This window comes from Gossypium raimondii, chromosome 2 (genome assembly GCF_025698545.1).
Source record: "Gossypium raimondii isolate GPD5lz chromosome 2, ASM2569854v1, whole genome shotgun sequence".
In the NCBI taxonomy this organism is placed as follows: domain Eukaryota; kingdom Viridiplantae; phylum Streptophyta; class Magnoliopsida; order Malvales; family Malvaceae; genus Gossypium; species Gossypium raimondii.
In genome coordinates, this window is record NC_068566.1 from 37,004,628 (window position 1) to 37,076,716 (window position 72,089).

The 72,089-nt window shown below is 33.9% G+C and overlaps 4 protein-coding genes and 1 long non-coding RNA gene across 9 annotated transcripts in view; 2 read left to right on the plus strand and 3 right to left on the minus strand.

Moving 5' to 3' along the window:
- LOC105788589 (hexose carrier protein HEX6) overlaps positions 1-5,032 on the minus strand; it is a 6,819-nt gene extending 1,787 nt beyond the window's left edge. Inside the window, exons 1-3 of one of the 3 annotated variants that reach the window (XM_012615542.2) lie at positions 4,922-4,982; positions 772-903; positions 334-656 (exon numbers count right to left, since the gene is read on the minus strand). In XM_012615542.2, coding sequence (XP_012470996.1) covers positions 334-656; positions 772-903; positions 4,922-4,967 — 501 coding nt within the window. In that variant the 5' untranslated portion in view covers positions 4,968-4,982. Of the gene's footprint in view, positions 1-333; positions 657-771; positions 904-4,708 lie in introns of all 3 variants that reach the window. The other 2 variants (XM_052627415.1, XM_052627416.1) reach the window with 2 other exon arrangements.
- Positions 5,033-10,334: 5,302 nt separating this feature from the next.
- On the minus strand, positions 10,335-15,094 carry LOC105788592 (8-amino-7-oxononanoate synthase). The gene is made up of 11 exons (XM_012615544.2): positions 14,766-15,094; positions 14,420-14,562; positions 14,225-14,332; positions 13,658-13,896; positions 13,513-13,554; positions 13,075-13,162; positions 12,609-12,742; positions 11,964-12,052; positions 11,181-11,331; positions 10,930-10,998; positions 10,335-10,671 (listed from the first exon to the last, which is right to left on the minus strand). Exons 1-11 carry the CDS (start codon positions 15,061-15,063, stop codon positions 10,545-10,547), a joined length of 1,488 nt encoding a protein of 495 aa, XP_012470998.1. The 5' UTR covers positions 15,064-15,094; the 3' UTR covers positions 10,335-10,544.
- Positions 15,095-23,416: 8,322 nt separating this feature from the next.
- Positions 23,417-25,818, plus strand: LOC105788593 (F-box protein At5g07670). Its single transcript, XM_012615546.2, has 2 exons — positions 23,417-24,849; positions 25,154-25,818. Exons 1-2 carry the CDS (start codon positions 23,684-23,686, stop codon positions 25,419-25,421), a joined length of 1,434 nt encoding a protein of 477 aa, XP_012471000.2. The 5' UTR covers positions 23,417-23,683; the 3' UTR covers positions 25,422-25,818.
- Positions 25,819-45,348: 19,530 nt separating this feature from the next.
- Positions 45,349-52,950, plus strand: LOC105788594 (uncharacterized). Of its 3 annotated transcripts, XM_012615547.2 has the most exons (16): positions 45,352-45,608; positions 45,705-45,788; positions 45,956-46,029; positions 46,114-46,147; positions 46,265-46,323; positions 46,734-46,848; positions 46,975-47,012; positions 47,545-47,642; positions 47,819-47,874; positions 48,770-49,031; positions 49,158-49,270; positions 49,878-49,934; positions 50,772-50,837; positions 51,357-51,431; positions 52,190-52,285; positions 52,594-52,950. In XM_012615547.2, exons 1-15 carry the CDS (start codon positions 45,432-45,434, stop codon positions 52,250-52,252), a joined length of 1,371 nt encoding a protein of 456 aa, XP_012471001.1. In that variant the 5' UTR covers positions 45,352-45,431; the 3' UTR covers positions 52,253-52,285; positions 52,594-52,950. The 3 variants fall into 3 exon arrangements, 1 of the variants encoding a protein (XP_012471001.1); XR_001132090.2 differs by lacking the exons at positions 52,190-52,285; positions 52,594-52,950 and adding an exon at positions 50,471-50,522 and having other exon boundaries at positions 45,349-45,608; positions 51,357-51,404; XR_008193644.1 differs by lacking the exons at positions 52,190-52,285; positions 52,594-52,950 and having other exon boundaries at positions 45,350-45,608; positions 49,878-50,058; positions 51,357-51,413.
- A 1,129-nt stretch (positions 52,951-54,079) lies between these two features.
- On the minus strand, positions 54,080-54,896 carry LOC128038735 (uncharacterized). Its single transcript, XR_008193645.1, has 2 exons — positions 54,610-54,896; positions 54,080-54,308 (listed from the first exon to the last, which is right to left on the minus strand). It is a non-coding gene; the product is annotated as an uncharacterized LOC128038735 (long non-coding RNA).
- Between the last annotated feature and the right edge of the window lie 17,193 nt (positions 54,897-72,089).

Sequence of the window (72,089 nt, forward strand, 5' to 3'; positions counted from 1 at the left end):
CAGTTTGTAACAATATAAATGGATAAAATTTTTAATAGAAAATACCAATTTGCTCTTTGACCTAATATAGGAACTAATTTACCCAATTTTTAATAGAAATGGCAAGATACAATCTAACTTATAGTACATGCCTTCATGATATTCTTACCCATATTTTACTCGTTTCTACCCTCCTTATTGCAGCATTTTCTTTGAATTCAGAAAGTAAATTTGCCATCAAACTTATTGTTTCAGTCCATTTCGACAAGATTTTGCATAATAAGAAGAAATAACAAGGTGCTGAGCAAAAACTTCAATATATATATATATATATGACAAAGTAGATTACAGTACCTGGTTGCCAAATCCAAGTCCAATTCCAAGAAAAAGACGACCAAATACAAGCATGTAGAGATTAGAAGCAGCGCCACCAAGGGCTGAACCAATAAGGACAGCAACCCCTGCTACAAGCATCGACGCCTTTCGTCCAAAGACTCGAGTCACAGTAGATGCAAATAAAGAAGAAACAAGGCCAGATAGGTAGAGTGAAGATGTAAACAAGGTCAACAGTTGGCTATCAAATTTGCAGTAATTGCTAATCTTGGTACCTTCTTTCATCCTTCGATACACATACGGGAAGAATTTTTTGAGGAAAGGGTCCATAGAGGTTACTCCCCCTTCAAAATCAAGGTCAGATAAATGGTGTTAACGGCGGGAATTTACACATGAGAGCATCCGAAACTTAAATTGACTGAAATAGTAAGTTAACCCATAGCCCAAAACCAGACTGACCTGAAACTCCAAGATCATAACCAAAGATAAGTCCCCCCGAGGCAGCCACCACACATGAGAGGACAACAAGCAGGGTAACCTTGCCATTGTATTGCCCTCTTTCACCTGGTATCCCCTCTGCAAACGCCATACCTAAAAGTAACCTCTAAGCTGATCACCATACAAGGGGGATATTATAAGTGTATGAACAACAGTGGTAGACCCTACTTACTAAAAAGAAATCACTAGTGGAAGACTTTGTACGCAAAATCTCCATTTACGTGTGGACCAAAAGGAGTTGTGGAGTTTTTTTTTCTGTCGAGTGGGGTTGAACAACATTAAAGGACATAGAGATGTGTTTTCTAAAACAATGGTTCAAGCTATATAACCAGGGAAACTATATGTATATATGTACACACATTAGGTATGGTTTTAATATGCGTTGATTTTTTACCTTAAAAACAATCTTATTAGAGATTATGCAATCGCATGTACTTTGAAACTGGTTAAGTCTTATGGGCCCAACACTTGTTTAATCTCACAGCTTAAGGTCAAATTTGCTAGGCGAAAGTGGAAACCTCCACGGGAGGAGTTGACAAATTAAGGCCCAGTACAACTGAACTAGTGGGGTATTCAATTGGTTGCTTTTTCTTTTCTTTGCTATGTAGCTTTATGTTATACTTTAACTAATTGTTGACTAACTTATGAACAGTTTTGAATGTCTTCACATTGGACTTTAAGAAAGTACTCAAGCACGAGGACACTAGCTTGCTCCTTGTTCATACTGCTCTTCTTTCCAAGCCGTTATCATATGCGTCATTCCTGGATGATTTCGTATCAGTTCAACGTCACTCTCCTTGTGTGAAAACTGATCTCTTATGACCCAAATGATATGAACCAATCCATAACCAGTACAAAGAGGGGTTATAATCTGACGAGGATCAGTGGATTCGAGGTGCAATATTAACACATACCTAGATGAACTGCTTGTCATGATGTGGCACAAGCTAAACATGGAATCTATCCAGATAGATTCAGTGAAAAGTATCAAAGTTGTGCAAGACAGCAGGGGACCAAAATGGGTTGTCATGTTCATGTATTAGAATTATCTTTTCTTCTTGTGCTTAATTATTTTTATCATGTAATGTAATCATGTTGTGAAACCATAAGTCCATAACCAAAGTCAAATACTCAGGATATGGGAATTTTGATGGAATTTTAAAGTCCATCTTATTTATACACTCTTTTTTTTTTTTGATAATGTTAAAAGAAATAAAATAAAAATAATTGAAAAATTTTCACATTAATTATTCCTCAAATTGAAGTTTTATTCAGTAAGCTCTCTTTCAAAGAAGACAAATGGCTTCAAATTCAATGTTTCAACATAAAACCAACAACTCCATAAGATATCAAAGCTAAGACAGTGAATTTTAATGGTTTTATGTTTAATACATGTTCAACAAACTTGATAAACATAGACACATCTAATCACTTGATCCTGTCTCACTAAGCAACGATGTTTTGGTAATTTAAATAACCCTTTTTTGGGCAAAAGAAAAAGAAGAAGAGTAAAATATGTTACAAATGAAACCTTAATTATCATTTGTCTAGCTTGTAAATACTGTCATCAACTTCATCTCCCACAAATCTTTTCCAAAACCAGTGTTCTTTCCACAATTGTTCCACTTTCTCGATTGGTACGTTCTTGGTCTCCGGCAAGAAGAAGTATATAAATAGGGTCATCAGAGCCACCCATCCTCCGAAAAAGAAGAAAATCCCTGCCTTCATGTGGCAAAGCATAGCTAGAAAAGTTTGTCCAATAAGAAAACAGAAGAAAAAGCTGACTGCTACTGTAATACTTTGGCCAGCTGATCGAACCTCTAATGGATAAATCTCACTAGGGACTAACCATCCCAAGGGACCCCAAGATAACCCAAACCCAGAAATGTATATACATATCAAAACTAGAACCACATAAGCACTCGCCTTGCTCAATCCACCATGATCACCTAATAAAGCTGTCATAAACCCTCCAATTGTTACTTGTGTTGCAAGCATTTGAATTCCACCAAGCATAAACAGTACTCTTGACCTTGCTTATCGACTACAAACATAGATATGAATGTACAGCCAACGTTGAAACAACGAATCACAACTGCAGACAAGAGTGAAGAACTTTCACGAAGACCAATTGTCCTGAATAGTATTGGAGCATAGAATGTAATGACATTAATCCCTGTCATTTGTGCGAAAAATGGTATTGCTGCTGCCATTACCAGTTGAGGCCTATACTTTCTTTGTAGGATTTTCTTGAATGGGTCTTTGGTTGTTTTTGAAATAGAGCTTGCTTTGAGGAGATCATCGAGTTCTCGTTGAACATCATTGGTGCCTCTTATACGCTGAAGCACACGTGTGGCCTTTTCCAGGTTATTGTCTTTCTGAATCAAGCTGTTTGGTGTGTCAGGAAGAATAATTGCACCTATAGTCAGGATTGATGCTGGAACTGCAGCCATGGATAGGAGATCGCCAGCCCCAACCGCCGTCAATCTTTTCAGTGCAAAAGTTGATGATATTAGCTATTAGTACTCCGATGCCAACTCCAGTGTCAAAGATAATATTCATTGCTCCTCTGTGTTTAGGTAACGCCATTTCAGAGATATAGAGTGGGATCGACTGCAAAGCAAGCAAATGGAGCATAAATAACAAGCAGATAAATATTTAGAGTCATGTACGTAACTTATCATTGAACATGTTTTAACACTATATTCTGTCACAATCTTGAATTAACAGGAGTTGATCATCTGGTTTGCTTAAAAAAGATCATATCTCTATACTAAAGGGAAAAATAGAAAAGGCCAACATAGACCATTGATTACAAGATTCATTGTCATCAGTAAAGCTTTCTTTTTTCACCACGTCAATGAAAGACAATTCTTAACTGCTGTTACTAGTTACTACATATTTTACGGTAAAAGTACCATAGAGGCCCTGTAATAGGAGTCGAATTGTATATTGTCCCATTTGCTCAAAATATGAGCAAATTAATCCCTATAAGTTAGATAAAAGAGCGAAGTGGTCCTTCATTGAAAATTCCATTCATTTCTGCTATTAAAATTGGTCTCTATACATGAGCATGAGGTACACATGACACGCCATATCTCATTGTCTAATTATTCTATCAACCACGCCAGTTTGTAACAATATAAATGGATAAAATTTTTAATAGAAAATACCAATTTGCTCTTTGACCTAATATAGGAACTAATTTACCCAATTTTTAATAGAAATGGCAAGATACAATCTAACTTATAGTACATGCCTTCATGATATTCTTACCCATATTTTACTCGTTTCTACCCTCCTTATTGCAGCATTTTCTTTGAATTCAGAAAGTAAATTTGCCATCAAACTTATTGTTTCAGTCCATTTCGACAAGATTTTGCATAATAAGAAGAAATAACAAGGTGCTGAGCAAAAACTTCAATATATATATATATATATGACAAAGTAGATTACAGTACCTGGTTGCCAAATCCAAGTCCAATTCCAAGAAAAAGACGACCAAATACAAGCATGTAGAGATTAGAAGCAGCGCCACCAAGGGCTGAACCAATAAGGACAGCAACCCTGCTACAAGCATCGACGCCTTTCGTCCAAAGACTCGAGTCACAGTAGATGCAAATAAAGAAGAAACAAGGCCAGATAGGTAGAGTGAAGATGTAAACAAGGTCAACAGTTGGCTATCAAATTTGCAGTAATTGCTAATCTTGGTACCTTCTTTCATCCTTCGATACACATACGGGAAGAATTTTTTGAGGAAAGGGTCCATAGAGGTTACTCCCCCTTCAAAATCAAGGTCAGATAAATGGTGTTAACGGCGGGAATTTACACATGAGAGCATCCGAAACTTAAATTGACTGAAATAGTAAGTTAACCCATAGCCCAAAACCAGACTGACCTGAAACTCCAAGATCATAACCAAAGATAAGTCCCCCCGAGGCAGCCACCACACATGAGAGGACAACAAGCAGGGTAACCTTGCCATTGTATTGCCCTCTTTCACCTGGTATCCCCTCTGCAAACGCCATACCTAAAAGTAACCTCTAAGCTGATCACCATACAAGGGGGGGATATTATAAGTGTATGAACAACAGTGGTAGACCCTACTTACTAAAAAAGAAATCACTAGTGGAAGACTTTGTACGCAAAATCTCCATTTACGTGTGGACCAAAAGGAGTTGTGGAGTTTTTTTTTCTGTCGAGTGGGGTTGAACAACATTAAAGGACATAGAGATGTGTTTTCTAAAACAATGGTTCAAGCTATATAACCAGGGAAACTATATGTATATATGTACACACATTAGGTATGGTTTTAATATGCGTTGATTTTTTACCTTAAAAACAATCTTATTAGAGATTATGCAATCGCATGTACTTTGAAACTGGTTAAGTCTTATGGGCCCAACACTTGTTTAATCTCACAGCTTAAGGTCAAATTTGCTAGGCGAAAGTGGAAACCTCCACGGGAGGAGTTGACAAATTAAGGCCCAGTACAACTGAACTAGTGGGGTATTCAATTGGTTGCTTTTCTTTTCTTTGCTATGTAGCTTTATGTTATACTTTAACTAATTGTTGACTAACTTATGAACAGTTTTGAATGTCTTCACATTGGACTTTAAGAAAGTACTCAAGCACGAGGACACTAGCTTGCTCCTTGTTCATACTGCTCTTCTTTCCAAGCCGTTATCATATGCGTCATTCCTGGATGATTTCGTATCAGTTCAACGTCACTCTCCTTGTGTGAAAACTGATCTCTTATGACCCAAATGATATGAACCAATCCATAACCAGTACAAAGAGGGGTTATAATCTGACGAGGATCAGTGGATTCGAGGTGCAATATTAACACATACCTAGATGAACTGCTTGTCATGATGTGGCACAAGCTAAACATGGAATCTATCTACTTAAAATTGTCACTGACCAATTTTAAGGTGAAGAATGGTCAAGCATATGTATAAATGAGATATTGTAGGAATGTAATAGTTATGATAAATAATTTAATTTATTGAATAAAATATATAAATAGTAATATTTTATTGTTTGGTTAATTACAATAATATTGAGGGTAGATAAGAAATAGATTGAAAATTACCATTTTCCTAGAATTTAATTTCACTCCAACTAATCCATTTCTTCCTCTGATTAATCCTTTCCTTTTCTATCATCTTTTATTTTTTATAAGGTAAAGTTACTTTGTCATTTATGTTTGAAATATTACGTTTTAGTTATTTATGTTTGAAATGTTACGTTTTAGTCACATACGTTATCGTGTTGTGACATTTTGGTCATTGAGTTGTTAATTGCCGTTAACTGTATAACGGTTAGCTGACATGACATATTAAATAATCATTTCAAATAAAAATTTTAGATTAATTTATACAATCGGTCCCTATATTTTTTCATTTTGAGTTATTTAATTTTTTTCTTTTATGTTCTTTTAACCCTTTTTTTTTTCTTATTTTTCATTCTTTTCTGCTTCTCCCTTTATTTTCCTCCCTTTCTTTTAATGTAGTTTTTCTATGTTTTCCACTTGTTAAAACTAGTCCACAAGCTCGCCTCACTCGAAAAAATTTAAATTATTCAAAAAAATAAAAATATTGAGATTAGTTTTAACAAATAAAAAACATAAAATATGGGGACCGATTGTATAAATTAACCTAAAATTTTTGTTTGAAATGATTATTTAACGTGCCATGTCAGCATACTGTTACACTGTTAACGGAAATTAGCTGCTCGGTGACTAAAATGTTACAACGCGATAACGTAAGTAACTAAAATATAACATTTCAAACATAAGTGACTAAAATGTAACCTGAGGTGAACAAAAATGACTGGTTTAGAAGTTTACCCTTTTTATATTCATCTTCCCTCCCTCCGTATACGTTTCATGTTTCCTCTCCTTCATATCTAAAACTTTTGTATTTTCAGAAGCAACAACATGATTTTCGGTGAAAGAGGTGCCATGTATGGCCGCCGGCCACGGTTGACCAAAAGCTTTTCAACTCCGAAAATTCACCTCAAACATAAATTAAATTCAGTAAATTAAAGACAAAGGCTAAATTGAAAATCTTAAGACTACAAAATAAGGATCGAATTGAATCAAGTTTTAAACCTAATAGACTTCATAAAAAATATCCCAAAAGTCAGGAGCCCAGCGTTTCGCTTTCAAAAAAAGGTCTTCCAGCGTCATTTTCCCTTTTTATGTTTATCACTTTTCCTTCTAATTGCTCTACCTTTTTCTTTCTTTTCAATTTTCCTTTAAAATAAATAATAATAGAAATAATAAATTTAATTCTGTACCCACCACCACATTTGTTTGACAAAATTTTAAATATTATAAAAAAATTATTATTATACATTTATAACAACATACGAGACATTTTTAATAAAATTTATAAATGCAATTTCATTTATTAAAAATATTTTTATTTTAACAAAATTTAAACATTTTATTGAAATAATATCTTAACTAAATGTATTATTTTTATTTCAGTTGGGAGTAAAGTTAATTTACTAAAATTCAAGATAAAACTTTTGTAAAGAATTAATTTAATAAATAGTGCATGGTTGATGTTATGAAGATAGAAAGAAAACATAAAGAATGGACTTATACACAACATTAAACATAAAGGGAGGGAAAAGAAATGGCATAAAAAATGAGGTGATAAAAAAAATTGAAGTATATTGATTTGATAAGGAGTAATTGGGGCACTAATTTGGGGTTAATTTGCAAATAGAGGAGAGAAGACACTTGTCCACCAACAGAAAGAGGTGGTAACATGAGTCGGACGATGAAAAGGGAACACCCTTGGGACAACAACCCATTGCCACACGACGGTGGCTTGAGAAGGCAGGACTTGAGTTGCTTTGTGGAATAAAGAAAGAGAGATGAAGAATTGAAGATTATGACTTCCTCTGCAACTCTGGGGTTGCTTCATTTATTTATTTATGGGTTCAAAAGTTCGTGGATCTTGAATCCAAACAAAATTAAAACACTTTCAAAATGTATGATCTTCATAAATCACATGTCTGCCTCCATAAAATTACATTATGATTATCATTTTCTACTAAAAGATAGCTCCAATCTTAGCAAGATTACGCATGCCCACATTCAATCACTCCTCTACTGCATCCCTTTCTTGTCATGTGCTACACCACCCAAACCAACTAGGCGCATACCATTTCCCAATTACATAGTTTCAAATATATAAACAAAAATATGAGATGTATAAAATATTTTATATTTAAAATATTTTTAAAAAAAATCCAAATGATTACGTATCTGCTAAGCCTAAAGACAATAGAGAATGTATGTAAGTGTAAAGCCTAAAGGCGACAAAAAGTGTGCATAAATGCAATGCCCAAAGGGAACAAAACTCCAAATATACATCACATCTCCCGAATGCATTATAACCTCTATCGGCATGTCAATCATATCCTAATCATTTCCCTAATACCTCGTTTGGTTACTAGTTTCATAACATGAGGAAAAAAACTTATTTATTACATATGTATTATAATAGTTAGTACAAATTTAAACTTGAAATTAGAAAGACGAGTAATAACTCTTGTAAAAAAAAAGACCTTTTCAAAATAAGCGAAAAATTTTCCTTCTCTTTGCTAAAATAAATCACGAAAGCAGTAGAATATTACCAATTGAATTAGTTTCTTGTTAACTCATATACTAAAACATATATAAAGAATAATATTCCTACCCAACATAGCATAAACCTACTAGGGTACATTATAATCATAAATATTCTATATCAATTACGACCAATAACATATTCATCATTGACATAGAGATATATTTAGAGTGTACAGATTTCAAAATATGTTTAGACAATTCATTATTTAGTTATACATATCACCACATAAACTCCACGTTTTAATGTAGGCCATATGAACATATTCTTTGGTTTCATTATGGATTCAAGCAACAAATCGTTTATTAATTAGCTTGCATATGGCCTCAAATGTATATCTAGACAATTCCTATTTGTATGACCACACATATTTCTACTTACTAAGTCCACATTTTTTATTTATCAACAACTTGTCATATTAACAAGTTAATTACCGGCATTACATTTCCCACATTAATATCACATGACAACTAAATTTCCATAACACATTGTTAGTTAATATGACATTTCATAACTAAACATTTTTCAACTTATCAATGACTTATTTCAACACTTTTAAACCATAAAACTGGCACATATTCATTACAAAATCATTTTCACATTTATAACACAAATTTATTATTTCTTTAAACATATTAGAGTAAGAAAAGTATGAGAACCCAAGGGTACTTACCTTGGATGCACTTATGCTTAAAAATCAGGCTTCTATCCTTTAGCTTCAAATTTCATTTCTCAATATTTCTTCATAAATTTAACAAAATATTAGTATATAAGCTTTCCAAGCTTTCTTATACAACAAGCTCAAATAAAGCCAGGAGAGGTGAAATCACCATTACTAACATTATATAACCTTTCTCTCTCTAGTTTCAATTCTCTTTTAAAAACTCGTAAAACCTTAGCTGAAAATAGAGAGGTTAAAGGTGGATTAGTTTCCCGGATTTTAACAAGAGCTCAAGGTTTGAGTGTTGAGTTTTTATGAGATTAAAATAAATCAAAAATAGAATGAGAGAAAATTTTCTTCTCCTTTTAGGAAACTCGCGACAACAAGGAAGAAGAGAATTATTATTTTTGCACTTTTCCCCCTCTTTTATTCCATAAAAAAATCTAAAGTCAAAGTTCGAGACTAACTTAAATTTGTGATCTACAATTCATCTCATCATTTTATTCACATCGAATAGTCTCAATTAATTCCATATATCAAATATCTTATCAAAATAATATTCGATCAAAGTACTCTTATAAAGCAAAATTACTTTTTTGCCTCTTAACACGATTTCTTCGCAAAATTATGTAGTCATCACACTCCAAGCTCACAATTCGTATTTAACTTTTATTATAAATTCTTGAGTGGTGAAAATTATACCTTAATTTATAACTTAACCCTATACCTTAAACTCTTTTCCAAATTAGTTCAAAAGTGATTTCCATCACACCAATACATATTCCAAATCATTCTAAAGTCAAAAGATTACTGATAGCTTATATTTTCTCTTTTGATAAAATTTACATTTTAATCCTCAAACTTTTCTAAAGTTATAATTTAATCCCTTTTCCACATATTCAAATACACAATTCTCTACATTAATTTTCCATATCAAATATCAATTTTACTTTCATAAAAATTCTCTATCAACTTATTTTCCGATTTTTCTCGAAATTTCACTATTTCCAATCCCAAGACCGTACTAGATGTTTTATCTGAAATTTTGGGACATTACAAGATGATATAATTGAAAGCCTTTGGTTGTAATACGTAACATTTTTTTTTTTTTCATAGTATTTCTTTCATAGGTCAGATGGCAACATTACTAGCAAAATTAGTAAATTGATGTTTTCGAGTAGCGTTAAAATTCATAGCCCATAACACGTATCTCATGATGTAACATAGTATGCTTATATTAAACCTGCATATCAACGCCGAGCTAAGTGCTAACTTTACCTGTTGAATTGAACCCTAATCGAATATAAATTTATCTTCATGAATGTGATAGCGAATCTAGAAGATGACTGTCTTTAACGAACAAATTCTCATACTTGTGTTCTCTTAAATAAAGAAACCTTGCAATCCTTCCAAATTATTTGATCCTATAGCTTAGAATGTATGTGGAGACTGGTACCTCCAGTATCTTGAAAGTTGATGTAACTGGAGAGTGCAGACGTGAGCTTCCTCAAATCATCAGTCGTGTGTGCTGCACTCAAAGCGATTCGCAACCTAAACAAAGTTTGAAGTGAAATGACAAAGTCAGTCCACATTGAAATGAACATGTTTTCCATCATCCAGGCATGATTCAGAACATCCACAATGAGTTAAGCCAAAGGTTTGGTAACCTTATACGCTACATTCCTGACTTCACAGGAGGTTTAAACTAGAAGTGCCCAATGTATGCTACTAATTAGTAGACGACTATGGGCAATGTTTCCACAAAACTGAAACCAACAAGATGGATGATAATAATAAACTGCAACAAACCTGCAAGAGTTGGGGGGCACTGTTGGTGGTCTGATTGCAGTGACATGGAAACCAGATTTCAACAATTCCCTGTTCATAAGAGATGGAACAGTTAGAAGCAATATGAAGAAATTATTAGTTACTCACAGCCATAAAGGGTGATTGATGAACCCCAAATTGTTGCCTATTAATCGGGTGTTCACCTTCACCAGGAATCAAATCATTGTTGTACCAAAAAAAGAAGGGTGATGGATGGGGATGAGAGAAGAAACCTGCTAGCTTTCAGGGCTTTCTCTTCACTTCCTACAATAAGAGATATTATCGGGCTGGAAATGGCAATTCCAGTCAAAGCACGGAAATCCTCCACTCGGTTCCAAAGTTCTCGTCGACGCCAGGTCTCTCTTTTTGCCACAATAACAGCAGCTGCTAAGTTGTATTTATTTTGTTAGCAAGAAGGCAAATGCTACAATTACATCTGCGGATAAGGCAAAAAGAGAATTCATTTCTAACATTGTACATTATATACTCAACTCCATCTCTTTATTTCCTAGAAGTTAATTCTCCCTCACTACTTCTTACAGGGATCATTACTTGAACAGAAATAAATCCTGTTAGTGGTAATAATTAATAATATCAAAATATGATGTCAGTCCCTGTACTTTGATAAAGTATGAGATTTAATTCCTGTACTTGAAAATTAAATACTCAAAACACTTTTTCGATATAAAATTTCAGTCCAATCATAGACACTGTCAGTATTTTTCTTCAAAATTTGCCTACCATCAAGTATGTTTGGTGAGTTCATAATGATTTGCTTTTGAAGTTGGTACTAATTGCATGAATGTATTGATGGCAAATTTTGACAGAAAATACTAACAGTGTCAACGATTAAAGTACAAAGACTAAATCTCAAACTTCATTAAAGTATAGGGATTGGCAGCATATTTGGCCACAAGATAAAGAAGAATGTATCTGATTTCACTGAAATCTACTGGTACAATAGTAAGGATAATAACAAAAGGAATAGGTCACACTGAAATAATGCTGAATTTTACCATGCCCAGCAGCAGCTATAGGAACTGGTGTGGCAGTAGAAAATATGAAAGAACGGCCCCTTGATTGGATAAGCTGTTTCCACCTTTTGCTGTTCACATGGTATTCAGACTGGCATGACTAAATATGATACATTCACATAAATCACATGAAACATTCAATCAAGATACATGCTAAAATACACATGTATTTTGGTGAGTTAGTATATATTAGATATAGATGTGAAGGAATGTTGAAGTCAAAATACATTGTGAGCTAACATATCTTACGGGGTAACATCATGAACATATCTATGTAATTTTGAATTATGCCAGGGTGTAATTTGAAAGCATATTTCCCCATGAAAGGACACAAAATAAAAGTTTTAAATTAGCATTAAAAAATTAGACAAAGAATCTAATTCTTAAAGGTATATAATATAGTCTATTATTTTTGTAGTTATCATATTATTCTGCAAGCCTACAGATGGGATATTTAAATGCTATAAACAGCATAGACCCAAACATCACAAATCTATAAACCTTTACATGTCTAGATGATTTTAAGTCAACAATAGCTATGTTGTCTATTATTGTTTTCTCAATGCTGCTCTATGGCCTTTTCCTATTCTTCTCCACACTAAAAGAAGAAGAAGAAGAAACTATTACCTGCAGGCTATAAATCCACCATGACAACCTGCTGCCTTGCTCAAAGTTCCAATGCATATATCAACATCTCTTTCACACTCAAATTCCTCAGCCACTCCTCCACCACTGTTGCCACAAACAAACGTTCCATGTGCCTGAGGAGCATACAAGCAGCACTTCTTAGATATTGATGGCATATACTAGAGATAAATCATGTAAATAGAAAGAAGCTATCTTCTGTATACCATGCACAAGCTCAATGTTGGGCAGTCTAGTGACCGAGAATACGTGGAGAATACAGCACAAGATCAAGTTCATTCTCTTAATTTAGATTTTTTCTTTTTCTAGAATGAATGATATGGATTGTGCTCTCCAAAAGGACAAATTCATGATAGATTCAAGGCCTACATTATATCCTGCAAAAAGGTACTATAAAGTAGACACCTAATATCATCCTGCAGTTCTGTATATGCAAATGCAAACTTACGTCATCGATGACTAACAACAGATTATGCTTCCGCCGGAGCTCTACAAGCTCCAGCATAGGTGCAAAGTCCCCATCCATGCTAAACAAGCTGTAGAAGAGAATATAGAACAAATAATACCAGTTAAACAAACAGATAAAGAAATTGGGTTTTCAGCCATACAGTAGTAAGTTGCAATATATGGTAGTAAGTTGCAATATATGGTAGAAAGTACATCATTCATAAATGAATGCAGTTGCAAAAATCTAGTTATATTCATAAACATGTATTTCATTGGTAAGATGCAAAAAATGCAAAGTATAGTTATTTGCAAATGTACAATATTCTTGGACATCCAGAAAAAAAAAAGCATGAAAATGCGGAAGAAAGGTTGGCTGTTACTTATTTTTATAGGATAGAGAAATGACAATGTAATGAACATCTGTAGAAACATGACTAACCTATCGGTCACAACAACCTTTTTCTTCATTTTGCAATTTGATCTGTCAAAATCCAAAAAAATTGCCATTATGCAGCATGGTTAGAGAGAAAGTCCTAGAAAGAGAATGATTATCAGAAGAATCTATGTGAAAAGTAAAAACCTACAACAGTGCGCGGAGATGGGACATGTCGCAGTGTTTATATACAAAGAATTCTACACTTCTTTGTCTTTCAGCAAGACGAATACCATCAATTATTGATGCATGGTTTAGTTCATCAGAGAAAATGGCAATCTTTTCATCCTTCACAGGCACGTTGCCTGCTGCAAGGAGGGATGCAAGGTTTCCAAGTGCTACCATCAATGCCATATTGGCTGAAAACCCTGTAGGACAAAGAAGACAGTCCTAAAGCATAAACTCGGAAGAAAAAAACAAGCATCAGTCTTCAGAAAAGTTTAGAATAGAAGAATATTTATGGTTAAAAGAATAAATACTGAAAGAACAAGAATATCATACTGAATATAATCCACGTAATAGCTCATGGGTTTAAAAACTACTTTAGAATTTATAATCAAAATCTAGACAAAAGTACCACTAGCATCATTCGACCTTTATCATTAAGTATCATTTTCCAAACATATTCAAGCACCTAATGAACTGAGCATACAACAAATGGATTAAAAAATTCAAATGTAAACAACTGCACATATAAAGTCTTATCCTAAGTCTATACCTCCTTCTTCTTTAAGCTTGCCAAGCTTGACTCCAGTAATCTATGGTGGTAAGTGTATCCGCAGATTAACGGAGAGCCCCTAGGGCCCATTCCGTAATCTCGAGCTGCCTGTTGCGAAATTAAGTTAGCAAAAGAAAATTACTTAAACAACAATCATGGCAGATACTTGTCCAAGAAGTCAATCTTGAAGCAAACCTCTGCTGCAGCTCTTCGAACTGCTGGATGTGAACTCAAGCCCAAATAATCATTTCCAGAGAACAAAAGTAGCCGCTTGAATTGCTGTTGGCTCGTGCCAAAAGTATCATCAGCTAAACATTCTCCATGAACAATCTCATCTCCTATAAGCCCAATGAGCAAAGTTAATAAGCAAAAACTCAAAAAGCTTATCTTGTTTTATTGGAGCAAAGTTCACTCATTTCCCAATCAAAAAAGAACAAAAAGGGTTATTGCATCTACATTCATTCGGTAATCATTTATCATTTCCATAATTATAAAAGCAAAATAAAAGAGAATCCTTTTTTTTTTGTTCGAAAAAAAATACCTGAACTTGGAATCTCAAGAAGCCATTTACGGTAAGTGGGTTCAGAAATAGAGACATTGACAGAGGAACGATCCCATGGTTGCATTTCGTCGAACACCTCGTACTCTTCTTTACCGGAAACTCCAGTATTGTTCATTTGCTGTTGTTCGTTGGGAAGGTAAAGGGGTCTTAAAGATCGAAGCAATTTCAAAGAGTCGAGCTTCGAAAGCGCTTCTCCGACCCATTTGTCCCATAAGTTGCTAACCTCCATTTCCCGCAGCGAAGAAACCAATGCTGTTTCGAGGGATAAGAGTGGCATAAAATGGTAGGTAAAATAGTCCAATTACCAGCTACCGAAATTGGTTTGATAATTTTACTAATATGAGGTACACACATGCATACCAGCAAATAATTAATTTTTTAAATTTTAAATTTTTAATATATATATATATATAACTTATTTTAAGAAGTAAAATTCTAAAAATTTATTCAATATTTTAATTTTAAAAATTTAATTAATTGCTAATGTGGCATACACGTAAATTGTTATGTGGTCGTAAATTTAATACACATTAACATTTTTATCTATTTTGAAGTGATTATCAAAATGTAGGTTTAATGATTAAAAGAGACAAAAAATAATTAAATAAAAGATTAAAATGACTTTTAAAGAACCAAATAAGTCATTATGCATTTTATTTTACACTTGACAAATATGTGTTGTGGCATAATTTTTTTAAGGTACATACTACAAATATATACAAGAATACTTTAGTATTTTATTTTTTAAAGTTAACAAAAATATATATGTGATGAATTTCAATCCATACCAATTGCATTAATAAAATATTAAATTTATCAGTTAATAAAATTTTATTTTAATAATTTTATTCATTTTAATTTTATTATTCTTACTATATTACTTTCATTATTTGTATATTTGTACTATTATTTTTCTATTTCAATATTATACATATTCCATGTACTATTATTAATTAATTTCAAATTACGTATCTCATTATTTATTGTATGTTTTTTTTTAAATAAACATATGCTTTCTAAATAGAGGTGCTCATTGGCCAAGCCGGGTTGGGTTCAGGTCGGGCTCAACTAAAAATTCAGGCCCATTTACTAGGCCCAAGCCTGGCCCAAAAAATGGGCCTAACATTTTGCCCAAGCCTGACCCGGATAAAAATGCTAAAACCCGGGCCTGACCCGGTCCGCTTGTATTAATTTTTTATATAATTTTTAAATATATATAATACATCAAAAATACTAAAAACATCAAAATAAATATTTCCCAACAAATTGAAAATAAATTTTAAAAAATATGTAGGCTTAAATAACAGTAAGATATATCTTAACAAAATAGACTTTTAGCGGCGCTTTTTTAGGCTTTTAGCTGCGTTTTTAAAGTAAATCTATTTTTTGTGGCGTTTTTATAAAAAACGCCACTATTGCTTACCTATGAAAAACGCCGCAAAAAATTATTTCATTTGGAATAAAACGACGCTGTTTTGCTATGCTAAAAATCCTTTATTTTGTCTGTTAAAAAATATTAGTTAAGTGATTTTATAAAATATTTATTATTTTTTTATAAATTAAATTTTTATAATAAAAAATCAAGTACTCTCAAAATAAATATCGTATATTTTAATAAGAAAAAATGATTAAATGGTTGTAATTAATTATTAAGTTAGAATTATCTAATGTAAGCAATTAATCTCTCACATATCAAATTTCTATTAAAGATTGAGACGTTAATCATGATTTTATATTATTCATTTCGATCTAATCTCCATTTTATTAGAGATATTTCTTCCTAACTAAAATATAATTATTTTGCTAGATGTTCGATATGGAATGATTTTAGTTTTTGTATTTCATTTTATTTGTTATAATTTGGTCCTATATATCCAAAACAGATAGTTACATATCCGTATCAATTTGTTACATTTATTTATTTATTAATTTTTTAAATCTAATATTTAAATATATCAAATGGTTTAGATTAAATATTTTTAGTCATAAACACCGCTAATGTTACCTTTTCTTGCGTTTACAGAAGAAACGCCACTAATAAATTAAATTCTTAATGAAACGACACCGTTTTGGAAAATTCTAATACATATTAGTGGCGTTTTTGCTATAAACGCCGCCAAAGCTCGTATATTTTACAATTTTTTTATTCAATTATTGTATATTGCATATCAATTTTAAATTAATAATCTTTACAATTTATTATTATCTCTTTTACAATTATATAAGAACTTATTTAATATATAAATTAAAAAATACTAATTAATCTAAACCTTAAACCCTAACCTGACCCTGAATCTCTAAACCCTAAATCACTAACTCTTAACCTATAACCCTAAACCCCAAACCCCTAACCACTAACCCCTAAACCTTATTTAATATATAAATTAAAAAACACTAATTAATCTAAACCTAAACCCTAACCCGACCCCGAATCCTTAACCCCTAACCCTTAAACATTATTTAATATATAAATTAAAACACACTAATTAATCTAAACCCTAAACCCTAACCCGACACCAAATCCATAAACTCTAAATCCCTAAGCCTTAACCTCTAACCCCTAACCCATAAACCTTAAATCACAACCCTTAAGTCAAAATCCCTAATCCATAATCCCTAATTCCATAATCTATAAGCCTTAAAGTTGTAACTCTTAAACCGGCCCTAAATCCTAAATTAACCATATATATACCCTAAATCATATATATTAAACCCTAAACTATAATGATAATTAAATTAAATATTTTAAAATTAATACTATCGTATCTTTTACAATTATATTTGAAATTTTTAATATATAAATTAAAAATCAATCAATTATGTACCCAAAAATTTTAAAATTATTTTAAATAATAGTATTTTAATTTCTCCATTTTTAACAAATATTTTTCTATGTTTTTTATTTCAAATTATTTCTACGTGTCATTATTTCAAATTTATCCATTTTTAACAAATATTCAATTAAAAATAAATTGAATTTTATTAATATAAATAAACAAATTAAATAGTAAATAGACAGATAAAATGTTTTGCGGCGCTTTTTCAAAAACGTCGCTAAAGATCTGAGCATTAGCTGCGTTTTTTTTTAAAACGCTGCTAAAGCCCCGAAAGGTAGAAAACGGTGTCGTTGGGCTTAGGTTTTTTGCGGCGTTTTTCCAAAAAACGCCGCTAATGCTCATTTTTAGGAAAGAGCCGCTAATGCTCAATCTTTAGAGGCGCTTTACGTAAGGCGCCGCTAAAAATGCCGCTAAAAGCCTGTTTTGCTGTAGTGATAAATATAACTTAACAAGCAAATGCCTCTAAAATAATAACAATATTAACAAATACCTTTAAAATAATAACAAAATTAACAATAAAATAAGTTTTATACAATATCCAAACAATAACAATAAAATAGTAGCAACATAATAGTAAAATGGTAGCAAAATAGGGAGAAAACAACAAGAAAATAACATTAAAAAAAAAGCAGATTTTTTTTATCATTTAGTGAATTCGAGTTGGGCCGGGCCGGGCGCAGGCTAAAAATACCTTACCCGAGGCCCGACCCATTTTTTAAATTGGCCTTATTTTTTTGTCCAAACCCATTTTTCAGGCCTATATTTTTGCCCAAACCCTCCCACATTTCGAGTGGGCCTTTGGGCCGGGTCAGGTGGCCCGACCCATGATCAAGTCTAGTTCTAAATATGTGGTTTTCATACACATACACGTGTGATAGAAATTCTAGTAGTTAATAAACAAGTTGTTTTATTTTTCTATGCAATATTAGCCGTGGGAGTTTCTAGTAGTTAATAAACAAGTTTGTTTTATTTTTTTTATACAATATTAGCCTTGGGACTAGGGAATGGGGATAACATAGTTTGAACTCGTGTCAAACCGGCGTCTAACAAGAGCTTTAATTACTTCTTTATACAAGTCAAGACAATTAATATTTTGAATATGTTTAATACTCTTATTCAATTTTTATTTAATGTGAAAGTGTTGAATAAAAAATATATAGATACTTATTAGGTTAAATTTGCTATTAGGTTAAATTGATGGCTTAGATCTGTTATAATATAATAATTAGGATGTTTAGAAACATGTTTAGGGATTTGGATCGAAAATTGAGCAAGTCTCTTATATCGATAAATTTAGCTAGATTTCGGTATTGAGAAAAGAGAGCAAAGATCTGCGTTTTTAATGTGATTTGATTGTGTTTGTCATTTTTCATGATGTGTTTATACTATGTTTAACGTGTATGCAAAGTGTTAGATCCATCAAGAGCTTCTACGAGCAAAGTGAAGGGGAAAGAAAAGTTTGTTTAAGCTTTCGAAATTGAAGTAAAAGTTAAATCGGTGAGTGATTTGGAATTGCTACTTTTAGGCACAATTCAATGTGCTAAAAGGGGAGCTTAGGTAACCTAATCACCTATCCTAAGTTCCAAGTGTAAGTGTTTCTACTTAAACTTAAGGTACTTTACAAATAAAGCTAAAATGTGATGTGATGTGTATAAAATGTGCTAATGTGATTATATGAAATGTGATTATGTTAGAATATGACTTGTGATCTGCTGGTTTATTGCACACATATGAGATTATAATGTATGTGGCTCAATGAGCATTGTGATAGACTTGAGAGTGCAGAAAATATGGATAAGATAGTGATGTGATCATGATGAACATGACATGTGAAAGTGTGTATAAACCAGAAAAATAAATGTGTAAAATGGATATGTTGGAGAGATAAGGGAATGTTGAGCTAAGCTACATTCATTGGGACATATTTGGTTTGTTGGAGAGTGTCAGCTTATTGCTACACTTATTTGGGACATGTTAGACTCTATAAGTCATTGGTGTGATAGAGATTTGTGTATCTGATGTGTTGTATTTCCGTGCATATTTCATAATCACAAGATGCCAATGTATCAACATAAATTAAAGATTGATGATTATATGTGATATTGTGCTTAGTATGCTTTCTATTAACCGTTAATGTTGTGGTTTATTGTGGCATTTTTGAGCATTCACTGAGCTTGCTTAAGCCCACACTCTTATATGTTTATTTTGCAGAAAAATAGTAATAGCAAGGAGGAGAAGTGAGCAAGCCAAGTGATCCAAATAAGGCTATCTTATTGAGTATGTGATGTGGCTTCCAACTATGAAAATGATGGTAATGTGGGACCATACTTGAGGGATTAAACTTTAACATTTCTTTGGTTTTTAAATGGACATTTTATTGACTATTTAAGGACTCTTATAATTGGTTTGTGATAGTTGATTGACTAGGAACAATAACTGAAATGCATGGTACAAGATGGTTGAGATCTAGTTGATTGAATGGTGTGTGGATGGTTGAAATTTGATAAGAGTGTTAGAATAGCAAGTTGGACATTGAGACAAGTTTAAAATGACCAAATGGTATAAACTGAACTTAAAATGCACTTAGAAATGCATGAGATGCATAATTGGCATGTTGAGTATGTTGATATGTTAACTTGGAAATGCATGCTAGCCTAGTTAATTACTCAGGGTGTCAAACTTTGATATTGTATGTTTTAAGGTAATTGAGCATGTTGTGAATGATCTCCATATGTTATATGACATGTTAGAATAGAGAAACTAGCTGGAAAACACGAAATGGCATGTTTAATTTAGGTACAAAGTGTCAAATGTTGATTTCTAGGCTATTTTTGCAAAAATTGAAGGTGACATCGCGACGACATTCGTGTGATGTCACGATGAGGGATTGATGTTGGGACACCATTTTTCACATCGTTGTGACGAGAGAGGTTTTCCAGATCACGTTGCGATGAGGTAAGTCATGTTGTCACGACAAGACTCTCTAAGTGTTTTTAGCATGTTTTGTTATTTTTGCAATTGAGTCTTGATTTTTATGCAATGCAATTGGAGTCCTTAAATGCCATAAAATGCCTTGAAATTTTGTATGATTAAGTAGTATATGTATAATTTCATAAATTTAATTTTAATTTTTCAAAAATATTTTTCGGGATATTTTACCAAATTTACCATTTAGTCCTTAAACCTTTGTTTTAAATTACTTGAGTTTACTTATTGGTTTAGTCGATTCTTTCAAATATTGTTTTAAATAATACTGCATATACTTAATGTATGCTTAATCTATGTTTATGATTGTTTCATATAATGTATGTTGAATGACGATTTTACCCCTACTTGTTATTTTGATTATTTTACTAGAGAAGCATAAATCTCGGGATTTGTATGTTTATTTTTATTTGAGGATCAATTATTTTGCATGTATTTGTGTGGTATGAATGGTGGTTTGTGGTGTGATTGGTGGTTGGTAAGGAGGCTATACAAGTGACTAATGTGACGTTCTGGATTTGGGTTGGTCAATCCTAGCCGAGTTTGGGGCGCCACACCCTCCTTAGGGGATAAAAAAAGGTGGCCGAAAGCAGGTACTCACCATTGAGGTATGAGGTAGAGGACCGTTCATGGGCGCTCGTTAAGTCATTTCTCGTGCTACCACATGTCCAAGCTGATTTATACTATCGTAATTATGAAGTTGACTATTATTTAATTCTATCTTGTACAATATTTCTTTTAATAATTGATGAAGTTATATTTAAAACTTAAATGTTTAATAATATTTTAAAAAAACTATGTTATTAAAAATAAAAATTCTTATTATTTAATATACTTTTATCCATATCCATAAATTACCAAATTTAAAAATTTCTGGTAATAAATTTTATAAAAATCAATTTAAAGGTTTAGAATTTAATGAGGTTAATGAACTATGTTTCAATTAAATTAAATTAAATTATTTTTAAAGAAAATGTATTAATTTGAAATTTGAATGAATTGATTAAAATTTCATATTTAAGTGTTATTAATTTTGAAATAGATTAATATTACGTTAACTCTATTTAAATATTCATTAATTTAATTCTAAATAAAAATAAATTTTATTTTAAAAATTATAAAGTATTTACGTGATTCAGTTTTAATAATTAATTTGAAGATGACACTTATATATATTGATTATCAAATTTGAAAACTTCCTTTTAACAATTTTATTAAAAAATAATTTAAATATTTAGGATTTAATGCTTAGTTGTAGTTTCACAATCTATGTTTCAATTAAATTATATATAAATAAAAAATTACAATTTATATATCGTTTTTATTAGTGGTCGATCCAAAAATACGATTTAGGGGTAAACTTATATCAGTATTGTCAATTTAGTTGGTGTTTTTTGAGGTTTGGGGGTAGAATTTAAAATTTTAAGGGGTTAATATAATAAAATTTATCTTAAAGGGGATGCTATGTAAATTTCTAAAAAGCTAGGGGGCAGTAGCCTTGTATCTGTCGGTGCTTCTCACTACATCATTCATGGTTTCTTTCCAATTATTTAATGACGTTTCCACAATCTTTTCTATGTTATCGATACGTAATTTTGATGAATTTTTTATCATAAACCTTGAATTTCGAATCCCGAATATTGAATCATAAACCTTAAACCTCGAACTTTAAGCCCTAAATTATGTATAAAGAACATGAAAAACATTATCGAAATATCATTAAAAAATTAGAAAAAAATTATAAATAATGTAATTAGAGAGATCCATAACATAAAATAATATCTCTAGGTTAATGAATTTTTTTGATCTTTTGTGAAATGGATGAAGTTGGTAATTTCAACTTCGGTATACTTGGCGAGTTGGTGTCCCAAGTCCCAACGACCAAAAGGAAAAAGCGACATTGAAATTATCCAACGGCTATTGTGAAGAGGCAAAAGGCAAAGCCACATTGTTACAATTTACAAGAGACGTTCTCTCATTTCTAAATTTTCTTTTTCGCCTCAACGCTCCTTCCAATTAAAATTGAATAAATTTTAAAACAATATTAATGTACATTTTGTTTGCTCAAATTTCATTCAATTAAAATACATAAATATTAATGATAAACATAATACAACAACAACAACAAAAACTTACTTTAACTTCAACAGGTCAAATTAAAAATGATGTTACCCTAACCTCCCCACCCCTAGTTGACGAGGTTAGGTTCAAGTCTTTCTTTCATAATTTACACAGATTTCATCTCTTTCGATTCTTTTAATTTTCCTTTCAAACCAACTTTCTTTTATTTTATTTTTTGTTTTCTAAACCAAACTTAATAACTAATCATTCACCTTCAATTTATTATTCCCAAATTTTCCAAGTTTTTATAATGCAAGTGTCTTTTTCTTCAATTTTCATAGTTTTATGTTATTTTGTACTCTTATTGCAATTTATATTACTGCCATTCAATAACTCTATAATATAAAAGAGGGTGTTGATTCAAATCCGAACTCTTATTGAAGCAAGGACTCGAGCCTAATGTGAAACATTAGTAAATGTTTTGGTATTTAATTATTAATAAAAAATTTAGGTGATTCAATTATGAAAATTAAAAATAATTATCTAACCATTTAATTTGATTTTTTATCACCGAACACCAAAAATCTAAAATAATTAAGTCAAATAAACATTTTATAATTAAAATTTTATTTAGTTTTACTAAAATAATCATTTTATAAAATTAGGTAAAAAAATAGAATTAAAAAAAGCAACTAAAATATTCAAAATCTGACATAAAAACAAAAAGCAATAGTAGTAGAAAAGCGTCATTAGAGAAACAGGTTTGGATTCAAAATCCCGACCCCACCGCTTCAAGGAATCCGTTAGCAGCATCACTAAACTGAAGCATAAGAAAAACAACTCCCCATCTCATCTCTGCGTCTCTTCTTAAAAACAAAAACACAAGATTTCGCAGAAATTCGAAATTCCATTCGTTTTGCTGGAAATTCACCGATGCTAACTTACTGTAGTGGCAAAACAAAGAACGAGGTCAAGGAGTGAGTGACAGAGGCAGAGGAGGCATTGATTAAAACGATGTCAGTTTTGGAGGAAAACCCAGATTCCCCGTTGAAGAAGAGGCCGCCGCGCTGGTCGGACATTTGGCTCAAGAAAACAAAGCCATTGAAGCATGTGGTGTTCGCTATGCAGCTTCAGTCTTTAGCTTCTAAAGACCCCAAATCCCAAACCCTTATCCCCCATTTCGCTAACATCGACCGAACTCTTCTCTTGTCCGACGACCTCCTCCTAAAAATCCTCTCTAAGCTACCCCTTTCTCAAAGGAACCCTAACTCCCTTGTCTGCAAACGGTGGCTCTATCTCCAAGGCCGTTTGGTTCGGTCCTTGAAGATCCTAGATTGGAACTTTCTCGTTTCAGGTCGGTTAATCACTAGATTCCCTAACTTAGCACACGTGGATTTGCTCAATGGCTGTTTGTTTTCACCCCGAAATTCCGGGATTCTGTTAACTCATCGGATGGTTTCGATGCAAATGAGGTATGGCAATTGTTCAAATTGGGAGCTTTTGGAAGAAAACCTATTGCCTGTTGAAGTTGTTGATGGAGGTCTACAAGCACTTGCTAATGGCTGCCCCAATCTTCGAAGACTTGTGGTAATTAACGCCAGCGAGTTGGGGTTGTTAACCTTGGCTGAAGAATGTTTGACACTACAAGAGCTTGAGTTACATAAGTGTAACGACAACGTTTTACGAGGGATTGCAGCGTGTGAGAATTTGCAAATCCTGAAACTTGTCGGAAACGTTGACGGTCTTTATTGTTCATTGGTTTCCGATGTTGGGTTAACTATCCTAGCTCAAGGGTGCAAGAGGTTAGTTAAGCTTGAACTTAGTGGTTGTGAAGGGAGTTTTGATGGGATTAAAGCCATTGGGCAATGCTGTTTAATGCTTGAAGAATTAACTATTTGTGATCATAGAATGGAAGATGGATGGTTGGCTGCATTGTCTTATTGTGAGAATTTGAAGACTTTGAGGTTGCTGTCTTGTAAGAGGATCGACTTGGATCCCGGCCCCGATGAGTACTTGGGGTTTTGTCCGTCTCTCGAGCGATTGCATTTGCAAAAGTGTCAATTGCGGAGTAAGAAGAGTGTGAGAGCTTTGTTTCGAGTATGTGAAGCTGTGAGAGAGGTTGTTGTTTTGGACTGCTGGGGATTGGACAACGATATGTTCACCTTTGCTAGTGTTTGCAGGTAATTAATTGTTCTTGTTTTGTTCTTTTATGAATCTCTTAGCCTGTTTTCATTACCTTTGCTTGCTTGCCTGAATGAAAGAAAAAGAAAAAGGGTTAGTTAATTGCCATCGAGTCATGTACCTCAGGTAGATGTGCTTTATTAGATTGATAGCGGAAATTTATGATCATAATGTTTGTTAGGTAGCAATATGATGAGCATTGATTTATTTAGTGACATGGAAGAATATGAAATCTGGGAACGGGGATTTGGACAACCGACATTGTTTTTGATTGAGAAACTAAGTCATTTATTTTTCTCACAGGAGAGTGAAGTTCTTATCTTTAGAAGGATGCTCATTACTGACAACTGAAGGTTTGGAAGCCACGGTTCTTTCGTGGTTGGACCTCGAAACTCTGGTAGTCGTATCATGCAAGAACATAAAGGAAAGTGACATATCTCCCGCACTCGCAACCTTATTCTGTAATCTTAAAGAGTTGCGGTGGAGGCCAGACACCAAATCTTTGCTTTCGTCCAGTCTTATGGGAACTGGCATGGGAAAAAAAGGTGGGAAATTTTTCAAAAGGACGTGAGACGCAGAATTTTCAGGTATCAAGGATTCGGTTCTTTGCTGCCGATGCAATGATGTACTTCTAACATGGAAATATTTTATCCGTCACTTCCCTTTCTGTAAGACTAACTAGGTTAGCGAACAGAGAAAGGATTATTAGAATTTTGGTGTAATTTATAATGTAAAACATTTCTTATATATCCTTATTATGGATATCTGAATGTGTGGACTGTAGAGAGCAATGCATTAACATTACTCTTAGAGTTTGGCTTTCGTTCATTATTATTTTTTCATTAATTATTAATAGACTTATCAGCTTACTTGTATGTGTAGGATTCTTTCATAAATTACGGAAGCTGAATTTGTAGACTGTGACCAAAGTTACATTGAAAAGTAACAGACCGAATGCTTTTATATTAGTACTATCGGATTCAGGGAAATGATTTTGAGTAATTGTGCTGCTTTTTGTTGATAATAATAGCATCAAAAGTATAATAGTAGTGCAAAATATTTTTGGTAATTGTTGCGGATGAGAAAGTTTTGCTATTTGCAAAAATGCACCAAAGATGGAGATGGAGTGGACGAAGACTTAGGACCATGTTTGATGTAGAGGGAGACCTTTGTTCACCATGACGGTGTCTTGGACGGGTGTAGACGCCATGAGTGCCTTAAGGGATGAGCAACATCCAAGGTGAAACCTTCAGACAAGCATAAACGTCGAGAATGTTTCAAGGGAGTGAACAATAGTCATGGAAGGACCTTCGAAAGAGTGTTGGTAAAGGTTATGTCCTTCCTTTTTGTTGATTGACTTTCAAACATTTGCAAAGAGGAAACATTCATGAGAGGACATTGGAGGTTGTCCTCCGGGGCACACTTTGTTGGTTAAGTCGGTCTATCAAACAAGAATAAATAAGGCAAACGAAAACTAATATATGGAACAATGAAGATAAGATGTGCTTGTGTAGTGAGCACGATAAGGCCCTTAGCTAATGCTTGAAGCCTTTGATAGTGGCTTTTTCCAATGGGGGCCTAGAATCGTATAGAGAAAGAGAGTTTTTAGAAAGAAGTGCTCTCAACATGTGGAAGACGAGCTCTTAGATGTAAGGAGAGGATATGCTAAATGAATTGTATTATGAGATGTGTGTATGAAATGATGTTATCCAATGGGAGAGTCCTCTCTATTTATACTCCAGTTCGTGGCCAAGCAACTTGTCAATTGTGCAAGTTGTTGGCCACCACCTATCTCTTCCTTATTAGATAGAGGAGAGATCTGTGCTTAGATGCACACATCCTTTTATTGTCTAAGGGTGCAAGTGGTGATCCCTTGCACTTCTATAAGAGGCTAAAAGAGGCCTCTCTAATAGGCGGGCTTCATGTTTAAATTGTGGACTTATATAGCTCAAATGATGGTCCCGGGAGAGCCCAATGATGCCCCATTTACGCCTTTGGTGGTTTCATAGGCCCGAGAGTGGGCCTTAAAACCCTCTCTTGCTAGGAAAAATTGGAGGCCTACATTGGGTTCAGCCTAGCAACCCTGTTGAACATTTAATTTCTTGATGAGGTTTGGGGACTCTGGTGCTCATACATCAGGGTCCAAAACTGTTGAATCTAGTTCCCTAAGTATTTCATCTATATACACTTTTAATTTCTTCGAATAGATTGGTAAGTAAAATAATTCATGGATTATAATAATATACTTTGTATAATCTTCCTCATATGATTTTTACATGAAAAGCAACATAGAAGCAAATATTAGCTCACTAATTGTCTAATGTTTAAACTAATACTAAATGGTATTACGTAGTAGGAACATAATACAAAAAAATAACTTATATTAATAGACGAACCTAAACATGTCTTTAGTCTAATTAGAAATGAGCAAATCGTTTGAAAAACTAATATGTCGTCTATCAAGTCCAATTGGGGAGATGTTTTTTTTTGAGTATCGAAGCGGATGACTCCCAAAAGATAGAGACATAGATGTGACTGGACTGATAGTACTCGGACTAAACCCAAGAAGAATAGATCCTGAATCCATTTATAGATTTATTCACTTGTGACGTTCATAGTGTGGCACACCTAAATCCTGAGTGGATGGCGGGATATGCATGCGTGACTTGTGCACTTTGATGTAAGTAAAAACATGAGTTCAAATAGATAAGGAATCGAAAGTTGGTGTGCTGGCTATACGACTTTTGCAATATGTAACGTCATTCGCAACAGTGGAATCCATAGCCCGAGACATAGATAAATGATATCCTCTTATTGGCATTACATGGTTGATGAAAAGTAAACGTGGCCACGAGTTGTTCGTCTTTATGATGAATGACTTGATTACTATTTGATAGTAATTGACTTTTCATGAATGAATATTTAATGGTTACCATGAGATAAAATAGGATCATATTAGGAGAACAAATGTTATCCCAAAAAGATTAAGGATATCCTATGAGGGTAACACACTTATAACAAGGTCATTGGACGAGCACTAATCGAGTTACTTTCATAATGGTATGCTGTTGGGAAGAGCTCAGTCGTGATACTATAGTGGAATGACTTCGTGACTAAATTAGTTTATAATTAATTGGAGAAAAGCTAGAACTTAATTATAAATAATTTGAGCCTCAACCGCATATGTCCAATCAGTCCCTCCACTAGCTCGTCGAAACCAAAAATGAATTGTATGTTGAATCAAATGAACAGTGATGTCCACGAAACTAACTAAAAATTTAACTAAGGCAAGTGCACCTATCAATTAACAGTATAGCTACGGTGAGTAAAGATATTGTTTCCACGAAGACTAAAGTACTAGTAATTACCATCTTTCTATTATTTAACCGAATAATTCGAGTGATTGATTAAACCTAAAGTTAACTAAATTAATTAACTAACGAACACAAAAAAAAGAATAAATCATCAAAATAATTGAGTAACAACCAATAAGCGAAACAATACACAGGAAAGAATCCACCTAGATTTCATTTGTCAATATCAATCTAAATTGCACAATTTCTTTACTTAGTATTTTGATCCGTAGAAATCCCTAAAATATGCTAATATTTCTTTTAAGCATAAGGGCAATTGACTATATGTTAATTAATTGAAATTTCTTTATAATTAAAACCCCTATTATCGCATTAACTCATGCAATGGATTCCCCTATTAGATTTGACTCTAATTCGGTAAACTTATGTCATCCTATTTCTAAGATTGCATGCAACTCCACTCAATTATGCAAGATTTACTCTTAAACAGGGTTTGTAACAACCTGTTTTTAGTGAAATTGGAATAGTAGTTTTGGGACCACAAATCTAATTAGTAAATCTTTATTATTATTATTATTTTAATGTTTACGGGACTATATTAGGGTCATGTTAAAGTTTAGTTAAGAAATTTTGACGTTTGCATGATTAATTATGTTAAAAGGACTAAATCGTAAAAGGTGCAAAAGTAGAGTGCTATTAGCTAAAGGTATTAAATAACTATGAAATATTAATCTAAGGGACTTGGATGGTAAATAGACCAATTGAGTTGTTGGTGAATATTTATGGACTCGGTTTTGAAGAAATTATGAATGTTTTAGTAAATAAGTAATTAAAGTTAAAATAACTTAAAGAAAATGCATCCATCTTCTTCATTTTATAATTTTTCAGCCGAATTCAAAATTGAAGATATAGTTAGTGTTCGGTAAAGCTTAGTTCATTTGCATGGTATGTAATTTTGTCCCATTTTTAATGATTTTTATGTTTTTGGGATCATTGTAGCTTAATCTAGCTAGCCCAGGGATTTATTTGCAAAATTTTTAAATATTTAGGGTTTTATAAGAATTTTCTTGCATGATTCTTGATGTTTAATAGAAGATTATGAGTCCTTGTTGATAAATAAACTAGTTTTGTAAGGTGATTTTAAATGAAAACGACATTTAGGGATTTATTTGTAAAATTGATGAAAGTTCATGGTAAATTTGTGAAACGATGATTTGTATGGATTGATATAGGTCCCTAGAGAAATCATCTAGCTTGAAAAAAAGGATGAAAATGCTTAGATTTCAATTTATGTGTTAAATGACTAAATTGTAAAAAAGTTAAAATATTAGGGGCAAAATAGTAATTTTGCAAAATATGAAATGTGGACTAAATTGAATGCTAGGGTTATTAAATGAATTAAATTTGTCTATTTAGATCAAGATAGACCGAGAACGGATTTAGATCGGGGAAAAGCTAAATCATCGGATTAGTCGATTTCATTTTTACGTTCTAATTGTCGAGGTAAGTTCGTATGAAAAAGTATCATTTTTAATGTTATTTTTAATTATATGTTAGTATGTTAGTTCTTATGTAATTGAATGATAAATATCCGACAATGCCATGACGGTTATCGAGCCCCAATTGAACCTTAAGAATTCGTAGGATACAAATGACATGTCATTAGGGTTTTCATGTTTCGGGTGCTGGTCTTAAATGTCCTACCGATGGCTGAGGTCTTACATTTGTTGCGGATACTCCATAGCCCGCATGAGCAGCATCGTGTAACATACATTCCTACCCAAAGCACACTTCGTGTAGCCTATTTCACAGCTCGTGCGACAAACGATGTAAAGGAAATGTTACAATTTTATGTTAAGCACACTTCGTGTGAACTTTCCTGAGTATCTGATGATATTCTAAATGATTCAACGGGCATGAAAAGGAAAGGAACAATAAGTGTTCAAAGGAACTATATCATGTATTTATGGAAAGGATTGAAACGGTAAGCTTTAAGGGAAGTATGCTTATGTTTATGAAAATGAGAATGACTCAAATGATGTATGTTTCCATGGAAATGAATTACCATATGCTATATTTAATTGAATCATGTATAAATGCACTAACATGTATTGTTGATGGTGCTTAGGCTTGTGCCAAGCTTGTAGTTGGATTGTATTATGCTTAATTTTAATGTTATGCATTGAAATGGTAAGTTATGTTCATGTTTTATGAACTTACTAAGCATTATGTGCTTATGTAGTTTTCTTTCCTATGTTTTTTTTAGATAATCGGAAGCTCGATCGGTTGAGAATCTCGTCGGAGACTTATCACACTATCTAGCATAAATATTGGTAGCTTTTTATGTTTTGGCCAAGGTTATAATGGCATGTATAGGTGGACTTGTGTTGGTATCTATTTGAATATTAGTTGATGATTTTGGCATATAAGTGTTTTGGTACCATTTGATGTTGGTTGGATTGGGTCATATTGGTACTTTTGGTGTCCTATTAGTATGTATTAATGTGGTTATATATTGATGCATGTTTGAATGGCCAAAATGGTATGTGATGAGTTAATTTCAATATGGCCAAAATATGGTATGTTTAAATATGGTATTGAACTAGATATGTATATTTGAAATCTAGTAAAGTATACATGTTTAGGTAAGTCTGAATGTTTGCATTTGAGGTGCCTTATATGACATATTGGTTGAATGATCTTGGACTATTGAATTTGTCATTTCATATAAGTTTTGGTCATGTTTTGAGGCTTTGATTATGTGCACAAAATGCCTTTAGGTGTATGCATGGTTTGGTATTAGAAATTGTTTAAATTTGGGTAAATTCATGTCCACACGGCCTGAGACACGGGCGTGTGGGGATATTTCGAGAGTTACACGGCCTGGCACACGGGCGTGTGACTTAGCCGTGTGACCCTACTCAGTGAATTACACAGGTGAGGAGACGAGCTGGGACACGGCCGTGTGACCCCTGCAGTTCAATTTTTCTAACTTTTTTGTGTACTTTTTGATTGATTCCAATTTTGTCCCGAATTGTTTCTAAGGTATTTCTAGGGCCTCGAGGGCTCGATTAAGAGACATTGTGTATGTGATTGAATGTATTTAGATTATGTTTGAAATGATGTATAAAATATATGTATTAATGTTCTGTTTGTACGGTAATGCTCTGTAACCCTATTTCAGCGATAGATACGGGTTAGGGGTGTTAATTTAATGGTATCAGAGCTATGATTTAGTCGGTTCTCGGACTGGACATAGCATGTATGAGTCTAGAAATACATGCCATTATATAACCTGTGATAGTGCGATAACTCCTGACTCAAATGAAACAATGTTTTTATATAGATAAAATGTCGTCCAACCAAGCTGATTCCGATGAAGTAGAAAGTAACGTGTAAGCTTCCATTCATAGGGTAGCGTCTAGTGGAAGTAGGCTCGTATCTGAGGGCCGAGAAGGAGAGGCTAAGGAAGCCTTCTTCCAGATGATGCCTAAATGGTTCTCCGAGTTCGTGCGAATGAACCTAATGGCTCCACGACCTCCACCCCTACTTGTACCCCAACCGGTCCCCATAGTTTCTTAGGGTTTGGAACCAGTACGAGTGAGCAAGCCTCTAGTTGATAAAATCCATAAATATTGGCTGAAGAGTTTAGAGGTACAGCTGAAGATGATCTAGAGAGAGCCGAGTTTTGGTTAGAAAACACGGTCAGATTTTTTGACGAATTATCATGTACTCCTATGGAATGCTTGAAATGCGATGTTTCATTGTTGAAATATTCAACTTATTAGTGGTGGAACACTTTGGTTGCGGTTGTACCGAGAGATCAAGTAAATTGGGAGTTCTTTCAGACTGAATTCTGAAAGAAATATGTGTGCTAGAGATTTTTTGATAAGAAATGTAAAGATTTCCTTGAGTTGAAGAAAGGCCATATGTCAGTGTCGGAATATGAGAGGAAATTTGTGCAACTTAGCAAGTATGCCCGATAAAGTGTACCAACCGAAGCTGCAATGTGTAGTCAATTTAAAGACAGGCTAAATGAAGACATTAATTTGCTTGTCGTGATTCTTGAGTTGAAAGAATTTGTAGTTCTGGTTGACAGAGCGCATAAAGCCGAGGAACTTAGCAAAGAAAAGAGTAATGCTAATTCTAAGGCTCGTGATTCAGTAAAGCAACATTTGGGAAAGTCATACTCATCACCGTCAAAGAAGTCAAAAGAATATAATGGTCGTTCGTTAACTTCGGTAGGTTACTCCGGGAAAGATAGAGAAAAATAATATTCAAGCTTGAAACCTCAAGTTATGTCAACATCGAGTGTAGGCAGTGTCAAAAACAACAAGCCCGAATGTCAGAAATGTAATAGAAGACACTTTGGTGAATGTAGATTGTAAGATGGGTCATGAAATGTGGTTCATATGAACATTATCTCGGAGATTGCCTTGAAAGGTCCGACAAAAAAAGGCTCAGACTACTCGACTGAGTAATATAGTTGCGAGAGGGGGACCACCTCAAAACACTGGAAATGTAGGTAATAGCCATAGTGGGACGAAAGACTCTATTGTGAGGTCTGAGGCACGAGCACCAGCTAGAGCTTACGCAATCCGTGCTCGAGAGAAAGCTTCAGCGCCAGATGTTATCACCGGTACATTTTCCATCTTTGGTACTAATGTAACTGCTTTGATTGACTTGGGGTCAACATAACCATATGTATGTACGACTTTAGTGTTAGCTAAGAAATTGCCTTTTGAGTCTACTGAGTTTGTGATTAAAGTAACGAACCCCCTAGGTCAGTATGTGTTAGTTGATAAAGTTTGTAAAAACTGTCCTTTGATGATTTGGGGTTCCGGCTGATTTGATGTTACTACCCTTTGATGAGTTTGATGTGATTTTGGGTATGGACTGGTTAACTCTGTATGATGCTGCTGTGAACTTTAGAAGAAAACATATTGTGTTAAAATGTCAAAACGGTGAAAAACTTCAAATTGAATCAGATAGACTGGATAGTGCATCTAATGTTATTTCAACTATGTTAGCATAGAAGTATGTTAGAAAAGGTTGTGAAGAGTATCTCTCTTATATATTTGATTTTAGAGTTTCAAAATTGAAATTAGAACCGGTTCTAGTAGTATGTGAGTATACAGATGTGTTTCTAGAAGAGTTACTAGGGTTACCGCAGATTAGAGAGGTTGAGTTTGGTATTGAGTTAGTGTCGGGAACATCTCCAATATTGATAGCTCCATATAGAATGGCACTTACAGAATTAAAAGAGTTGAAAGCACAGTTGCAAAAGTTGACAGATAGGGGCTTTGCTCGGCCCAACTTTTCTTCTTGAGGTGCTCATATATTATTTGTCAAGAAAAATGATGGATCTATGCGACTATGTATCGATTATCGACAACTCAACAAAGTCACGATCATGAGTAAGTATCATTTGCCACGTATTGATGATCTATTTGACTAGTTGAAAGGTGTGACTATTTTCTCAAAGATCGATCTTCGTTTTGGTTATTATCAGTTGCGGGTTAAAGACTTAGATGTGCCAAAAACCACATTTAGAACTAGGTACGGGCATTATGAGTTTCTTGTGATGCCATTTGGTTTGACTAATGCACCTATTGTATTCATAGATTTAATGAATAGAATATTTAGACCGTATTTAGACAGATTTGTTGTCGTATTTCATTGATGACATTCTGATCTATTCATGAGATGGGACAGAGCATACCCAACATTTGAGATTGTTTTGCAAACTTTACGTGAAAAACAATTGTTCGCTAAGTTTAGCAAATGTGAGTTCTGGCTCCGAGAAGTCAGATTTTTGGGACATGTTGTATTGGCAGATGGCATTAGAGTTGATTCGAATAAAATTTCAGTTGTAGTAGACTAGAAGCCTCCGAGAAATGTATCTGAAGTTAAAAGTTTTTTGGGTTTAGCAGGATATTATAGAAAGTTCATCAAGGGATTCTTGATGATTGCTACGCTGTTGACGAGATTGTTACAAAAAGATGTTAAATTCAAATGGTCCGAGAAATGTCAGTAAAGTTTTAATCAGTTGAAAGCTTTGTTAACCGAGGCACTTGTGTTGGTTCAACTAGAGTCTGGAAAAGAATTTGTGATTTACAGTGATGTGTCATTAAATGGTTTGGGTTGTGTTTTGATGCAAGAAGGCAAAGTAATAGCTTATGCTTCTCAACGTTGAAACCGCACGAAAAGAATTATCCGACTCACGATTTAGAACTTGCAGCTATTGTGTTTGCTTTAAAGATTTGGTGACACCATTTGTACGGAGAAAAATGTCACATTTTTACTGATCACAAAATCTTGAAGTATTTGATGTCATAGAAAGATCTGAATTTGAGACAGCGCAGATGGCTCGAGCTATTAAGACTACGATTTGATCATTGACTATTATCTGGGAAAGACTAATGTTGTTGCTGATGTTTTGATTAGAAAATCATTGTTTGCTTTGTGAGCATTGAACACACAATTGACGTTGATTGATGACGGCTCGATTTTATCTGAATTAAAAGCTAGACCGACGTTTTTACAACAAATTTGCAAAGCTAAAAAATGTGGCGATATTTTGATAGCTAAACGGAAATAGATTGAGACGACACCTGATTCAAATTTTTATGTTGGTTTTGGTGATAGTTTGTACTTCAAAGGCAGAATTTGTGTCTCGATAAATTCTAATTTCGTTCAGAAGATCTTACAGGAAACTCACAGTAGTAGCATGTCGATTCATCCTGGTAGCAATAAAATGTACAACGATTTGAAACAGATGTATTGGTGGCCAAGTATGAAACGATAGATTTCTGAGTTCGTATTGAAATATTTGGTTTGTCAACAGGTTAAAGCCGAGCATCACGTACCTTCTGGTTTGCTACAACCAATGATGATTCCAGAGTGGAAATGGGAACGTGTCACGATGGATTCCAAGAAAGAAAGATGTTGTATAGGTTATTGTAAATCGTTTGACAAAGTCCGCACATTTCATTCTAGTGCATACTGATTATTCACTCGAAAGATTGGCAGAGTTATATGTTGTTGAGATTGTTAGATTGCATAATGTGCCAGTTTTTATTATTTCGGACAAAGATCCACAGTTTACGTCTTGATTCTAGAGCAAGTTACAAGAAGCTCTAGGTACTCATTTGCACTTTAGCACAACGTTTCATCCACAAACTGATGATCAATCCGAACGAGTAATTCAGATACACGAATACATGCTTCGATGTTGTGTTTTGGAGTTTGAAGGTAATTAGGAAAGATTTTTGCCGTTGGTTGAATTTGCATACAACAACAGTTATCAAGTGAGCATTAAAATGGCACCGTATGAAGCTTTGTATGGTCGAAAGTGTCGAACTCCGTTATACTAGATTGAACTCAGTGAGAAAAATTTATCCGGTAATGATTTGATACGGGAAATCAAAGAAAAGGGTAAAGTGATACAAGGCAATTTGAAAGTAGCTTCGGATCCACAGAAATCTTACTCAGATTTGAAAAAAAAGACATTGCATTTCAATTCAGAGACAAATTATTTCTAAAAGTGTCACCTTGGAAAAAAGTTCTTCGATTTGGCTGGAAAGGAAAACTTAGTCCGCAGTTTATGGGACTGTATGAGGTCATTGATAGAATTGGACTAGTAGTTTACAGATTGGTTTTGCCATCAGAGTTAGAAAAAGATTCATAATGTCTTCCATGTATCGATGTTACGACAGTATCGGTCAGGTCCTTCACATGTAATTTTGTCTCATTTTTAATAATTTTTATGTTTTCGGGATCATTGTAGCTTAATCTAGCTAGCCCAAGGATTTATTTGCAAAACTGTTAAAGTTTTAGGGCTTTTCCATGAATGTTCTTACATGATTCATGATGTTTAATGGAAGATTATAAGTCCTTGTTGATAAATAAACTAGTTTTGTAAAGTGATTTTAGATGAAAATGGCATTTAAGGACTCATTTTTAAAATTGATGAAAGTTCATGGTAAATTTATGAAATGATGATTTGTATGGATTGATATAGGTCCTTAGAGAAATCAGCTAGCTTAAGAAATGGATGAAAATGCTTAGATTTCAATTTATGTGTTGAAAGACTAAATTGTAAAAAAGTTAAAATGTTAGGGGAAAAATAGTAATTTTGTAAAAAATGAAATGTGGACTAAATTGAATGCTATGGTTTTTAAATGAATTAAGTTTTTCTATTTAGATCAAGATAGACTAAGAACGAATTTAGATTGGGGAAAAGCTAAAGTCTTAATTTAGTCGATTCCGTTTCTACGCTCTAATTGTTGAGGTAAGTTCGTACGAAAAATTATCATTTTGAATGCTATTTTTAATTATATTTTAATATGTTAGTTGTTATGTAATTAAATGATAAATATCGGACAATGCCATGACGATTATCGAGCCCCGATTGAACCTTAAGAATTCGTAGGATACAAATGACTTGTCATTAGGGTTTCATGTTTCGGGTGCTGGTCTTGAATGTTCTACCAATGACTGAGGTCCTACATTTGTTGCGGATATCCCACAACTCGCGTGAGCAGTATCATGTAGCTTACATTTCGACCCACAGCTCGTGTGAGCAGACCCATTTCATAGCTCATGTGAGCAACGATGTAAAGGAAAGGTTACGGTTTTATGTTAAGCACACTTCATGTGAGCTTTCCCAAGTATCTGATGATATTTTAAATGGTTCAACGGGCATGAAAAAGAAAGGAACGCTAAGTGTTCAAATGAACTATATCATGTATTTATGGAAAGGATTGAAATGGTAAGCTTCAATGTAAGGATGCTTATGTTTATGAAAATGAGAATGACTCAAATGATGTATGTTTCCATGGAATTGAATTACCATATGCTATATTTAATTGAATTATGATGCACTAACATGTGTTGTTGATGGTACTTAGGCTTGTGCTAAGCTTGTGGTTGGATTATATTATGCTTAATCTTAATGTTATGTATTGAAATGGTAAGTTATGTTCATGTTTTACGAGCTTACTAAGCATTATGTGCTTATGTAGTTTTCTTTCCTATGTGTTTTTTTAAATAATCGGAAGCTCGATCGGTTTAGAAACTCGTCGGAGACCTATCACACTATCCAACATAAATATCGGTAGTTTTTGATGTTTTGGCTAATGTTATAATGACATGTATATGTGGACTTGTGTTGGTATCTATTTGAATGTTAGTTGATAATTTTGGCATGTATAAGTGTTTTGGTACCATTTGATGTTGGTTGGATTGGGTCATGTTGGTACTTTTGGTTCCCTATTAGTATGTATTAATGTGGCTATATATTGATGCATGTTTGAATGACCAAAATGGTATGTGATGAGTTAGTTTTAATCTGGCCAAAATATGGTATGCTTAAATATGGTATTGAACTAGATGTGTATGTTTGAAATGTGGTAAAATATACATGTTTAGGTAAGTTTGAATGTTTGCATTTGAGGTGCCTTGTATGGCATATTGGTTGAATGATCTTGGACTATTGGATTTGTCATTTCATGTAAGTTTTGGTCATGTTTTGAGGCTTTGATTATGTACACAAAATACCTTTAGGTGTATGCATGGTTTGGTGTTGGAAATGACTTACTGAGACACAAGCATATGGGGCTATTTCAAGAGTTATACGGCTTGGCACACGAGCGTGTGACTTGGCTGTGCGACCCTACTCAGTGCGTTACATGGGTGAGGACACGGGATGGGACACGGCCGTGTGTCCCTATTTCGGTTGTTACACGACCGTGTAACCTCTGCAGTCAAATTTTTCTAACTTTTTTTTGTACTTTTCGATTGATTCCAATATGGTCTTGAATTGATTCTAAGGTATTTCTAAGGCATCGAGGGCTCAATTAAGGGACGTTATGTATGCGATTGAGTGTATTTAGATTATGTTTGCAATGATGTATGAAATGAATGTATTAATGTTCCGTTTGTACAGTAATGCTCCGTAACCCTATTCTAATGACAAATACGGGTTAAGGGCTTTACATTTAGTGGTATCAGAGCTATGATAATTATTACATTTACTAGTTTAAAAGTCCAAAAAGTACTTGTAATTGGACCTAATATGGGAGAGGTACAAAATCCCATCATGTAAATAAGGGGGACGTCAAACCTTAGGATTATTAACTAAGGTTGTTGCCCCCTATACTCCTAGTTAGATTAGGAGTTTGTTTTTCTAGTTGAAATAAACTTCTACAATTCAATAAGGGTTCTACTTCTCTCTATAACTAGATGGCATCAGTAGGACTTAAAACACAACTTTAAGATATTGTTACCCTGCCCAAAAATAGAGGGAATTTATTCTCATCTATTAAATATATTTTTCGAAATAATAGTCTTGCCTGTTTTCTATTGAGAAGGGATTTTTTTCACACTTAAACAAATAAAACTATTTTCGATTTTGTGTTTGATTCGAATCGTTCGAGCCCACACTTGAAGTAGTTTGTGGTACAAGAATAGTGGAGAAAGCCATTCGATTGAAAGCCAGGAACGACAAGGATCTGTATAGTCGAAAACATATGTGTGAATTCGGTAATTACTTTTTTATTCCATTATGTATGTATGTGTGCTTTTTTTATAGTATGTATTGTGTTGCCTTGTTGTAACAAATCTTTAATCATGTTCGATAATCATTATAGGTGACAGACTAACCAATTTGCGTATGAATTAGGGCCAAACTCGGTAAACAGATACTCAAATCGATATTAGAGTTATTGAGGTAATTTTGAAGAACAAGGGTGTTCGTATGGGCATCCTTATGACTCTCATGGGTATGCTAATGAAAGGGATAACTACAACCAATAGTGGTCAACTAGTTATCCGACCTATGATTATATTATCAAGATTATTGTTCGGATAGGGTTATAGATCGCGATGAGTATACTAAAGATCTATATATTGATACTAGGGTGTGTATACTCGAAGATGGTACTTCTTCATGCCATGATGCTATGAAGACTATGAAGAGTTAAATGGAATAGTATCTGCAAGTTGTACAACTCCAATCTGTAGTTTACAACCCTACTAAAGATTATGTTGAGCATGATGCTTACGAACATGAAGAGGATATCCTCTATGATGTTGGTGGAGAGGATGATTCAAGTTTTGGTAGTCAACAAGAGATATGAATTGGAGACCAATATGTAATTTTGTGTGATGATGATAGTGTTTCCAATCTTATTAACATAGGAGTAGGAATAGAGGAAGAGTATGAGATGGAAGAGCTTGAACCAATTTTAAGTGAAACTGTGGAAGGGCTGACACATTTTCCAATCATAATTGAAGAGATTGAATCGAAAAGGCCAACCAAGGTTTTTCTTTAGAAAGTGAAGTTCCAACCTGACGAGGAAGTAAGGCTCGGGTTTTTTTATTATTGGAATGATATATATATTTTTATTCCCAAAGCTATAGTACCTCGAATTGAGTTAATAAGTTGGTTGGGCTTTGGTGTCAAGTGGCTCGTAATGTGGATGTCTAGGAGGTCGAAAATAAAATAGAAAAAGTGTGCTCGATCGAAGATGAGGTTTCTTATTTCATGAATGAAGAACAAATGACATTACAAGGTTGTGAGGACCTAGTGAAAGTTTTTCTTCGGTGGCAATACCAGTCGTCCCGATCTTAAAAGGATTTGCTTGATTTCTTTTGTTGTTATTTCATTTTTTCTTGTTCTTCGTATGTTTGTTTTGTTTTTTTTATTTGATTGTGGTTGTTCTTTTTTTGTAGGTACTTGCTCATGCTTGGACTAAACATCAATTTTAAGCTTTCACAAGGAACAGGGATGCTTCTTCCTAATTTAAGGAGTATTCTTGTTCCCATTTTTGTTTATTTAAACATTAAGGGCAATGTTTAATTCAAGTGTGGGGAAGGGTCTAACAATTTTTCATGTTATGTTTTTTTTTCTTTTTTCTTTTTATATGGTTATGGTGTTGATATGCATTAGTAGATGCATGGCATGAGATTAGAGGCATAAGCATATGATCATGATAATTGCATAGTGATTAGCTGATTGGTTATAAGAGGAATTAGTTCTTTTGAGTCAATAATTGAATAGTTATGGATGCTTGAAATTGGTTTTGGTATAAAATTTGATGCATGTTCATGCCAAATGATGCATGGAATGTGAGATTGTGATTTAATTGTTGTTGTTAGAATGGTTGTTTCAATTGTTTGATTGTTGTATAATGGATGTTTAAGGTAATTTAGGATTGTTGATGGATGAATTAAGGCATAGTTTTGATTGAGAGAGCCAAAATGTACCATTTATATATGTAAATCCTTAGCATCCTATGTTGAGCCTTAAACCCTTTTCTTTGGTAGCTTCTTTTGTTTGGCATTCGAACCTTTCATTGAGCTTTTAATTGCCTTATTTCTTTTACCACGATTTTTGTTGTATACATTGGATTGGCTGTTGAACTATGGATGCTAAGGGATTAGGTAGAACATTAAGATAAATGTGAAAAAAAATTGAAAATGAATAGAAGGGAGGAAGTGTTAAGTATAGAACACTTGCAAAACCGAGTGCTTAGTTGGAAATTTATTAAGAGAACAAAAACATTATGAAGGTTAAAAACACTTAAAGTAATAAAAAGTATAGATTGGGCTAAACGCAAAGTGAGATTTAGATTTAAATCACTTTAAAAAATTAATAATTAATAAATTATATATATTTAAAAATAAATCATGAAAAAAGCTATTTGACTTGTAAAATATAATTACATCTTTTGCAACTAACTAACACTAATTCATGTACTTTTGTACATACATATGAATTTACTTACACAAAAATCTAATATTTATGAAAAAAAACTTATAAAATGATGAACTAGCTAGTAGTGTACATAGAATATCACTAAGCAAAAGCTCATCAATCCTACCATTTCAGCCTTACCTTTGCTGCAAAACTATCTATTGTTGGCCACGATGCCAAAGATTTCATCGATTTCCAATTGTTGAATATATTGGTATAAATGTTCTTAGTTTTAATTACTAGCAAAACATCCAAACTAAATCCAATAAGGGAGGCAATGGCCATTATGATATACACAATAGCATAATAATGGGCTCCGACATAGTTATTCCCACCTCCTAGTGTTGGAATAGCCTGTGCCTCATATAGGTAGCCAGCAAACAGGCCTAAAAAGAAGAAGGAACCTATTGGAAGGTTGAGGATTAAAATGTTGTAGACCGTAGTAATTGAGACTAAATAATTCTGAAGCAACAGGGATAGTCATTACTAGACGGACTCAACAACAAATGCCAACAACAATTGAACCAATGTAAAGGCAACTAGGCAACCAATGTCATGAGAAGGAACTCAACTGCCATCAACATTCCTAAGTGGCCTAGGTATTATAGCTTTCTTGTAGGTAGTTCAAAGGCCAAAGTGAGTGTTGTTGATTAAAAAGCTAATTCAACTAAATACATGGCAAATCAATGCACATGGAATATATATTCTCATTAGGCATCATTATCTGCTAAGTGAAAACTAATCCTACAAAGTTATTCGAAATGGCCAACCTTGCCATAAGCTAAGTTGTAAGCTCATCCAATGGCATGCATCACCTACACAATTTTAACAAATTTATAAAGAGATGAGATATGCTTATAATAATGTAATAAGTACCCTTCACCAACAAAATCTTTTCAATTAAGTTTTTGGGATGTTATAGTTTACTATATATTTTGAGTTTCTAGATTCATCAAGCAAATAGCCAAATAAGTTTTCTGTGACGTTATAATTTGCTATATATTTTCAATTTCTAGATTCTATATAATTTGCTATATACTACGTCAAGAGATTGATCCATCAAATAGCTTGTAGAGAGAAGGAAAATAAAATACTCTAATGAAATATCTCGTTGAAACTTGAAATCCGTTCCCAGGCCACCATTGGCTCTCTTATATTTATTGGTAAAAGCAAGGGTCTTATCCTATTTGTATATTGCATTGTTCTAAAGTGGCTGGGGGTTTAAACTAGAAGCTAGCAAGTTTACCTTATCTAACATGAGATGAAACTTACAGGGGCGTCACTAGGGGCTGGTGGGGCTCCACCCCTAAAATAGAAAAATTTTCATTTAAATCTTTTAAAATTTTAAATTAATAAAGGTAAAATTACACTTTGACCCTCTTAAAAATGATAAAAATTTGATTTAATCCCTTGAAAATTATAAAGATATAGACAACTAAAATGGTGAAAGTGCATATTTACTATCATAAAAATTACAATTTAATTTCAGTCCCCCTTAAAAGAATTTCTGACTTCACTGGAAACATAAAAAAAGAACAATTTACATCTAAAGAACAAAATTATAAGTTCAGATTTGATTGCATTAATCAAATTGGAGTAAAACTGAAAGGAAAACAATTTACAACTTAAGAACAAATCGACCAAAGAAAAAAAAAATTCAAACATAGCTATATTTTTCCTACCAAATCCAACTTTCCAAACATCAAAACTATAACTATTTTCTTTTTGGTATGAAAGAACGGCAACCTAAGGGTTACCAAACATTAGAGTAACATTAGCACTTCTTAGTCAATCCTCTCCTACAGCATTCTTAGCCACAACAGGAATGCTCCAAAGAAATTTGATTCCAGGGGTCTCATGTAACATAAGCTTAGCCAACTGGTCAGCTGGCCTGTTCCCCTCACGGTTAACATAACGAAACAAACAGTCCTAGGTCTTTGCAAATGCTCAAGATATGTCGAACTAAAGCCTCACTCATTGTCAACATTGGAGCGGACCTGCAACAAACATACTAAGCTTAAGTTGTCACTTTCAACTTCGACTTTCCTGCAACCCAATTGCCAAGCAAGCTCCAAGCATTCAAGAACTCCCCATGCTTCAACTCTAAGGACAGTGCAACAACCTAAGTTCCTGCAATAAACCCTGATCCAATGTCTTGTGTGATCCCTAATTAGATCACCAGTAGGAGCTTTGCCCTCTACTTTAATGACAGCAACAATATTGACTTTGATCCACCCATCTTTGGCCTCTTCCAAACAATTGGTTTAAAGAGAGCATGACCAGTATTCATTAGCCATCATGATATGTTTTGTCCAAGCTAAGCTCTCAGTCAACACATCTCTCGAGCCCTTATTACCATTAACCTATAGCTATTTTAATCAACATAATATAATATTTCTTGATGAATTCTCCTTTTGACATACGGTTAGTTTTAAATGTGTCGTGTGGTTAATTGTTTTATTTAATTACTTTGAAAATTTAATTGATTACTCATCAATTTTCTTTCCATAATATTATTCATTTTTTTGCTTAAAATTGATTTCATTTGAATCTAATTAAATTAATTATAAATATATTTAACATATTTAAATTAATTCCAATTAAATAAGCTTAATGTGTAAGCCAATTTCTAGCAAACGAAAACTAGAAAAGGTGGAGATAAAAAAATGAACACCCACGAATTATGGAAGATGAGAAGAAAAACTATATTTAAATTATTAAAATTCTACTTTAAAATTATATTATATCTGTTAAACTATTCATCATTTATTATGTAAATTCAAATAAATAAATAAATAAAAGTTAAAGTTTCTAACAAAAATTAATTATCATATATGATATTTAAATTCATGTCTCTTTCAAAAAATTTATATAATAAATTATATTTATGTAATTTGACATTTTAATTAATTTTTTAACTTTTATATATTTTATTTTAAATAACTTACATTTTAGTTTCTTACCAAATCTTGCACAATTCAAAAATTAATTTAAATGAATTTTCTATTACCTTAAATAAATATCAATCTAAAGTATTTGAAAGGTAATAAAAGTTAATTGTTTTATTTTTATTATAAATATTCAAATCTTAAAATGGAACAATTTTTAATAAGTTTAACAGATTTTTAAATAATGTTAAAGCAAGATTAAAATTTTTAAAATTTAGACAATAAGTAAAATTAGTTGAATACAGTTAAAAATTCCACAAGCAAAATATATTTGTAGTATCTCATTCATTTTTGTTTTAATCATGGTGTGTTACTGTGTTTAATAAATTTTATTATATGCATACATTTATAAAAAAATTATAAAAGATAAAATTAAAAATAAATTAAGTGTGATTTTAGTTAAAATAATAAAAACAATTGAGTAAAAAATATATTTAAGTTTAAAAGATGTAAATGTTGGTCTCAATAATATCAGTTGAAACTCGATAATAAAATTCATCAATTCAATCAAAATTTTATGGGTAAATTATACAAATGATTAAATCAACTATATCCGTGTTCCTATTTAGGATTTTTAATTTTGTTTCTTTTGGTCACTCGTCGTTAAATTGATAACGGAAATAATGGCATGCCATTTTTTCAATTGATATAATAACACATTTAGTCCTCAACACTTATATATTCTATCAATTTGATTCTATTTGTAAATAATTTAATCAATTTAACCCTTCACATTAATGAATTTTGTCAATTTGATCCTAAAATACTAATTTTAAAAAACTAAAATACTTGTGGACCTATCATTTTTACAAAATTTGAGATGCTAGCAAAAGTCCTCCTTTTAAAGATGTAAGCCCCGAAGTGGGCTGTATAACATAAAAGAACAATATTGATTGAAACCCTGAAAATATTATACCTTCAGCAAAAAGGCGACTGGTTATATCATTTTAAACATTTGGTAAGTAAATACAATTAACTACATTTCTTAATTTCGACCTAATAGTGCAACTATCCAATAAAACATATATGTATGTAGGAGAGAAGTTGTCTTTATTTTAAAATTTGAAAGATTTAGTTAGGAAGTTTGAATATTAAATTGATAGAATTTGTAAATGTGAAGTGTTAAATTTATTAAATTATTCAGAATTAGGATCAAATTGATAAAATTTATGAATGTGAAGATTAAATTTATTAAATTATTTAAAATTAGGATCAAATTAATAAAATATGTAAGTATTGAGGGTTAAATATGCTATTATACCCATTAGAAAAAGGCCAATACAAATGTTAGTGCCTTAAAGTTGAGTGATCAAAACAGAAATGTGGACATAGTTGGGTGACCATTTGTATATTTTACCCAAATCTTATTTCTAACATACTTCACTATTTACTTATATTTTAATTATTATTATTAAGAAAATAAATAAAGAGAAGTTGAATGCTGAAGTGGCAACCATGTGGACGGCTTTAGCCGACAGTGTCGAATTTTAAGCCGAGGGAAACGGTTTCGAAGGTCTGAAGTAAATATCATTGAAATCCAAAACGAAAAGGAAAAGAAAATGGGAGAAAATGAGAGGACGATGAACAACATCAAGGGCAAGGGAGTTGCAGAGCGTTCAAGAGCTAACCACAATTACAGTGGTGAAGACGAAGACGACGACAAGATTACCAGTTTCTCCTTTCCTTCCGTCAAATCCAGTCCTCGCAACGCTTCTTCCAAATACGACTTCGTCAAGGTTCTATCTCTCCAAATCTCATTTATTCTAATTAAGTTTAAACAGTATCTTCCGATTTTCATATGTTTTCTCTTTTATTTCTTTTTGGACTTTTAGGTGAGGGTCTGGTTGGGTGATAACGCCGATCACTATTATGTTTTATCCAGATTTTTGCTCAGCAGAATGTTAACTGTCACAAAGGTCTCAATTCCATTCATTTTTTAAAATAATGATTTTAAAGGATTTTATTGAAATATGCTTGCTTGAATTTCTTTATTTTCTTCGCTTTTTACTATTTATGTGGTTTTTTACTAGATTATGTTTGGTTTGTTTATTTTATATGTGTCGTTATGACATGAGGGTTTCAGATTCCGAATCATGTAGCTATTAAAATCGCTCTTGAGCTCAAGAAGCTGCTTATAGACAACAGCCTTTTGGATGTGTATGATTTCTTTATGTCTCTTTTGATTTATATAACAGTTTTATTTATATATATTAATGATCTATTCGTCATATACTTGTGCAGCTCACAGTCTGATTTGGAAGTTAATCTTTTTAAGGTGTGTTCTTAACATTTTCGAGTTTGTTTTATGGATGAAAAAGTAGAGCGGAGAGCACTTCCAGATTTATTGGAGGTTGTAGCTTTGTGGAGCGTTCTAATCATACACTTTGTGCAGCTAATGGAGCGGCGTGGTTATGGGGAAGAGTATATAAATCGGTACAAGATGATGACCAGGTTAGTTAGCTTTCAAGATGATGCCAAACAATTACATGGTGCCTGATTATGGAATTAAAATTTCATTTTCAACTTCGTTATTGCATGTTTAGTAGCATCAAAGCTAATTATGCCAAAAGAACTGTCCTAACTGTCTGATAATGGTGTTTGCTTCCTTATAAGAGTTTCCCCTTTTGGGTAATTATCTTCAATTTGTTATGCTAGATAATTAGTCGTATTGTGGGTCTAGGTCCAATGCATGTTTTCACCCTATACTTGATGATTATAAAGACACAAGTAATATTGGATTAAGTTTAAGTTGGACTATGCATGGAACAAATTTCCATTGACTCATTACTTGCTCTTGACATAAAATATCAGAGCAAGAATATCTAAGGAACTTCTAAGTGTTCTTTGTTTCTTTCTTTCAGATTTCACCATCAAAGGGTTCCTTTGGTGATTCTTGTTTGTGGAACTGCCTGTGTTGGGAAGTCTACAATAGCCACACAACTTGCACAGAGGCTGAACTTGCCTAATGTCTTACAGGTTTAGCATTCTGTTTCTTCTATTGAAATTTTAATATTTTCTTCACATTTCCTTGTTGGTTAAATCTGTTTATTATGTTTATTATTTTATTTTATGTATTTACATTTCTTTTTTGACTTGTTACAGACAGATATGGTTTATGAATTGCTGCGCACAGCAACGGAGTACGTCTAGAATCTATTTATTTTCTTCTCTTCTTATATTATACAGCTTTCTGTTCCAATTTAGAAGTTTTCTGACTATTTCAAACCTGTGCAACAAATTAAATAAAATGATGGTTATCAAGTAAGACATTTTATGGTTTCAATCAAAGGAAGACATTTTCCATAACCTGTAATAGTTTGTTCTAGTTATACATGATAGGAATTAGGCTTTTCATTTAGAATGTGTCTTTTTGGTTTTCCACTGAAGTGTCACCACAGCTATCTATTGATTACAAGATAAGAAGTTTATTTTGCTAATCACTTGCTTTTTCAGGTAAAGGTAGATGTAAAGGCACTACCTTAAATTGAATAATGCATTTGATTTAGATGTTTATTGTTATTGTTTTCTTGATTTTTAGTATCGCTCACAATCCATGTGTCTTAGAAAAAGTAGATTGTACTTAATAGAAAGCTCATCTGTGAAGTTGGTTTGCATGACGTCCGTTACTTTTAACAGATTGTAAAAAATCCTTACTTATCTTATTTGTTTCAGTGCACCATTGGCATCTACTCCTGTATGGGAAAGGGATTTCAGTTCCTCCGAGGAGTTGGTTACAGAATTTTGTCGAGAATGCAGGATAGTTCTTAAAGGTAGTTTCTAAAATATCCAGTTAGCTATGATGAAATTTTGTTCTTTCCTTATAAATGTAAAAGCAGGAATTGCCTAGAGACATATAGGACCCAAATAGCTTGTTATATGTTTTATTTGTATTTTTTTGTAAAGGTATATTCACTATTGGTTTTGTTTTGTGCTGTTTATTTCCTAGGGTTGAATGGGGATCTAAAAAAGGCAATGAAAGATGGAAAACCAATTATAATCGAGGTGTGGCTTTTTTGATTGCTGATTACTTTCTTTTTGCCAACATCCTACTCATTCTCCATCCCTGTGACTTTGTGCATATGCTTCTTTCTTTCTTTTATCTTTTGTGGTTAATGCTGATGTCATTTCACCTTAATGTGCTCAAGAATTAACACTTTGATATGTTCATGCCTATAGAGTACACAATGTTTTGATTTTTTGTGGTTCATATTAATTATTTCTTTGCATTGATTCATCTACTTTAATAAGATATTTTGGTGCTATCTTGAAAATAAAACCAAACAGTTCCATAAAAATACATTATCTGGGAAGTATATCTTTGGTATTGTAGCAATTGGGCATGAAAGGGTGTCGCACAGCTTGCACATTCAAATAAGCGCAGAGTCTAGCTGGCCATGAGCTGCTTTCCATGAATGAATAGATTTTATGCATCAACATACATTATTTGTTGTTTCTATTGTATTTTCAGGGCTCGAATCTGAACTTCCATACTGAGATTTCTATTGATCTTCATGGTTATTCTTGTCTGTGATTTGATGAATGTAATAGTTAACATAACTTGATCTAGCCATAGTGGCCTTTAGTGGAGCATGGCTATGTGTTTGAACAAAAATTCATATCACAATGTGATATGTTATAGCCTATAGGGATGAGGTTTGAACTTTGATCTTCTACCATATTGCCCTGCAGATAGGTGTTATTTCTGGAATTTGTGTACTACCTTTATATCTGTTCATTTTTTGGGCTGCGAGCTTTGATGAAATGTTATAATCTGCTTAAGTATTGTAATTTTCTTCTGTACCTGCTCATTGCATGAGATTGGGAAGTATTGGCATGCCACGTCAATGTGTGGCACATTGAAGTTGGTGGGTTTTCCTTGTTTTTGTGACAATAACAGGGAATACATTTGGACCCAAGCATTTATTTAATGGATGATGAACATAAAGCTACAACCTCTGTGGCTGAAGGGCATCAACCAAACCCACTGTCTGTTGCATCAAATTCTGCAGTGCAAGTGGAAAATAATTGCACAAGTACATCTGGAAGTAATGTGGTAAATAGCCAAAACCATCTTGTGCATGGTGTGTCTGCTGATCAGGTGAACAAAGTCTCTGAATCTCTGGAGTCCATTACTCTAGCAACTGCATCTGAGAATAAAGGTAGATTTCTGCTCTCAACTCTTTATTTGGTATGGCACCTAGCTTTGTTTCCTGTACATGTTCAGTATTAGAGTCTAAGTAAGTGCAATATGACAGTTTATTAACCGTTTTTTTTGGTTTATGCAGGTGAAACTGTTAAGGCAGCAGAAGTAAATGGAAGTACCTCTAGAAAAGAGAAACCTGGTCCTAAACCAATAATTATACCCATAGTTCTGAAGATGGCTGAATTTGATCATAAGGTGTAGTTGCTTTCTCTATTCACTTTTGTATATCCAGATTTTACGGTAAACTACATGAGAAGCTTGTCGGTGAGTGTAAATTTGTTTTAGTTAATAATGAGGTGCACACTGCTAAACTTAGCATATTGAGGAAATGCTAGTTCTAATTCACCTTTGGTAAAGCTGCAAATACTGGTGCTGTGTTGATTTCCATTTATAGAACTCTCTTTTGACAGAAGCTGTACCATCAGAAACCTGTGTTTGTATGGGGAGAAAAGTCCACCTAAGGATTTTGAACTCTCTACAATGTGGATGGTTCCTTTAGTGGAGCATGGAGCTTATTTTCCACTATTCTGTGTGTCATGTCATTTGTTGGATGGGCTATTCTAAATGTAAATTTATGACAGTTGGGTTCTTTTGATGGTTATATCCTTGCATAGCAATGATGCTGCTGCATTTTGTTCTTGATGTTGAAAAGATGATGTAATCGGGTTCATGTAAAGTTATTCTTGATGGTATGAAGGTGGCTTTCTTTAATTATGAATGTATTTCAACTGTTCCCTTGTAATGTCTCTCTTCTCAATTTCACATGATTTTCTAAATTCTAACCAGTTTCTACTATATGCAGGCATTACTAGAGGAGCGGATCACTACTCGGACATTAAGTGGTAAATGTGTAGTCCAGGTATAATAACGGTTCTGGGTTCTCATTCCATTATAAACTTTTGCTAAACCTGAAGGTGAAGTAGCTATCATCATGGCAGAAAAATACTACCATTTGACAGAAAGCTTTGTGGGGTCATTGGATGGTATTTTATGAATCTTTAACCTGATGATTAGGACTGTTAGGTTGATTTGAAGTTTCTTCTCAATCTTAAATGTTAATATTTTCCCTCTAGCAAAGGGCTATGATTAAGGACTGAGTTCTACAGTATGATTCTGTAAATATAGAGTAGCTGTTAGCTTTATTTGGTGTTTGGAAACTTGATTCTTGGAAATTTCAAAAAGTTATATTCCTGTATGTTGTTCCCTTTAATATGGATTCTTTGCTAGTTTTCTGTTAATGGTAGTTTTGTTAAAGCTTTACCTTTAGCTTGCCTAGAACCTTGTGTCATCTCAAGTACAGTCATAAGTTGCCTTCTATCAATAGTGGAAGTTTTTCACTCTTATTTGAGTTTGAAAACAATTACTTGAATTTTAGCACATGGTAAATTTGTCCAGAGTTCTGATAAGCTGGAGAGGATACCTTTGTCAAGTAGGACAGTCTAACAAGGTACGCTAAGGTGTGAAATGATGCCTTCCAACCATGTCCATGTGTGCAAAAATTTTGCATCATTGTTTCTGCTAAAAAAGGGCATGCTGATACCTTGATTTTTCTTTTGCTCTATGTCAAATCTCTTTCTTCTTCAGTGTTGTTTTCATTGTTTATTCCTTTTGTAAACTATTTACTCAATTGACTTTTCTATTCCACTGTGATGAAGTTATAATAAAAACTTTCAGTTTTGTTATTCTTTTATTACAGGATACAGATAAGCTAATAACCAACTTAAAGACTATTCAAAACTATCTTTGCTCTTTCGAGTCACAGGTATGCCATTTCATGCCAGTTTCTATTGATTTTTGGCTGAAATATTTGTTCCTTTTCTCTTGTGTTTTTCAGTGCTATTTTCTATGCTTAATATGTAACATGTCTGTATGCAATAAAATGTCACATTAAGGTATCTTAGATTTAATATAAAATCAGATTGCTGGTAAAGAAAGTGGGCCATGTGTAAGGTGTCCCTCTTGATTGTCCTATCTAACACTCTCCAAGATGATTTCATGAGTTTGCTTTTGTTGGAATTACCATCTGATGTTTTGTGCTTATGCTTTGGAGTTCCTGGATAGTTGGATTGCCCTATCATTTTAGGTATTTTAAAGTTTTAGTATGGTAGAAGAGTGCAGTAATGAGCTACCTTACTTTTATAAGGAAGCAAATCAACAGGCATTTACACCCCGGCTTGTCATAATTTTAAAGGCTTATTTTGACTCAATTCTCCAGTTGTTTGAAAATTTAAGTGTTATTAACTTTATGTTGTTTTTCATCCATCTTTGTTCCTTGGAACAGGGTTTAACAGTTGTCAATGTAGCGGCGACCACATTTCCACAGACATTAGATTGGCTGCATGGATATCTTCTTCAGGTACACATGTTATTTCATGTTAATTGTAAAAGCCAGAAATGCTACGCCATCTGGCAGCAGCTTCAACCTGGTGAAATGGATGATTTTCTGAGTTGTAGCCAAACATAGTATGATGTACTTTAGTTATGTTTTCCCTTGGCTCTGAATTCAAAGGTTCTTGTAGTTGGAAAATGAGACAATTGTGAAACTTGATTCTCCGTTCAGCTAAGAACATAGATTAGTAACTTGTTTTTATCCATTTATGTTGACAGTGAAATTATTGTCCAATAAGGTTGTATATATCAAGTTCTGCACCAGGTTTTGTCATGTTAAAAACACAGCCCAGCTATTGAGGATACATAGCAAGAGATTTTGTTACCATGAAGAAGGCAGTATATAGCAATTGTCATTCTCTTAAGTTCGTGGCAATGTAAAACAACCATGCAAAATGAGAGGCTATAAAGTGTCCTTATCATCCATAAACTTCACAGTCAAGTTTTTTAATAAGTTAGGTGTCCAAAGAAGGAAGCAGTTGATATTAAGTCTTGGCAAAAATATTTTATGATGTAGTTTACCGTGGTCCACACCTCGAGGTGACCCCTTTAATCTGTATTTCATGTGTATCTATCTTCCAAACTTGCACATCATTAACAAACATCTACTTACATTGCTTGTCCATACAGTACAATGTTGCATAATATCAGCATTAGGTGCCTTCCCTATATTTCTTGATCAATATAAACTGATGTGTACCCTCTTCTTAATAATGGCTTTTCTAGTGCATTGAGCAAGGCATTTCCTCGGAGTCCAATGAAAACAGTAGGCAACCAGCCGAAAAATAGGCTATGAGCTGTCGTTAGCTTGGGCAGTAGGAGGTAAGAATGTCACCCTCAATATTTTTGATATTTGTGCACCATAGATCTAAAACAGGGCACGTTTCAGTGTATGTAGGTATATATGTAGAATTGGGGGTGTGGGGGGAAGAACTAGAATATAGAGTACAATTTGATGCTGAGAAAGAAAGAAAAAAAAAATCAAGAGTAAGAAGATAGAGAATCCAAGTATGATTAAAACTGATTTTATTTGCATTGTTTGCTTTGATGTAATTGTATATGTCATGGTCTAGGCTTAAATCTGGTGCCTTATGTTTGAATGATGACGTGCTTCTTATTTGTTCTGTCAGAGCTGGGATGGGATATATTATGGATGCTGAGAGCAACACCAGGATTAAGCTGCTGAAGTTTATGGGATTGAATTTTAGAAATCAAATTAAAGCAAAGATGGTTGCATGTAGAGTATCAGGCGAACCAAGTTATCATTGATCACATCTGCCTTTTCTGGCAAAGCCTGGATTTTACCCTTTGTTTAGAAACAATCGTATCCTAGTTGTATTTACTGAAAGAAATCAAAAACCATTTCAAGTTGATTATGATGTGCTTAAATCATTGTATTTGATCATACACTGTGTTTTTTATCCGTTGTTTTCCCTTTACCCATTCAACACAAAAGTCTATATCAGCCGTTGATTGATTTCTCGAAAGTATTACTTAAGAATTGGAACATGTTTTTTCTTGCATTTTGATGTACCAATAAATGAGGTTGCTATTATTGTAACATCCTATTCATCTTCATTCTCAAAGTATACTGCCATTCAACAAATATAATCACTCTTTCTCCTCATATCTTTGCCAACAATCTGATCATAAAATTTAATTATTGTGTATGTTTATTTAAAAATTATACACAATTGAAACAAATAATTGCAATTTTAATATATTAAAAGAAGAGTATATAAATATTATCATCTCTACTTCATCATATGCACTACCATCACATGTTATCTTCAAGTTATCATCTCATTTAAATCTGCTATTTTTATGAATTTTGCATATAATTTATTATGTGTTTTGTTACTCCCTAAAACCACTATGGTATATAAGTGGTGCTAGTGGGTTTTCTTGGTAAATAAAATGTGATATATCGGTGATAGTAGAGAAAGATATTAGATATTGAAGAAAGCTGAAACAAGTGAAATATTATGAAATATTAATTTGAGGTATAAACCAAATTGTAAAGTTATGAAAAGTAGAGAAGTCAAATTATAAAATTTAAAAGATGTTAGATTAAATTGAATTGGTGGAAAAAGTGGAAGGATTGGAGTTAAATTTTACAAAAGAAAGTGAGGACAAAATGATCATGATCTAAATAAAGATATTTTGGTAAATTTATCAAAATATTTTTGAACATGTGTATTGAATTTACTTGATGAAGTGAGAACTAATGTGTGCATTATTATATATTTATTATATTTATCAAATTATGGAATTTTGACATGATTTGGGTCATTGGAACTTGATGAAAATAGAGTTGGATTGAAATTATTATATTTAAGATATTATTATTCAAGCAATATTAAAAGAAGTGTTGAAGAAGAAAGAAGAAAGAAAAGTTTGGCTTTTATTCAATTGATCTTCCTTCATCAATTTTTACGTTCTTTACTCAAAACCTTTAATTTCTAAGTGAATTTTCAAGTGAAATTAAGTCTCCAACAATATCAAAACCTTAGATTTCGCAATGAAATTCATGAGTTCATGGGTTGAAGTGTGAGAAATCGATATGTCAAGGTAAGAATTCAAGTGTTCTTTTCAGGATTTTGCATTTAGTTGAAATAGGATCAAAAGATAATAAATTTTTTATTTAGAAGCCCAAATTCGCTGGCCCAGTAAAAATAAAAACAATGGCCCAAAACAAAAATTAAAAACCTAGCCCAACTAAACCCAAAACCAACAGCAAAAAGATAGCAGAAAAAGAAAAGAGAACCCTAGGTGCCCTTAGGCCTGCCATTGCCACTGTCTCTGTTCGTCGCCGCCGAACGCCTCCTCCACGCGTGTCTGACACCTGCAAGAGACCACCAAACAAGGCAACAACAGTAATAAATGGCAAAAGACAAGGATTGGAAACAGAACGGTTTTTGTAATTTGGCTATAAAAAAGCCACAATATCTCTTTGTACTTTTTTACGAACACCCATCGATAAATCGAAAATCAGAAACTGAAGTTCCAAAAGGTTGTTCTTCTTTTAAAAAAAACTGTTCTCTTCGTTCTCTTTTCCATAGTTTTTGTTTTTTTTTTCTTTTCTTTTATTTCAAATATATTTAAAAGTAATTAAAAAACAAAAAAAAGAAAAAAAAGAAGGTTACCTGAATCGGCCCCTAGGCCCGCCGTCGATGGTGATTCACCGTCGCCGGATGTGGCTTCAAGGAGGGGCCGAAGTTCTTCTCTTTCCCCTCGTCTCTTCGTTCCATGGCCTCGTCCCATGAGCGCGTTTCAAGGCGCCGATAGAAGCCCTCTTCGCACAGCTCCGATCACCGGACAACGGAGGCATAGCGGCGGCGGGGTTTCAATCTTGGAACCCTAGCAGAGGAGGGGGGCTTCCTTTATTTTTTCTTTTTTTCTTGCGTTCTGTAAAGAATGAAGCAGCAGAAAAATAAAGCAATTTTTTTAGTTTTTATTTTGATTGTGATACGGCGCCGTTTAAAGGGGGGAGATTTGCGCATGCTTTGCCCTAAATGGGTAATTTATGCATTTAGTCCCTCCGTTTTGCGCTGAAGCGCAATCCAACTTTCTATTTCTTTTAGATTTGGGCTGTGAATTTTGTTTTTTGTTTCAATCAGGTCCTTTGACCGTGTACAGGCCTTTGCGCTGAAACGCTGCGTCTTGGACTGGGGAATATTTCCCTGAGGGTCCTTCGAGCCTTGAGCGCGCTTCATTTCAGCCCCTGCCCCTTTTGTTTGCGAATTTGGTCCCAAATTATTGGCCTGATTCCAATTCGATCCTCGGCCTTTTTAACTTCAAGTTTTTTTTTATTTTTATTTTATATAAATATACATATTTAAAAACCAGTTTTATTTAATATTTTACTTAATGTTATATATGTATTTTTTTAAAAAAAATTTCAGATTTTGTCATATATATGTACATGCATGCTTCTTAATACGTACATATTTTTACAATCAATATATATACATACTTATATTTTTTATATATGCTACAATCTATATGGTCTTTTTATTTTCATATATACATGTATATACACATTTTTTTATAATATACATACGCACATATTTTATGTTATAGATTTATACGTACACGTGTTTTATATTTTAAAACTCCTACATATGTATAAACATATATTCCTCTTTTGTGTATACTTTATAATCTAAAAAAATAAGTATACCTATATACATTTTAAATGTACATATGAACATACTTACATTTTATTTTATAATACTTACAGATTTTTTATTTAATATATATATATATTTATATACATTTTATACTCTATAATTTATATGCATTTCTTATTTTCATAACTTAAAATTATACATGCATACATATTTTTTACATAATTGTATTTATTTCATTTATTATCATTGTTATTTGGTGTTTATTTATTTATTTATTCATGTACACTTTTACTTTTCTAAAATGTTAGTTCTATTTATTTATTCGCTTTGCGTTGTTTATGTAATCGCTTCGTCATTTCATTTTGCCTATTGTATTGTTGTTACTCACATTACTTTGCTTACCTTGTCGTATTCGTTATTGTTTTGTCATGCATTAACACCAAACATCAAAAGGAAAGTTTTTTCTAAATAAGGCAATATTTCGCGTTTGGAAAATCGAGGAAACGTGCCCTAACGTGTTGGGTTTCGACTTTCGTTTGACCAAATAGCCAAATATTCTTTTAAACTTTTAAAATAAGGCAATACTTGGCGTTTGGAAAATCGAGAAACGTGCCCTAACGCTACTGGTTTCGATTTCTCGTTCGACTAAATAGCCAAATATCCTCTTAAAACTTCAAAGTATGGTTTCATTAAACTATAAGGTGATCTTGGTTTCGATGGTTTAGAGTATCGTGTCCTAACGTGCTGGATGTGATATTCCTTCGGAACAAGAGAATCTTATATTTCAATTCACGTTATCAGAGTTTCTTTTAAGGACCGTATCTTTAAAACTCTTCAAATTTTCGATTTTTGACACTAGGACACTAAGTAATCAATTAGGTACCAATTTTGGGTGTATCGAGGGTGCTAATCCTTCCTCGTTTGTAACCGACTCCCGAACCCATCTTTCTGAATTTCGTAGACCAAAATCGTTGTTTTAATAAAAATTAAATCGTTTATTAAAAACAATCACTTTTCGAGGTGACCCGATCACACCTTATCGAAAAAAGATTGGTGGCGACTCCCGTTTTCGTTTTCGTTTTCAAAATCCAAGTCGACCCCGTTTTTATCAAAAAAAATGGTGTCAACAGCTTGGCGACTCCACTGGGGATAAATAAGAGAGTCAAGCCTTAAATTGATTAATTTTTATCTTTTTTGTCAAAAATTGAAATTTTGATTTTTGATATATGATCTTTTCATTACATTTCATCTGTTTTTGAGTTTGAGCTCTTATCATGTCTGATATTTTACATTTTTTTATATCTTTACATTGCATTTGCATGACCGTTGGTCACACCTCTTAAGTGGGAGTGAGAAACTACACTTCGTGAGGTTTTCACCTCCGCATGGGATAGTGGATCACTTTCGGGATACATCCGTACCTATGTCTTCGTGAGATTTTCATCTCCGCATGGCCATAGGGAAATGTATTCCCCTGAACCGAACTCGGTCCGTATGAGCCTATAATGGGCGAGGATCGAGGAATCTGCTGGTTCGGGTACCCTTGCTTTAGAACCAAACCGCATATAGAATACCTTAGGAGCCCACCTTAGGTAGAGCCACTTCAAACCCCTAGTGGTCACCCGAATAGGTGTTCTATTTATTCTTTCTTGCTTTTGCTTTGTACTAACCTGTTTCGTTTTGTTTTGGTTATGATTGCATTGCATTTTCATCTTAAAAAAAGAGGTGTTGATTCACGTTCAGTTACTAAATAGAGAGCTTTTCATAAGAAAATGGGTTTCTTGATAAAGTGGATGATAATACGGTTGTCAAAATATGGTCCAAGAAAACATGATAAGAGGAGGATGATAGTTTAATGGAGGACTATACAACCATTGCTCCGTTGCCCGAGAATTCAAGGTGACAAAGATTATTCGAGAGCCGCTGAACTTTCGTAAAGAGAAGCAAACGAGTATCACGAGGATGAGTGAGTAACGAGTCGCGGCTTGGATGAAGAAAAAAGAGATAGAAGAGGATCGAATGCCCCCGCCTATGACGGCAAAACCGTATATATATCCGCTTTATGTAAAGAGATTTGTTTTCTAGTCAAGTTCTTCTAATAGAATTGAACCAAGAATCAACGTCTCTTTTTGCATTCATTTCATGCATTTGCATTACATTGCATCATATGCATTAGATTTTCACGAAGTGACCCTAATTAGGTAAAATTATTTCAGTTACCCTGGAAACCAACAAGAATCCGCCAACCACATATTGTTACGGTACCCGCCGCCAAACAAAAGCAATGGATCAGAGGTTAGAAAGGCTGGAACAAATGCAAAAAGAAATGCAAGATAAGATGCAAGAACAATTGGATAAAATTCAACAAGACGCGCTGGAATCCCAAAGAATTATGAACCAACTAGCACAATTATTGGCTGATAAAGGAAAGAGCCCTGCAATTAATTCGAGAATTGATCAGGACGACCCTGTTTATCCTCCAGGTTTTACCCCGACAAGCACTCAGGCACAGCTAGATATGTGCCCCCAAAGAGCACCTGTCACTATTGGACCTCGATATCGGGTTGGCGCCTCGGTACCAATGCACTTTCAAGTAGGCTCGGGTTCTAATCCCGGGGATAACCCTACCAACCCTGTGGTCCCTGATCTCAATGACATGGCAGAAATGGAAAAAGTAAGAATAGACCTGCCAAAACAACTCGAGGACCGGTGTAGATGGCTAGAGGAGAAATTTAGAGCCATGGAGAACACCGACTACCAATGCGGAGTTGATGCCAAGGATTTGAGCTTGGTCCCTGGTTTAGTGCTTCCACCTAAGTTCAAGATGCCGGAGTTCGAAAAATATAACGGGACTAGTTGTCCTGAAGCTCATATAACTATGTTCTGTCGAAGGATGACGGGATACATCAACAATGATCAACTGTTGATCCACTGCATCCAAGACAGTCTGATCGATATGGCTGCCAAATGGTACAACCAACTGAGCCGTGCCAACATCCATTCATGGAATGACTTACACGAACTTTCATGAAGCAATACAACCATGTAACAGACATGACGCCTGATAGAATCACACTGCAGAACATGGAAAAGAAGCAAAGTGAGAGCTTTAGGCAATACGCCCAGAGGTGGAGAGAAGTGGCAACGCAAGTCCAACCTCCACTCCTAGAGAAAGAGACAACCATGCTTTTCATTAATACTTTGAAGGTTCCATTTATTAACCACATGATTGGAAGTGCTACTATGAGCTTCTCAGACATGGTAATGTCTGGCGAGATGATTGAAAACGCCATAAGAAGCGGGAAGATAGATGCGGGAGAAAGTGCCAAAAGATCAACCCCAAAGCACAAAGAAAATGAAGTGAGCAACCTGAGCTTGTATAATAAAGGGTATTCAAAGGCGGTCACTGTAGGTCGGCCAAGGACAGTAACAGCTAGCTATCAAGACCCCTCAAAGCAAGAATCCAACTCGAGGCCAAGCACAGAAAAACTCCAGTTCACACCTATCCCGGTGACATATAAGGAGTTGTATCAGAAATTGTTTGATGCCCATGTAGTAGCTCCATTCTACTCCAAACCCATGCAACCTCCATACCCCAAATGGTACGACACGAACGCTAAATGCGAGTATCACGCAGGAACTACGGGGCACTCGATCGAAAACTGCACTACATTTAAAAAGTTAGTTGAAAGGTTCATTAATATGGGGATCGTGAAGTTCGATGATCCATCGGGACCTAATGTAACAGGAAATCCGTTACCCAGTCATCCAGACCCAGAAGTAAACGCGATAGCCGAGGGTGGAGGAAAGAGGACCAAAACCAATGTTGCAGAAGTAAAAACCCCACTGAAATGGGTTTTGAAACAAATGATAGACGTGGGATTAACCATTCAGAATTTGGAGAAAAGACCAAAAGGGGTGAGGAGCTACTGTGAGTTCCACGCTAAAGAAGGCCATGAAATCGAAGAGTGCGCCGAATTCAAAGCCTTGCTGTAAAGTCTAATGGATAATAAAGAGTTGGAATTCTTTGAAGAAAACAAAGACCCGGAAGGACTGTAGGGAAATTCAAACACTAACGAGGGAGCTGGAGAAGAGAATTTGTGAAGGGTTTGCCCTTAATACACTTGGGAGTGTTTTGAACAAAAGAACTGTGGAAGAGATCCTTGTATTTTTAGACCTAATTCAAAGTAATGTCCAGAACATGCTTATTGCTCTAAGCCTAGGAGTAATAAGGATCCTTTTGTGAGATAGGCTTATGTTCAATATCTTTGTTTCAATAAAAATGCATTTTTGTTTCTCACTTTGGGCAAATATTCTTTCATTGTTTACATTTCATTCATAATCCTACTGTACAGATAAATATTCTTAGATTCTTTTATTTTTTGGAACTGCTTCCGTCCCTACAACAGGTCTCCAGATATCGAAGACATGAGCGACACTGCTATTGACTCAGAATCTCTTTTTGAGCAAGATATGTGTCTAGATGAGCCTCAGGACTTTGAAGATGACTGTGATTGTAGCTCATTCCCTGATTTGTTAATGATGGTAGAACAAGATCCTACCTTACAGAGAATCAATGGAAGTCATGATTTTTCTCTATGTGGGGCATGAACGTCATTGGGCCGACCTCGCTAAAAGCTTCTAGCGGTCATTGATTCATCTTTGTGTTCGTCGATTACTTCATCAAATGGGTAGAGGTTGTTTCATATGCCAATATCACAAAGCTAACAATCAGCAAATTTCTTGAAGAATCATATGTCAACATGGAATGCCAAAAAGGATCATCTTAGACAATGCATTGAATTTGAACAACCGCACGATATCAAAAGTTTGTAGTCTGTTCAAGATTAACACCATGTCACCTCAAAATGAACAGTTCAGTGGGGGCAAAAAAAGGGGTAAAAAAGTAAAAAAAAGTAAAAAGAAAGAAAAAAACCTCTACTGGGGCACCTCATTTCTCATTGGCATATGGAATAGAGACAATAAGTTGATATTCCTTCCCTTCGAGTCTTGTCGGAGTTGAAGTTGGATAAAGCAGAATGGATCCAAGCCCGATATGATCAGTTAAAATTTGATTGAAGAGAAAAGGTTGAAAGCTATCCGTCATGGTCAAATGCAACAAAGGCGAATGATGCGAGCTCGCCAAAAAGGTTCGCTCCAGAGAATTCTATGAGGAGCACCTGATATCGAAAAAGATCCTTGCCATACAAAAGGACTTCAAAAGAAAGTGGATGCCAAATCGAGAAGGACCTTATGTGGAAGTCCTTATCTAGGAGAATGTCGGTATTGACCAAGATAGATGGCAAGAACTTGCCTAATCTTGAGAATTTTGATGCAAGCAATAAAAACTTCACTTGAAAAAAAAAGAAACAAAAAGAAAAAAGTAAAAGTAAAACGAAAAAGAAAAGAGAAAAAGGAGAGGCCAAGGTGAAAACCTGCAAAGGGCGCCTTAGGACCAAAGGGTTTTGAATTGAAAACCCAGGAATGGGCAGTTCAAATTTTGATCAAAGTTGGGGCATGTGGTAGTCTTGTCCTCTCTGAATTAATAAGAAGGAGAGATGCTACATCTTGGGGGCATCAACAAAGTCTTTTAAGACTTCGAGACACATATCAAGTTCAAAAGGGTCCTCAAGAAGTTTGGGGCAGAGAAGCTCGTGCTATGATATCTGGGGCACCTATTTCCATTTTATTCATTTTTGTATTTTTGACAAAATACGCCATCTTGATTAATTTATTCTCATTTTGTATTCTAGCAAAATTTGCTATCTTGATTAATTTGTTCATTTACAGCTTTGCTCTCAATAAATTTCCATCTTATCCATTGTGATAATCTTTTTCATCTTATACATCTCGTATCTCAGCAAAATTTACTGTCTTGATTGATTTGTTTGTTTAGAGCTTTGCTCTCAACAAAATTTCATTTTGTCCATTTTGATAATCTTTTTCAAGCATTTTTCATTGAAATAATGATTAATGGACTGACAACACTCATGCAGAAGGAGTTCTGCATATTACTCTGAAAGTTTCTAAATAATACGAGGACCTGAAACAGGACTATTGTTTAGAACTGACCAAACCTGAGGGTTGAAAACATTTGAGAAAGGATAGTCTAAATTGAGACTATTTCTTTGAATCTTCTGTCAAAAATACTTGCTGAACGGGAAAACATCAGTAATAGAACCTTGACAAACAACGAGGAACGACAACCCAAACATTAAAAAGGGATCATTCTCATTACATTCTACATTCATGCAAATATCATTCATGCACATCTAGTTAGGAGCATTTGATTTATTCTGATCATGTCATCCTAAACACTAGGCATAAATAGGTCCATAAAATGGATTTTACAGGTCATGTTCCCCAGAGAACAGATCAAAGAAACAGATCCTACCCCTGAAGTTGCAGTGGGATGGATTGAAGAAAGCAGATCTTGTCTTCATGTATTGGCGTGAAGTAGATCGAAGATAGCAGGTCCTGTCTTCCTATATTGGTAGGAAGTGGATCGAAGATACAGATCTTGTCTTCCTATATTGGTGCGAAGTAGATCAAAGAAAACAGATCTTGTCTTCATGTATTGGCGTGAAGTAGATCGAAGATAGTAGGTCCTGTCTTCCTGTATTGGTAGGAAGTGGATCGAAGATGTAGATCTTGTCTTCCCATATTGGTGGCGAAGTAGATCAAAGAAAACAGATCTTGTCTTCATGTATTGGCGTGAAGTAGATCGAAAATAGTAGGTCCTATCTTCCTATATTGGTATAAAGTGGATCGAAGATGCAGATCTTGTCTTCCCATATTGGCGTGAAGTAGATCGAAGAAAACAGATCAATGAAGTTACCTTCCCTGGCAGTACAGTGGAGCAGATTAAAGCTAGAACGGCGAATCTTACTTTCCTGGCGATGCAGTGGATCAGATTGAAGCTACAACGGTGAATCTTGTTCCCCGACATTGCAATTAAAGAGATTGAAGCCATAACGGTGAATCTCACTTCTCTGGCAGTACAGTGGAGCAGATTAAAGCTACGACAGTGAATCTTGCTTCCCTAATATTACAATTTAAAAGATTGAAGCCGCAACGGCAAATCTTACTTTCCTGGCGATGCAGTGGATCAAATTGAAGCTACAACGGCGAATCTTGTTCCCCGACATTACAATTAAAGAGATTGAAGCCACAATGGCAAATCTCACTTCTCTGGCAGTACAGTGGAGCAGATTAAAGTACGACGGTGAATCTTGCTTCCCTGTTATTGTAATTAAAAAGATTGAAGCCGCAACGGCGAATCTTACTTGCCTGGTGATGCAGTGGAGCAGATTAAAGCTACGACGGCAAATCTTGCTTCCCCGACATTGCAATTTAAAATATTGAAGCCGCAACGGTGAATCTCACTTCTCCCTAAGCAGTAGTGGAGCAGATCACATCCAGTCTTATCTCCCTAAGCAGTAGTGGAGCAGACGAAAGAAACCAATCCTATCTTCCTGGAGTTGTAGTGGAGCGGATTAAAACCACAAATCTCATCCCCTGAAGGCACAGTGGACTTGAATGAAGCTACTTGAAGAGAAGCACCCAAAGAAGTCAAGCCTCGGCGAGACCAGACAAATTTGGTCCTTCTTAGTCTTTGCTCTGTTCTCGTTACACGAGAACGAGCAAAGAGGGGCAGCTGTAGAAGCCCAAATTCGCTGGCCCAAAAAGATAGCAGAAAAAGAAAAGAGAACCCTAGGTGCGCTGCACCTAGGCCGCCTTAAACATGCCATTGCCACCTCTCATTGTTGCCGCCAGACGCCTCATCCACGCGTGTCGACACCGCAAGAGACCACCAAACAAGGCAACAACGGTAATAAATGGCAAAAGACAAGGATTTGGAAGCGAAGCGGTTTTTGTAATTTGGCTATAAAAAGCCACAATATCTCTTTGTACTTTTTACGAACACCCATCGATAAATCGAAAATCGAAACCGAAGTTCCAAAAGGTTGTTCTTCTTTTAAAAAAGCTGTTCTCTTCGTTCTCTTTTTCATAGTTTTGTTTTTTTCTTTTCTTTTATTTCAAATCTATTTAAAAGTAATTAAAAACAAAAAAGAAAAAAGAAGGTTACCCGATCGCCCTAGGCCCGCCGTCGATGGTGATTCACCGTCACGGATGTGGGTTCAAGGAGGGCAAGTTCTTCTCTTTCCCTCGTCTCTTCGCTCCATGGCCTCGTCCCATGAGCGCGTTTCAAAGCGCCGATAGAAGCCCTCTTCGCATGACTCGATCACCGGACAACGGAGGCATAGCGGCGAGGTTTCAATCTTGGAACCCTAGCAGAGGAGGGGGCTTCCTTTTTTTTTTTTTTATGCTCAGTAAAGAATGAAGCGTGAGAAAAATAAAGCAATTTTTTAGTTTTATTTTAATTGTGATACTGCTACCGTTTAAAGGGGGAGATTTATGCATGCTTTGCCTTAAATGGGTAATTTATGCATTTAGTCCCTCCGTTTTGCGCTAAAGCGTAATCCAACTTTCTATTTCTTTTAGATTTGGGTGCAATTTTGTTTTTGTTTCAATCAGGTCCTTTGACTGTGTCTGTGCCTTCTTATACAAACGCTGCGTCTTGACTGGGAATATTTCCGAGGGTCCTTCGAGCCTTGAGCGCTTCATTTCAGCCCCGCCCTTTTGTTTGCGAATTTGGTCCCAAATTATTGGCCCGATTCCAATTCGATCCTCGGCCTTTTAACTTCAAGTTTTTTTATTTTTATTTTATATAAATATACATATTTAAAACCAGTTTTATTTAATATTTTACTTAATGTTATATATGTATTTTTTAAAAAATTCAGATTTTGTCATATACATGTACATGCATGCTTCTTAATACGTATATATTTTTACAATCAATATATATACATACTTATATTTTTATATATGCTACAATCTATATGGTCTTTTTATTTTCATATATACATGTATATACACATTTTTTTATAATATACATACGCACATATTTTATGTTATAGATTTATACATACACGTGTTTTATATTTTATAACTCCTACATATGTATAAACATATATTCCTCTTTTGTGTATACTTTATAATCTAAAAAATAAGTATACCTATATACATTTTAAATGTACATATGAACATACTTACATTTTTATTTTATAATACTTATGATTTTTTTATTTAATATTTATATATATATATATATATATTTATATACATTTTATACTCTATAATTTATATGCATTTCTTATTTTCATAACTTAAAATTATACATGCATACATATTTTTTACATAATTGTATTTATTTCATTTATTATCATTGTTATTTGGTGTTTATTTATTTATTTATTCATGTACACTTTTACTTTTCTAAAATGTTAGTTCTATTTATTTATTCGTTTGCGTTGTTTATGTAATCGTCTCGTCATTTCATTTTGCCTATTGTATTGTTGTTACTCACATCAGTTTGCTTACCTTGTCGTATTTGTTATTGTTTTGTCATGCATTAACACCAAACATCAAAAGGAAAGTTTTTTCTAAATAAGGCAATATTTCGCGTTTGGAAAATCAAGGAAACGTGCCCTAACGTGTTGGGTTTCGACTTCTCGTTTGACCAAATAGCCAAATATTCTTTTTAAACTTTTAAAATAAGGCAATACTTCACATTTGGAAAATCGAGGAAACGTGCCCTAACGCGCTGGGTTTCGATTTCTCGTTCGACTAAATAGCCAAATATCCTCTTAAAACTTCAAAGTATGGTTTCATTAAACTATAAGGTGATCTTGGTTTCGATAGTTTAGAGTATCGTGTCCTAACGTGCTGGATGTGATATTCCTTCGGAACAAGAGAAGCTTATATTTCAATTCACGTTATCAGAGTTTCTTTTAAGGATCGTATTTTTAAAACTCTTCAAATTTTTGATTTTTGACACTAGGACACTAAGTAATCAATTAGGTACCAATTTCGGGCGTATCGAGGGTGCTAATCCTTCCTCGTGCGTAATCGACTCCCGAACTCATCTTTCTGAATTTCGTAGACCAAAATCATTGTTTTAATAAAAATTAAATCGTTTATTAAAAACAATCACTCTTCGAGGTGACTCGATCACACCTCATCGAAAAAAGATTGGTGGCGACTCCCGTTTTCGTTTTCGTTTTCAAAATCCAAGTCGACCCCGTTTTTATCAAAAAAAATGGTGTCAACATTTTATATAAGTTTTGATTATGTTTATGATATGTTCATGAAGAGAATAAAAGAGGTAGTGATGAAAGTGTTGTATATAAAGAAAAGAAAGTGACAAAAGAGTGAAAAGAAGAAAAGTGAAGGGGAGGAAGTGAAATCTAGCCAAAAATAGGTAAGTAGTACGAATTCTATTTATTTTTCAAGGGATTAAATTGATATATGTGACAAGTTAAGTGTAGTGAATGTAAATTTAATTAAAAATAATATTAGTATGAAAGAATCAATGAGAAATGATAAGAATTAAAGTGAATAAATTGACATATCATGTGACATGAGAAGTGAAAGTGAAAATAAGCTTGAAGTGTAAATAATATGTTAGAAAATGGGACTAAATTCAATAATATGCAAAAGTATAATAAATTTTGTAACCAAGTGATCTTGAGATAGAAATTAGGTGATAAGTGAATTAACAAGTAATGAAATTAGTGAAATGAAATATAGTAAGTAAAATTAATAATGAATAAGTGTTAATACGAGTGAATTTAATAAATTAATTATAAAGTATATAAGAAGTGAACACAATAATTAAGTGAAAGTGAATATGACAAGTGATATATAAAATTAGTGAAAGAATATTTAATGAAGGGTTATTATTTTGTACACTACCACTGGAGGTTTTTAACTCCTCAAGTAAAGCTTAGAATTTTACATGTATCCTTATATAATATTAAAAATTAAAATAACATTGACAATATACTAAATAAATAACACTTGTCACTCATTTAATAGTGCTAGTGGAGTTTAAAAGAACTTCACCGACAATATACTAAATAATTTTTCTTTAATGAATGAATTAACTGATATATGAAATGAATTAATTATGTGAAAGTGTGTGATATGGGCATAAGTAATATATGAAAGTGTACATGTGAATTTGTAGTGCAAATGTGATGAGAACAAAAGAAATGTTCACAAGTGAACAAAATAATGTAAAAACCCTAGTAAACAAGGTAGAACTAGTGGGATAGGCACTTTGGTGCTTAGTGTTAACAACACTTCACTTTTGTAGTGTGATTCACACTTCAGTGCACAAGTGATTAGCACTTCAATGTTCTGGTGATTCCGCATATCATTCTCGGTTCCCCATCGTTCACTAAGGACTATGTTAAACAAGTGGAAGTGAAGAAAGTGACCAAGTGAAATAAGTGCTAAGAGAAATAAGTGGTAAGCAAAGTAAGTGGGAAGTGAAATTTTATACCTAAGACATGTTACATTAATTAAACATTTGATACCCCTATAACGAAGTGGCTAAGACAAGACATAAAATGAATTAGTGTATTTAAATGAAATAAATATTAAATACTGAGATAAATATAGAATTCGTGTGAGTACTTACTAAGCTTTGATGAAGCTTAACACGTTTTCAAACGCGTAGATTGAAGAAAGCGTTCATGAGAAAAAAGATTGAGCGTGGCTTGCCAAATCATATCTCACCAACAAAGTAAGCATTAAGAAGTATTAGCTTTAAATCATGAATTAGTGTGACATGTACATAGGTATCTATTGAGTATGAAAGTGATAGATAGTTAGTGCATTGGCACAAGAATTGAGCTATGTTTTAGTGAAAAATATTTTGAAAATCTAGTGGTTATTGATAATTCTAAATTATACAGACATTTACAACACCTTCAGACTAGTAATTCATGCAAATTCTGAGTGCTTGATAGTAAATTCTATAATTTTTATTACAAATTTTTCAAGTTGGAGAAAATTAAAATTAAAATATATATTTTACTTAATTACATGCTAATCTTATATACTTTTGCCAATTTGAAGCAGTTTGGAGCAGTAGAAAAGAACACAGTCTTAAAGCTCACCTATTGATGCTTAATGTTGTAGCATTTATACAGCATAAGCCATGCAGACATGAGTTGATAAATAATTAGCATGGAACACCTCAAATAAAGTATTGGAATCTCAAATTCACCTTGACCCAGCTCTCAAATGGGCCATTGAACCTGAACAATCCTGCTACCAAGAATAAAGCCCAAATCCTCTAAGGGAGGAAACAGCCCAATCTGGCCATGGGGATGTCAAACTGTCCAAGGGGGACTTGGTAAATCACCAAATCAGCAACCAACCTCCATTTCCAAAAAATATGCAAACCGTCCACTCCCTCCAACCTTTCTCGCTTGAATCAAACTTGAATCAAGCTAACATCCTTCCAAAAATAGCAAACCATCCACCCACCTTCCTAAAATCAAGGGCCGATGATGGGTGTCGAATCCACCAATATAAACCTACGCCTAATTTGCGATTTAAGCAGTATAAGGAGTAGGGTCGATCCCTCAGAGACTGGGTTTACTGCAAATTGTTCCTCTTTTGACCAGATTTATGTCGGGGCAGTTGTCGTGCCCAAGAAGTTCGGGGGGATAAAATTTGAAGACCTGAAATAAATAAATAAAATGCGTGAAAAGAAAAAGTTGAAAACAGAATAATAAAAACAGTTAAATAAATATGAAGAAAAATTAATTAGAATAAGCTCAGCTTTAGGCACAAATTTTCCTCGTCTTTGAACCGATCCTCGAAATTAGATGAACTCCTTTTTTCCAATAAGCTAGTTATAGCTACCAAGGGCGCCTCGGACACCAACTCTTCCTTGTGCAAATTAGTTATGGAACGTCTAATAACTAACCCTTACCGATCGAACAACCACGAAACGTTCGTGATTTAGAACTTCGACAGCTTTGCGTTCTAGAAGAGCCTAGCTCGAACCAATGCCCTCAACCGCATGGGACATTTAAATCCGGTTACTACTTCCCTTGACGGAACCAAAAAGTAATCTCTACTTGGAATTCCAACTGTACGTCTAACCACACTGACTAGAAAACTGATTAGAAACGTTCCTTTCGGAATTCCAATTGTACGTCTAACCACACTAAATCAAACGACGTCTTTTTTGACTTAATGTTGATCTGACTTTGTGAGTTGACAAAATCATACTCTTAATCCGGAGAAGTAATAAGTACTGGAATTTTAGGAGTTAAATTGCTCGGGTTTGTAACTCACGGGTTTTGACGAGGCTAATTTCTGCCTAAAGCTGAAAATGAGTTTAGTTGGCTAAGGTTTGGAACATGATGGTATTGGGCATAATTGGATAAGGTAAAAAAATAGGTGGAAAGGATGGGTGGCGTAATTAAATATGGAGGCTAGAAATTTAGTAATATATTAAAATGGATGGTTGGCTACTGGAAATGAAAAGGGAATTTGCAAAAAAAAAAAAAACAGAATTGCAAACGATTTAAGCAGGTGGCTAACTAGGAATTAATAAATTGAAGAAAAAGAAACTATGAACAACAGATGCTACGTGAGGAAAAATGAAGAAAAGATTGAATTCAAAGATGAAAGTTGATTTATGAATTGATTGATGATTAAAATGAACAATGTAGCCTCTATTTATACTAGTGGCCTTGCTAAATTAAGAGCCAACTCTTATAGAAAATCAAGGAAAAATATTCCATGATATAAAAAATATCCCAAAATAATCTCCCACTAAGTCAACAATTTCAGCTAATTATTCTTGGAAAAATTCTGCTTTGGCCCTCCTTTGCTTCTTTCTTCAATCTAGCCCAATTGTTTCCTTTTTCTTCTATTTAGCCCCAAATTGCACCCCTGCACAAAATTCAACAAAAACATGGAAAAACTAGTGGTGCACTCTCATAAATTAACCAATTTAATTACATAAAATATGTAACTTTGGCATTTAATCAAATCCCCCTACTTAGCTTATGCTAGTCCTCGAGCATTTTGTATGAATCTGCAAAAGGAAAAATTTTCTCCAAAATAGGACTTGACCCCCATGGTTTGCACAATTCAACAATTTAATCTTAGAACATTAACATCTCAAATAACCTAGCCTAAGAAGTAAGTAAATATATTTCAGAATTATTAGAGCTTGATAGACCTACCCCTAATTTTTTTTATTTAATATAATAATTTTTTGTGTACTTAGGACATTTTCGAATTTTTTTACGCGAGACATAATGACAACCCAAGCACCATGTTCCGGTTACTCAATTCGGACGTCTCTAAGCGGGTTATTTCGCCCTACTCGTGATAGCTTGTTAGCGGAGTGAGTGCAAAGAAATTAGACAGTCACACAAACCTTTTTACGCGAGATGTAATGACAACCCAAGCACCACATTCCAGTTACTCGGTCTGGTGTACAACTCCAATTTTTCACTCTTAACATTCGTATCAGAGGAGTATTATTATTATTATTATTTTTTGAAAGATGAAAAGTATAAGGTAGGCAGTCAAGCAAACTCATAATTCCTAAAAATTTCTTACCCACTAAGTCTAGGTTATTGAAAAGTTTATGTGTAAAGAACTAAATAGCTAAATAGGTTAAACTATAAGTGTACCATCCCATCTTATCAAAAGAAAAATTTACCTTTTACCGAAAACATGCAAAAATAGCGATGACAGATAGGCAAATTCCAATTTATGTTTCCCTCCCCCTACTTATTTTACATTGTCCCAATTTAATTTAAAGAATAAAAGTAAAGATAAGTAGGAGAAAGAGAGAAAAAGAAACTCCCCATGTATTTTAACATCGTGGAGGGTGGTCTCGTAGGCAGAGTGGGCCTTGGCTGAAATAAAAAGAATTTTTTGGGTTGACATGTGGAATTTAATTTTGTCTTGGAATGTTTCCTGCAAAAATAAAAAAGAAAATAAAATAAAATAGTAAAAATAAATAATAATAATAGGAAAATTTAAAATGTTTTTTTTTCAAATTTATTAGCTAAGCTATAACTCGAGAAATAAATTATTAAAAACCAAGATTACGAGATTTGGTAAAATAGTCGTGATAAATGCACCAAGTAAGTTCACAGGAAAGAGAGGTGAGTCAAAATGGACATTCTTAAGTACCAAGTCTTTCCTTAGACAGAACTAATCCTTGACATGCATTTTCATTTTCCATTTTACCAAAAATTTTATTTGCATAAAGGAAAAAAAAATTGGGTTGCCTCCCAACAGCGCTTTGTTTAACGTCGTTAAGCTCGACAACCTGTTATTCAAATTCTGGGCTCCTCGAGAACAATCTCCTCAACTGTGTGCATTTGAAAATTCTCGTAGAAGGGTTTTAATTGTTGACCATTCACCTTAAAGCACTTCCAAGTTTCTTCGCTTTGAATTTCCACTGCACCATTCGAGAATAAATTAGTAATAGTAAATGGACCTATCCATTTGGATCGAAGCTTACCAGCGAAAATTTTTAAGGTGGAGTCGTATAGAAGAACTTTCTGTCCTATTGAAAACTGCTTCCTAGTGATCATCTTATCGTGGAACGCCTTCGTCTTTTCTTTATAAACTCAAGCATTTTTATATGCATCGTTTCTAATTTCCTCGAGTTCTTGAATGTCTAGCTTTCGAGCTCTTCCTGCATTCTCCATCTCCATATTACATTGTTTAACTGCCCAAAATACCTTGTGCTCTAATTCAACCGGGATATGGCACGGTTTACCAAAAACAAGTCGATAAGGTGACATGCCTATTGGTCCCTTGTAAGCTGTCCTATAAGCCCAAAGTGCATCATTTAGTCTCAAGCTCCAATCCTTTCTGTTAGGTTTAACAGTCTTCTCCAAGATGGATTTGATTTCATGGTTTGACACTTCGGCTTGCCCATTTGTTTGTGGATGGTAGGCAGTGGCAATTCGTTGAGTCACTCCATATTTCTCCATAAGTGCACTTACGAGCTTGTTGCAAAAATAAGTTCCTCTGTCACTGATTAATGCTCGTAGAGTACCATACCTGGAAAAGATAAAACTTTTAAGAAAGTCAACCACAGTTTTAGCATTATCATTGCGAGTAGCCTTTGCCTCTATCCATTTAGAAACGTAATCAAAAGCTAAGAGTATATAGAAATTACCGAAAGAAGAAATAAAAGGACCCATAAAATCGATGCCCCACACATCGAAAATTTCGCAAATATGGATGGGAGTAAGGGGCATCTCATTTCGACGGCTAAGATTACCGACTTTTTGGCATCTTTCATAGGTTTTGCAAAATAAGAAGGCGTCATGAAATATACTTGGCCAAAATAGTCCACACTCGAGGACTTTATGTGCGGTGCGTTTAGGTCCAAAGTGTCCTCCACATGCATAAGAATGATAAAAAGTTAAGATAGACTGTACCTCTGTTTCTGCTACACACCGTAGAATTACCTGATCGGAGCAATGCTTCCAATGGTAAGGATCGTTCCAAATGTAATATCGAGCATCCTTTTTTATATTATCTTTTTTAGACCTTGGTAATTCTGAAGGTGTAGTACTTAT

Bases quoted from the DNA above. Each gene is read 5' to 3' on its own strand.
- LOC105788592 (XM_012615544.2), bottom strand. From the start codon at position 15,063: ATGCCACTCTTATCCCTCGAAACAGCATTGGTTTCTTCGCTGCGGGAA. The intron at 13,163-13,512 runs GTTAGTCATGTT...TCTCTTCTACAG, and splicing joins AAGGTTGTTGTGACCGATAG to CTTGTTTAGCATGGATGGGG. The intron at 10,999-11,180 runs GTTTCTTCTCTC...TCTTATGAACAG, and splicing joins AAAGCCCTGAAAGCTAGCAG to GGAATTGTTGAAATCTGGTT.
- LOC105788593 (XM_012615546.2), top strand. From the start codon at position 23,684: ATGTCAGTTTTGGAGGAAAACCCAGATTCCCCGTTGAAGAAGAGGCCG. The intron at 24,850-25,153 runs GTAATTAATTGT...TTTTTCTCACAG, and splicing joins ACCTTTGCTAGTGTTTGCAG to GAGAGTGAAGTTCTTATCTT.
- LOC105788594 (XM_012615547.2), top strand. From the start codon at position 45,432: ATGGGAGAAAATGAGAGGACGATGAACAACATCAAGGGCAAGGGAGTT. The intron at 46,324-46,733 runs GTTAGTTAGCTT...TCTTTCTTTCAG, and splicing joins CGGTACAAGATGATGACCAG to ATTTCACCATCAAAGGGTTC. The intron at 47,013-47,544 runs GTACGTCTAGAA...TATTTGTTTCAG, and splicing joins TTGCTGCGCACAGCAACGGA to TGCACCATTGGCATCTACTC.